The following is a 69,926-nucleotide window of genomic DNA, read 5'->3' as shown; positions in this document are numbered from 1 at the left end:
GTGTTAACAGACACTCACTCTAGGGAAGACGTCTCATGTAGAAAAGAAAAACAACTCAATCTGCCACCCACTGGCTGGCCTGGTCTCCTCAAGAAGTGACCTCATCTTAAATGTTCAACATTTACTGTCCATATCCACAGAGTGAAACACCTACAGGTCTCGCTGTTGACACTTCCTCTGTGTGGATGTTTTCCAGTGGATAACATAAGACTCAGAGATACCCACAGCTCCTCCTCAGCTCTTGCCTTCATAGACTCCCTGCGCATAGGCCTTCCAGGTCTTGGAACTGACCAAATAGTTACGCCATCCACCCTTGGTCCAGAGTCTGTGCCACCAGGACTTCAGGCTGTTCTCCCTGCCTATAAAGCGAGCTGCTTACATTTCTGCTCCTTAGCAGAATTATCCTCACTACTTTCCCTTAAGGCAACTCTGACAGTGTCATATTGGCAGTTCATTTCTAACCACTGAAACTCTATGATTTTTCTCTTTCATGCTAATAAATGGTAGGTGACAGCTTGGTTTTCTTGCCACAGCAGATATCTGGTATATGTTAGGCCCTTTGGTACTTCAGTCTGGGCTTTCCTGAGCTACCCATCTTGAGAGTAACTTTGAACTGGGATTGCCTCACCACCTGCTATAAATTGCTTAAGCCCAGTAAGTGGCCAGAACATGACACCCTCTACAGAACAGAGAAAGGTTTACAGTGACAGATCTTCTTCTGCTCTGAATTTGGGAGACACTCTTTGGGCTGGAGTTATTTCCACCTACTTCTATAGCCACTGCTATGAACTTTTTTTAAATCACAATTTAGTTTAGAGCAATCCTGGCTCATACATTACATTCCACCCCACTGAGAGATCGGTGTTCTTAGGAGAATAGAAAAAGTCAAGAAATTAGCAAGAAGTCTGCTCCATGTTAATTTTTCTAAGAATTTATAAGTTTCAAATGCTTCAAAGTACTGAGTGACTAATTTCTCTAAAATTAGTTTTCTAAAGTTCATGGTAAACATTTGTTTCCTGAAAACCCGCCAGAGGTAAAGTTTTCATAGATAAATATTATTTTTAAACATAAAGCCTTATTATCAAATATTATCAATGTAAGCACCTAAACCTGAACATGACGACTTAGGAAGTAGCCAGGGTTTGGGAGTTTACAGACAAAAAGAAGGTGTGGAGAAGTGTAAGTTTTCAAATGCTTATTTTTCTGAAGATTTGGGCTTACTTGTTAGATGAGAAGGGTCAATACAGGAGAGATGGCAACTGCAGGTAAAAATGGTTTTAGCTGTGTTATTGAGTCTCTCAAGCCAAGGCTGCAGGCCAGCAGTGCCTAGAAAAGGAACGAACACCACCCACGCCTCCCTCTAGGGAGGCTCCAGGGAGCAGGTCCACAGTGAACAGACGCATGCCAGGCTGCCACCCAAGCACTTTTCTAAAAAGCCCCATCCTGTCTGGGAGCTCACGCTGAGCAAGCCCCTCAGCTCACATGCTGACACGCTGCACCGGGCGCTGTGCATGTCCTCAGATGTGTCCCGGTGAGAGTTGTAATAGCGCCCGGAGAAGGGTGTAAGACTCTGTAGGAGCCCCTCTCGCTCCCAACGGTGGAGCCGCACGCCTGACAGTCCAGAAGAATGTTAATTCAAAGTAAGATTTTATTTCAGAAAACAGATGTTGCAATTATCCTGGAATTTTTAAACATTCGCCAAGATCAGCAATAAAGCCCACTTTTAAAGAAAGAGCTTACGTGCCTGGTATCTTATGAAATCCCTTTGGTTGATAAGTCACCTTATTTGCGGATTGTTGGAGGGGTCACACTTTGCAGTACAAATTGCCAAATGGTCATTTGGGAAGGCAAGAGAACGTCCATGAAGGGCGCAGAATTGCACCAATGTAGAAAGACATACAAGGCCCCCAGGTACTAAAGAGGGTCGGCACTGTTCTGGATGCTTGCCACGCTCAAGCTGAGGAGGCTGCGGCCTGGGAGCCAGGGCAGTGGAGGCGTCATAAAGGATCGGTGGGAAAGCGCTGGTCGAGACGAGTCAACAGTGAGCCCCACAGGCGCTGAACAGTGTCTGGCTCTTGTGGGACAGAGCATTCGTGTTCTAGTTTGCTTCTATACTTACCATCCTCAATTTTTTAATTTAACTACAAAACGTGTTTTAAAAAAATCTTTTATGTGTATGAGCATTTTGCCTACATGTATATCAATGCACTGTGTGCATTTCTGGTGCCTATGAAGGTCAGAAGAGTGCTCTGGATCCCCTAGAACTGGAGTTACAGGCAGCTGTGAGTCACTGTGTGGGCACTGGGAACCAAACCCAGGAATTCTGCAAGAGGAGCAAGTGCTCTTAATAGCTGGGCTGTCTCCGCATTTCTCTAAAATGCATATTTGATTGCAAAGTATCCATCCTTTCCGTGTTTCCTGATGCAATGTGATAGTTACATTCTAATTAATATAAAAATAGCTGCTGTAACAACCAGGCCTCAAGGAACTACATAACATTTCAAAGACCGCCTGTCAGCCACAAGCTCACACTTGGTATAAAGAAATTGCTCTTGGTTACTTAGATCTACGTAGTGATTTGGGAGGACCTTGACCCTTTTACCTCAAGATACTCAATGGAGTTAAGGACAGAACCTTTCGTTCTCTACCTTGGCACCTCACTTACCACATTAGCCTAGAAATTAGCTAGGTGCTCTTCACTCTCCTGCCTTCCAATTCCAGTCCCCCAGTTTTATTCCCAGCCCTGTAGCACCCACCTCTGGGGGCTTCCATTACTCTCTGCCCTCATTCCCAGAGGACCCAGCAGATCTTCTTCCTCAGTCTTCCTCCCTTACCCCATCCCTTTTTCTCAGCTACCAACACCCAAAGGTACTTTCTGCCTGAAACCCCTCTGGCCACACTGGCCTAGGAATCAGGTAAGTGATCCTCACTCCCTTCCTGTCCTCTACATCCAATTCCCCAGTGTCATCCCAGCCCTAAAGCAGACCACTCTACTCCCTAGGGACTCAGCAAGTCCTCTTGTTGGACTCAGTTTCCCCTCCTCTGCCCTGAGACTCAGGTAGGAAATATTTATTCTCCTCCTGTCCTTCAATTCTAGTTCCCCCATTTCATCCCAGCCCAGTGCCAGACCACTTGTGAGGGTCTATGCTCCCTCTCTGACTCCACACCCTGGAGAGCCAGCTTTCCTCCTTCTTGTGGACCCTTTCAGCACACCTCTCCCCACCACTTCTAGTCCATCCTCACTCCTTTACATCAGCCTCCAATACCTAGAAATGCGTGCTACCAGGTATGTGGCCATACCTGGCAGGGATTCAGAAGACTCCCTGCCAGGCAGCTCTCGACCACCACACATCCCTACGATCCAGAGAGCATCACAAGCCAAGAAACAGAATACCCACCCAGCAAGGACAAGACCAGACATCAATACCTGGAATCTCAGTCATCCCAAACCCAGATGCCTGGACTCCAGCACAAAAACACAGTAACAACCAAGACAATATGCCTCCACAAGAATCCAGCAACCCTGCTCCAGAAATACAATGTAGCTGAAGTGCAGGACAAGGACTTCAAAATGGCTATTATGAATATGCTCAAGGACCTTAAAGAGGAAATAAACAAATCCATTAGTAAAATCCATGAAAACACAAACGGTAGGATGAAATGTAAACAGTTCAAAACAAGAAGTAGGAATAGAATCACTAAAGAAGACCCAAACTCAAAGAAAACTGGAAATGAAATTTTTAGGAAATCAAACAAAAACCTCATAGGTAAGCCTTACCAACAGAATACAAAAGATAAAAGAGAATCTCAGGCATTAAGGACAAAATGGATACCTCAGTCAAAAAATGGTAAATCTAAAAGTTCAGGCTTAAAACATCTATGAACTCTGAGCCACTATAAAAATACCAAATCTATAAATAATAGGAATAGAGAAAGGAGAAGAAACCCAGGCATAGAAAATATTTTCAACAAAATCACTTTCCTAATCTCAAGAAAAAGGTGCCTATTAAGGAACAAACAGCATACACAACACCAAGTAGACTGGACCAGAAGAGAAATCCACCATGACACATAATAATCAAAACACTAAGTGTAATAACAAAGAAAGAATATTAAAAGCTTAAAGGAAAAAGACCAAGTAACATATAAAGGCATACTCATCAGAATAACACCCGACTTTTTGATGGAGACTTAAAAGCCAGAGGAGCTAGCTAAATGTACTACAAACTCTAATAGACCACAGGTGCCAGGCCAGACTACTATCCCGAGCAAAACTTTCAATCACCATGGATGGAGAAAGAAAAAGATCCCACCACAAAACAAAATTTAAGCAGCATCTATCTATCTATCTATCTATCTATCTATCTATCTATCTATCTATCTATCTATCTATCTATCTACAAATACAGTTCTATAAAAAGCACTAGGAAAAAAAACCAAAAACCTCCAACATCAATAGGCTAACCACACCCAAGAAAAGACAAGAAATAATGTCAGACTAGCAAATTAAAAGAAGGTGGAAAAAAACCCACAACAGAACAGCAAAATAACAGGGATCAACAAACACTGCTCATTGATAACTCTCCACCTCAATGGTTTCAATTTCTCCAACAGAAAAACACAGACTAACAGAATGGATGTAAAAACAGGACCCATCTTTCTTCCGCATCTAAGAAACCTTAACAATCAAGGACAGATATTACTTCAGAGTAAAAAAATGGAAAAAGCAAGTAAATGGACCCAAGAGGCAAGCCAGTTGGCCATATTAATATAACAAAATAGACTACAAACCAAAACTAATCAGAAGAGAAGGGAAAAGACACTATATACTTATCAAAGGAAAAATCCACCAAGAGGAACATTGCAATTCTAAACATCTATGGACCAAACACAAGGCCTCCTGAGTTCATAAAAGAAACACTAAGTTAAACCGAGAATTCACAACAGAGAAATCTGGAATGGCTGAGAAGCTCTTAAAGAAATGCCCAATGTCCTTAGTCATCAGAGAAATGCAAATCAAAATTACTCTAAGACTCCATCTTACACCAATCAGAATGGCTAACATCAAAAACTCAAGTGACAGCACATGCTGATGGATGTGGAGAAAGGGGAACCCTCTTCCATTGCTGTTGGGAGTGCAAACTTGTACAACCTCTGTGGAAATCAATCTGGCACTTTCTGAGAAAATTAGGAACAGTTCTACCCAAGACCCAGTTATACCACTCCTGGGCATATACCCAAAAGATGCTCCACCATACAACAAGGACATTTGCTCAACTATGTTCATAGCAGCTTTATTTGTAATAGAAACTGGAAACAACCTAGATGTCCCTCTGCTGAAGAACAGATACAGATATTGTGGTACATTTACACAATGGAATACTACTCAGATATTAAAAATAAAGAAATCATGAAATTTGCAGGCAAATGGATGGAACTAGAAAAGATCATCCTGAGTGAGGTAACTCAGACCCAGAAAGATGCACATGGTATGTATTCACTTATAAGCAGATGTTAGACCTATAGTACAGTGTAACCATACTATAATCCATGGACCCAAAGAAGCTAAACAACAAGGAGGGCCCAAGGGAGGGGGGCAGAATGTCACTCAGAAGGGGAAATAGAATAGACAGCAGGAGTGGATGAAGAGAGGGAACTGGGCAGGAGATGGGATAGGGAGAGAAACAAGGGGGAATGATCAGATGTGGGGAGAAGTGGAGAAAGTGAGAGGGCTAGGAACAAGAAGGGAAACTGAGGGGGGACAGGGCAGGCACCTGGGAAAGCATGGGTGTGACTCTAGACTGCTAACAGGGGAACATGAGGACTGGAATGACCACTTCCTAGCCAGGCAGGACTAGTGGAAGGAGGGGATCAACAACCCACCAACAAAACCTGTGATCCAAAAATTATCCTCCATACAAGAAGTGCAGGAATAAAGAGGGAACAAAGATTGAGGGAATGCCCAACCAATAATTAGCCCAACCTGAGACCCAGCCCACACTAGAGAGCCAGCCCCTGACACTAGTAATGATGCTCTGCTATGCTTGCAGACAAGAGCCTGACTTGACTGTAGTCTGGGAATCTCCAGCCAGCAGTGGATGGAGACAGATGCTGGGACTTGCCGCCAAGCATAGGGTGGAGCTCTGGGTGTCCAGTGGAAGTGTTGGGAAAGATGGAAGGACCTGGAGGGGACAGAAACCTCACAAGAAGACCAACAGAGACAGCTAACCCAGTCCCATGTGGGCTTACAGAGACTGAGACATCAGCTAAGGAGCATGCATGATGTGGACCTAGGCCCCTGCACACATGTAGCTGATGGGCTGCTTGGTCTTCATATGTGTGCCTGGCGAGTGGAGGGGGGCTGTTTCTAACATGGACTCTGTTGCCTGCTTCTGGATCACTTCCTCCTGGCAGGGCTGCCTGGCCTGGCCTCAGGGGATGAGGATACGCTCAGTCCTGATGTGACTTGATGTGCTGGGAAGGGTTGATATGGGGTGAGGGGAGCTCCCCTTTTCTAGTGGGAAAGGGAGCGGGGAAGGAGGAAGGGGAAAGGGGGGATGGGAAGGAGAGGAGGGAGGGGGCATCCTTGGGATATAAAAGAACTTTAAAAATAAATAAATAAATAACCTCCCCTGATGGGGGAGCAGCCTTACCAGGCCACAGAGGAAGACACTGCAGCCAGTCCTGATGAGACCTGATAGGCTAGGGTCAGTTAGAAGGGGAGGAGGACCTCTGCTATCAGTGGACTAGGGGAAGGGCATGGGAGGAGAAGGAGGGAATTGGAGGGAATGAGGGAGGGGGCTACAGCTGGGATACAAAGTGAATAGATTGTAATTAATAAAATAAATAAATAAATTTAAATAAAATAAAATACAAAAAAAAAAAAATGCCAGCTATAACATTTGTTTTCCAGTCTGTGTGTGCTGTGAAAGTGCAGGCTTATTTGCAGTCTGGACGGGAGCAGTCTATGATGCTGGACAGTTTAGCTAGGTATTTTAAGTTGTTCAGGATGTAGACTTGAGAACACGGCTGCTGTGGTTGTATCACGCAGGATGCTGGGACAAACAGGTCAGCATCCTTTAAGATGAAGCCGGTTAGGGCCAATCCAACTTCATTGGTGTCTGGTCCTTTTGTCCTACAAACATAAACATTCACAGGTAATATACATTTTCTTTTATAAACACATGTGTAGAATGTGCAGTTTGCACAGTTTAGCTGAAAATGATTTTCTGCTCTTTGCTTGAGCAGGTGAAAGGCATCTGTTTTTCTTTCTAAGCCAGTCTGCACTAAGAATCAAACTGTAATGCAAATTATCATCTATGCTCTATGAAAGGAAGGACGCGTCCTAAAGACTCGGTAGCAAACAAGACCCACTGGCTACATAGAGACATTTTTTTCATGTCTCTCCACCAGTTTTAGAGATGTTCCCATGTGGTGGAGCCAGCAACACTTGCTACCTGTTTTGCTGGTCTTCTTGATTTGTTTTTTCTGTTTCTAGCCAAGAGATTTAGGGAGCCTCGTCTGATCATATCTGATTTTTATTAATCTGGATGAAATCCATAATTTCTTTTTTCCTGCTGAGACATATGTAACGCCTCCTCCCCAGCACATTTCCTTCCCTCCATTTGGAAGTTAAAATATCCCTAATAAACACAGATTGATTTAGTTCAGTAGCTTTTCCATGATCCAGTGTCTCTTGGCAGCAGTAGCTTTGTTGTTGTTGTTCTTTAGCATTTTTAAAATGTAAAGTCAATAAAGCATCCTGTGATACATCTCTGGGAGTCCTTGTTAGCCTTGGTTGTTAAGCATCTCCTTTAAAGCATGATGAGGCCTCTCTGTAACTGTCCTACAGGATTGTGTATAGGTGTACCTATAACACGTTTTATATAATAACATCTGAAAGAATTGTTGCATTTTACTAGAGACATATGCTGGAGTCAGTCTTGTTTGTTTGTTTTGATTTTTCTTTGTTTGGTTGATAGTTGGTTGATGGTTTTTTTCAAGACAGGGTTTCTTGGTGAGCCTTGGCTGTCCCACACTCACTTTGTAGACCGAGCTGGCCTCATACTCACAGTGATCTGCCTGCCTCTGCCTCCTAAGGTGTAGGGATTAAAGGTGCGTGCCACCATGCCCAGCTGCATTGTCAATCTTAATTTGTAAAAATATTCCAATAATTTCAATAACTTCTAATAATAGGTGATTACAGAAGCAGCCTTTTCAGAACTGAAAGCAGGTCCCCACTGAAAATCTGAATATGTGTCTATAGCTTGATTCACAAATTTTAGTTTACCAAACTCTGCAAAATGAATCACATCCATTTGCCAAATTTCCTTTCTTTGGGTACCTTTAGAGTCACTTCCTGAAGGTCATGAAGTGTGGTTATATAAAGAACAAGTAGGACATTTCCTTATAATTTCATTGACGTGTTGCAAATGATAAAAAAAAAAAAAAATCTTTCTTTAAACCTTTACTGTTAACATGTGTTTTCTTATGACACTCTGAAGCTTCCAGTACATTTTCTACTAGCAGCTGATCAACTTCACCGTTCCCTTGTGTTAGAGGGCCTGGTGGACCCATATGGAATCTGATATGGGTTATATACAATGGATGATAGTTATTTCTGATCACTTGCGGTTGAATAGACAGTGAAGTTAATTCTGAATCATCCTGAATACGTTCAGCAGTTTCCATATGCAAAACAACTCTTCCTGCATAATGAGAGTAAATTACTACATTAAAAGATACAGGTATGGTGACGCACGCCTTTAATCCCACCGCTCAGGTACACAGGTCGATCATGGTGAGTTCGAAGCCAACCTGGTCTACAAAGCAAGTCCAGGACAGCCAAGGCTACCCAGAGAAACCCTGTCTTGAAAAAGAAAAATCAAAAACTAAATTAAAAAAAAAGAGGCCACAGAGTAAGACACTGCAGCCAGCCCTGATGAGACCTGATAGGCTAGGGACAGAGAGAAAGGGAGGAGGACCTCCCCTATCAGTGGACTTGGAGAGGGGCATGGGAAAAGATGAGGGAGGGAGGGTGGGATTGGGAGGGAATGAAGGAGGGAGCTACAGCTGGGATACAAAGTGAATAAACTGTAAAAAATAAATATATAAATAAAGACCTCAGAGCTCAAATAAAATAAAATATAACATTGATTAAAGAGAGAGAGAGATTCAGAAAAAAAAAAAAAAAAAAAACAAATAATACCGCGAGGAGGATGGCATACAGCTTTGATTTTTAAATTGAATCATAAGGGCTCTGAACCACTTTACTTGTTTTTTCTGACTTATAACCTGCCTTTCCTGATTTATTTGCATCAGTATAAAATGTAAGGGCTCCAGAAATTGGCATCCTTTTTACTATATGAGGGAGGATCCAATTAGTTCTTTTTTATAAACTGAAGTCTCTTAGATTGGGGGTATTTGTTGTTAATTTCTCCCAAAAAATTACTGCAAGCCCTTTGCCAGTGTTCATTTTCTGCCCATGATGAGGCAGTCTCAGCATTAGCAAAAAGGCTTCTTCTTTTCTTTTTTTCCTGCTGGCTCTACTCCTGTTAATTGATGAAGTCTCATTCTTCATCTCATAATCAATTCAGAAACCTTTTATAAATAGGTTTTTAAATTTTTATTTTATGTACTAAAAAATATTCATTCTAGGATATAATCTCTCTGCATAAGAATTTTTGGGGAAGAATGAGTAGAAGATAAAATAACTAAAATGCAGTCTAGCTTTAGATCAAATGATCTTTTGTGTTTCCGGTATATTCTTTTCTACCAGAGCCAACTCCTTTAAGCTTCAGCTGAAAACTTTCTTTCAGCTTAAAACATTTAAGTCATTGTCACCTCGTAAAGTCTGAAATAAATTACTTAGCTCTTGAGTACTCAATCCAATTGTAGAACTTAGCCAATTAATATCTCCCAACAATTTTTGAAAATCATTAAGAATTCTTAATTGGCCTCCTCTGATTTGTGCTTTCTGTGGTCAAATTTCATGAAACTTATCTTATATCCTAGATCATTTAGAGTCTCCACTTTGTATTTTTTCTGAAGCAATTTTTAATCCCCAGCAAGGAAAAGTTTTCTTTACGCTCTGAAACATATTTTCTAATGTATCACTATTAGAATCAGCCAGCAAACTATCATTCATATAGTGGTAGATCATGAGTTGAAGAAATTGCTTACGCATTATTTCTAATGGATGTTGTACAAAATATTGACACAAGGTGGGACTATTCGACATTCCTTGTGGCAAGACTCTTCAGTGGTTCTTTTGGTTGGCACAGAGTGAATGTGGGCATGTGAAAGCAAATCTTCCTCTATCGTGTTCTTGTAAAGAGGTTGTGAAAAGACAATCTTAATCCCTAGGATAGGCCATTCCTTAGGTAACAAGGAGGGCAATGGGATTCCAGGCTGTAAGAGCCCGTGGCTGCGTGTGTAGTAATTGCTCTTAGATCTCTCAACATCCCCCACTTGCCATCATCCTCTTTGCAGTGACAAAGGCAGGAGCATCCCAAGGGCTGGCGGACTCTTCCGTGTGTTGAACCTCCAGTTGCTCTTGGACCAGCTGTTCTGGTGGCTGTAACTTTCTTTTGTCATAGGCCATTTCTCAACCCAACCACCTTCCGGCTAGGCAGTTGGTCTTTTATCAGCAGTGGTTCCAAAAGAAAGTTGAAGAGTCAGCCCCTGACGTACTGCTTATGGACAGCTTGCACAGCCTGCAACTGCCTTTGATAACATCCTTGAATTTTAAACCGGGAGCATCGCCTATTTGGCTTGTCCCGGAAGCTGGAGGGATCCTAATCTGCACTTCCCATTGTTCTAACACGTCTCTTCCCCATAAGTTTATGGCTATATCAGCTACATGTGGCCTTCACTTTCCTATTTGACCTTCTGGCCCTGTCCAGTGAAGCCATTTAATACTTTGTTTTACCTGGGATAAAGTTCAAACTCCTGGAAACTGGATATCTACTCCCTAAGAGGCCAATCTGGATGCCAAGACAGTGGAGAGACCATAGTTAGCTCTGATCCAGTGTCTGCCATTGCTTCTGATCTAGTGGATCTGATGTCTTCTATCTACGGCTGAAGTCACTCTTTCATTTCCAAAAGAAATGAATATTTCTTTTGGATCTTGGATAATCTAAGTGATTAATTCCTGTTTCTTCAACCTTGTCCCTGGCATGTAAGGCTGCCAGGTGACATACTGCCAAAGTTTCAAGTCACATATGGCTTGAATCTGTACCTCAGCTTGTTGGCCTTCACCCGGCAGCTGATCCTGAGAACTATTGATACCTCTGGCCCTAGTTCTCTGTGCTCTCTCCTTAGCCTCTTCTGTCCACCATGAAGGCCACTGTAACTGCAGACTAGGCTCTTACCATATCTTTCCAGGCTTGGGGGATCTTTTTGATATTTTTCATCACCCAAGGAGCTAAGATTTGTTTTGTGAATGGTGAACGCATTCCAAAGTTAGTGGCACTTGCCTTAAACAGGCTCAGATCCAGCACATGCACAGGGGGCCCCCACATTCCTCAAACCTGTGGTGTCCAGCGTCTGCCAGCATCTGTTGTGCACTGTCCAGATAAGCTAAGCTCTATTTTCTAACAAGCTGTGGTTGACTCTCCATTTCCATCTATCTTAATATTTTATCTTTATTTAGTAACAGTTTGCACCTTTTTTAAAGCCTGTGTCCATTTTTCATACCTCCCTTGTGTTTGCATCTCTGACACCCTAGCATTTTGTTCATTCTGATGTATAATTTTGTAATTTCTCCTCTAAGGCTTGTCTCCATGTTTTATTTTTCTCTCTCTACTGTTTATTCTGATCTATAAATTTTTGTACCTTCTGCTCTAAGCCTTGCCTTCATATTTCATTTTCCCTTTGCTTGTGACTGATATTTTAGCATTTTTTTCATTTTGATTTATTATTTTTTTGTCATTTCGCCTCTAAACCTTGTCTCCATATTTTATTTTTCTCCCTCTGCAGTTTCTGTAAAGCCCTCCTCTTTGAGAAGTCATAGCAAGTCAATATGGTTATTAAGGCAGAAATAATTATCAGTGTAATAATAATCTCAGTCAGTAATGTGTCGATTTCAGTTAGGTCATTTATCCCCTTTTCTTTGACCCACTTAAAAGAGCATTACAGGAAGTATAAAAGCTTTGTTATTTTGTTCCTTCGATTTATATGCCTTATTTTTTTAATTATCAATTTCAAAGTATTTGTATCTATCTATGAATTTTTTATACTCAGTTCCTTTCCCTCCATAAGATTAAAACATAATTTCAACCCCTTTTTCCCTGTTGAGAAATGGTGGTGTGCTTTAGACTTCTGTGTGTCTCTGTCTCCCTCTGGTGTTCATTTCAGGGCACTCCAGTGATGTGATTCTTGGTTCACAGGGAGGGGCGGGGATTGCAGAACCACTGGTTCAGCGCGTTGGCACTTGGGGCACGGACTGCCGTGACCTCTCCCTTCTCTGGGCAGGTGGCGCCAGTCCAGCCCTGACCCGCAGTTTGCCCGGGATCGAGGTCTCAAGGGATGCCGGACTCCAGCCCCACGGCGGACTCAGTTGTCGTTCCCACCCCGAAAGCTTTCCTTAGGGAGGCACTGCGGTTCTGGGCACAGGCTCGGTCTCAAAGGCCGCGCCCGGCTGCTGATGCTTGCGGGAACTCAGTCTGCACTGTTCCTGCCTCCGTCCGCGATCAGGGTTCGCTTGCCCAGCCTGGCTGCCCGGAGAATTGCGGGTCCTCTGCCTAGGAGAGCCCGGCTGGCTGGAGCTGCATTTCACCGGCAGAGCCTCCTGCAGCTGCGGGAAGCTGCGGCTCCGAACCCCAAAAGCAGCAGTTTCAAAGGCACCGCCTGTGTACTCAGTCTCCTTTCTTAAAGAGACAGTGCGCCTTTTACCCAGACTCAGTCTAGGCTTGGATTCTAACTTCTTGTCTAAGGGTGGTACGCTAACCATTGCAAAAGTTTAGTAATTCTATAGGGCTTTTCTAACCTGGCTAGCTCCCAAATGATCAACAGAGTGACCTATTGGTTTATTTAACAAGCTTAAGCACCCTAACTGGTCAAGTAAGGTTTATACTCATTTTCTAGGCTAGTCTGGCTACTCCCCAGCTACCTTCCCCATTTTATTTGCCAATATTTCCTGTCTGGGCTGAATCTGCTCCATCAGCCCACGTTCCTTCTCAACATCTTCTTCCTTTCTTCCTCTCTTCTCATGGTTCCTACCTGAGACCCCCAAGCCGCCAAACAGAAGCCCTACCCACTTCTCTCCTGCCCAGTTACAGGCTGTTCAGCCTTTCTTTTTAACCAATCAGTATGAAAGATATTTTTATAGAACTGTGTTTCTCAGTTTCTCTCTTAACCCAGCTATGGACCAAATAATTGAGACTCTTATGTTATTTTAACAAGCTTCACAGCACAATAACTGAGCAGTTATTACTCTACTCTTAACCCCCTAAGCTAATCTGGATTCCTCCCAGATATATCCTGAGATACTTGCACTTTAGGGCTTTCTCCACTCAGCTGAATCTCTCCTGCTATCTCCTGGACATGTGCCCTTGGCTGAATCCCCTACTTCTTTCTCTAACTCCTCCCTGGCTGTCCAGTCCTATTCTCTCTGCTGCTCAACAACTGGCTGTAAACTGTTTTACTGCCATATCAGGGGACAATTGGGGAGCAGTGCTTACACAACTCTGAGAGAGGAGATTGCAACCAAGTATTGGGGATACAGAAATCAGCATTTGAATTACACAATAACCTTATGCCTACAAATCAGAGATAACTGGGGAGCAAAGTTTATACATTTTTTGCTGTACATGAGAATGCACTCATCTGGACTGCAATTCTATCCTGGTGCCCAGAATTTAGCACCTGAATACATATAGCACCAGACCAAGCCCCAACAAAATCGAAGTTGGAAAACCCCATGAAATAATAACAACTGAGTAGTTTCCTTATTGTTGATGAGTACTGCTTATTTCTAAAAGGGACATAATCAGCCATTAATGAAACTTCATGGAAGAAAAATAGTATCAAAGACAAATGAGTTCCCATGACTGTCACTAAGCTGCTGAGTTCTCAAAACTAATCAATGATTCTAGCACAATACTGCAGAAACTGCTCTCTTTCTTCCTCTTTTAGGGTGTGACTTTCTCTTTACAAATGTTTTAAAATCGTATGTAGTGTGTGTGCATACGTTCGATGCATGTACAATGACACACAGGTGACGATCAGAGGGCAACTTGCAACAGTCAGCTCACTGCTAGCATACGGCTTCCTAGGATTGAACTCAGCTCGTCACATCTGCCAGCAAGGGCCTTTACCTGCTGAGCCACCTCACAGACCAAGATAATATTTTTCTGTACAACTTATTTAAAAGTTGTGTTCATGGTAGCTGAAGAGATAACTCAAAGGCTAAAAGATTTACTGCTCTTACAGTGGATACCCAAGATAGCTAACTCCAGTTCCAGGAGATCCCGGACCTCTTTTGACCTCCTTGAACTCTCTCAGGAATACACATTCACATTAAAATAAAACAAACATTTTCATTAAAATATCAAATTGTATTTACTGAGGTAGTTAGGATTAGCAAGCCAAATGGTGGTGGCACATGCCGTTAGTCCCAGCAAAGGGAGGCAAGGCTGGTAGATCTCAGGGTTTGAGGCCAGCCTAGTCTATAGACAATCTCCAGGACAGCCTGGAATACACAGGCTGTATTTCACTGAGTTTCCAGTGAAACCCTGGAAGAAGAGGAGGAGGAGGAAGAGAAGAAAAACAACAACAAGAAAAGCTATTAGAACAGCATCCCCACTAGGTAGGAAAAATATTGAAATAAGAACTTTTGTGTATGCATGTGTGTGTTTAGTGCTTGCTTATTTTTCTCAGCATTTTTGAGCATACTTCCGAGTATTTCCATGCCAATGCTGCCCTCTGTTGTAAGAACAAGTTAACAACAACAAAAACAAACAAACAAACAGAAACACCATTCCAGCAAAAAGGGGCAAGCTAAAATCAGTTTAATATGAAAAGAAAAAAACCTTATCCACAAAATGCTTTTTTTCAGCAACCCTCAGAACTTCCTATTTTTCATATGTGGCCTTCTCATTAAATCTGTTTCTCAATGGGCATGTTGCTGTAAGCCGTTAATCTGAGTACTTGGGAGGGAGAGGAAGGTCCACAGAGTGAGTTATAGGACAGCCAGAGCTATGCAAAGAAACCCCGTTTCGAACACAAAACAAAAGACTGCCAAAAAAAAAAAAAAAAGAGAGAGAGAGAGAGAAAGAAAGAAAAAAGAAAGACAGAAAGAAAGAAAGAAAGAAAGAAAGAAAGAAAGAAAGAAAGAAAGAAAGAAAGAAAGAAAGAAAAGAAAAGAAAAAAGACTTCTAAGACAGTATTGGCACACAGTTTTAATCTCAGTACTTGGGAGGCAGAAGTAGTGAGTTTAAAAGCTAGCCTGGGCTACAGAGTGAATTCCCAGATAGCCAGAGCTACACAGAGAAACCCTGTCTCAAAATATATATATATATGTGTTTCTCATTCAAACGTTGTCATGTGATTGCAGTACATCTGCCACATCCTAGGGTTTTTCTTTTCTTCTCTTTTTAATTAATTTTGTCTGCCGGCTTGTACGTATAACACATGCATGCAGTGCCTGCCGAGGCCAGAAGAGGGCATCAGATCCCGTGAAGGTGGAGTTGTAAGCAGTTGTGAGCCTCCGTGTGGGTGCTGAGACCTGAGCCTGCGCATGCGCAAGAGCACCCAGTGCGCTTAACCACCGACCCATCTCTCCAGTCACCAGAATCTGCTTTTTCTGTACAGAGTAGCTCGCTTTCATTTAAATTTTTTCATAAAGTATAATTGGGCCATGTTTTTCCCTCCTCCAGCTCCTCCAATATCCTTTCCACCTCCTTACCACCCAACTTCATATTCTCTCCAAAATAAAAACAAAAACAGGACAAACAACAACATCATCAGACAAACAAAAAGCCATAAAGGCATAAAATACCAAAATAAAACAAAGCAAAGTCCTCAAACAAACACGGGCCCTACCCAGTGTGGCCGATCCACTGGGGCTTTTCCACTTCCCAGCAATGCCAATCACAAATAGCTTCCCGGTTAGGGTGGGACTCCGTGCCCGCTTCCCCTTCTCAGCGCTGCTGCTCTGTCTGGTCGAACCTGACAGTCTCCTGCCCAATGTCACCGTCTCTGTGGGTTCGTCCGTGTGTGTAGCCTCCTGGAGTCACACGCCACTTCTGGCTCTTACAGTCTTTGCACCTCTCTTCCACATCGCTCCCTGAGCTCGAGCGGAGGTGTTTGGTGAATACAGCCCACTTAGTGCGCCAAAGCCTCTCACCTGCACACTGTCCAGTGTGGGTCTCTGTGTTGATTTCCATCACGGCAAGAAGCTTCCTTGATGACGGTTGAGCCATTTTGTTATGTTCCTTTGGCAGAATACCGTGAGCAGCTTTGCCCCAGGCCCAGGACCTTCTAGGACCTTGGCTACTTTAACAGTGTGCGGCGCAGATGTCACTCATGGAGCAGGCCTCAAGCAAAGAGATTGGTGACGCCCATGACACTCGCGCCACGCTTGCACTGGTTTATCTCCAGACACATCCTGTTAGAGGCTTCAGGGTTGGCGGCTGGGCACACGATTACTCTTCTCTGCAGGAAGCATGCAGACAACCTGCTCACTCATAAACACCTGTCAGTGAGGTGAGGCTATCTTAGTTGGGCACCGGCTCTATTATTGTGTTCAGTTACATACGAACGTCATTTCCTCCGTGAGTTACAAATGTTCTAAACGATATGTAGAAATGTAAATCCTCTCCATAATGTTTTCAATTTTCTTTCCCAAGATACAACAGAGGAATCAGCATGCACAGAAAATAGATCTTTCCAAAATGCACGTTTTCAATAATGTGACTTGAAAGTTGAAGTTGTTTCTTGATCCACAGGCTACAGAACGGCGCTGTTAGCAGGTATGAAAATATCAACTTCATTGCATAGCTCCACCAAAGGTCTTGACTCACAAGGTATACCACTTACGGGTAAGATGAGGAAGGAATTCGTTACTGTTATTCAGATTTTTTTCCCCATTTACAGAGCCCAAGCACAGTGTTAGGTCCTGAAGGACTCTGAGGTTTTGAGAATGGTAGATGAGCAATTAGAAGGCATCAGCTATGTTAACCCCTCACAGGAAAGTCTCTCTATCCTTAGCTGTCAAGAATTGTCTTATCTCTAGCTAGGAAAGCCCTGGAGAGGGTCGTCTGCCAGCACAAGAGTTTCCTCCCATAACAATTCATTGTGGGGTGGAGCCACTTCACCAATTATCTTAGCCAAAAGGCCTGGACAGCTTCTGCACTTCTACCTAGGCACTTGCCATTTTGCCTTTCACTCCGTGTTCAAAGCTTCTCTCCTGAACCGTCAGTAAGCATGGTCCGCTAACTTCACTCTCCTTCCTCTTCCACTCACCTCTCAGACCTCACAGAACTTAAGTTGGGACCATCTGTGATTAGGCTCTAACTTAAAGTATTGCGGCTGATACAAAATTCTTTATAGACCTTAAACTTTGTTTCTCTCAACAATAAATAACCCCATCTCACCTTCTACCATGTATGTTCCCTGGAACAATACTGTTCCCCTCAAAAATTTTTCATTTGCATCCATAACTTGTCTAGATGGACTTCGGGCCAATCTCAAATTTTGGCATGCTTTCCTCAGTAGGCTGAGTCATTCCTACCTTCTCATTTAAGCCTTAAAGTAAGAGATGTTATCCTCTACTGCTTTGAACATTGAATATGTCATTACTTACCTAATTTCAATATTGCTGTGTTAAAGAGTATATGGTGTGTGGAGCAATGACACAGATTTATGGACTAAAATTCAACATTAATAAAATTATTTTAAAAAATCGGTGATTTTGTATCACAATGGCAGAAAATAATTTAAAGGTTTATGAAAACCAAAATGTGACAGAGATGGGCTAGTGAGAGGCTCAGCAGGAAAATCTGGAGGCCACACAAGCCTGGCCATCTGACCTCAATCCCCAGGACCCTGTGAAAATCAAGGAGAGACACAGCTCCATCGCATTTACTTAGTATTTATTATTTTTACTAGTATGGGTATGTTCAGGTGCAGGCAGGCCCTCATGCACAAGGTCAAAGAAAACTTCCACCCTGCGTTCTGGGACTGAACTCGGGTTGTCAGGCTTGCACGGCAAACCATTTTGTTACGCAACCTCAAGAGCCACATACTCCATTTACTTATGTTCTCCTAATTTTATTATTCCATGGTTTGGTTTTAATGTAATTTCTGATTTAGAGGAGTTTAAGGCTGTGAGCAGACCCAGTTTCTCATGTCACCTTTGTTTCATTTCTGACATTTTTTGGTTTTAATGTTCCTGTTTCTGGAGATCTGACTACAGTACTACACGCACCTTCTTGGTCCATGAGGACCACCTTCTCCTGGCAGACGCTGTTAAGCATCTAGGACCCCATAGCTAACGACACCTAACTGTCACTCTGTTCCTAACTGGGGACTCAACACTCAAGCTTCGTGGCCACATCTCCCCACCAAGAACTGGCATGTTGGAAGATGGGGAACTTATGGCACGAAGGACATGTCTCTAGCGGGGCCAGCTCTGGCTATAGCTGTCAGATGCCAATGATACTAAGAGATTGCAAAGGGCTGTAGTTCGTGGACCAAGAAACACTACCAAAACCAGAAGCTGTAGATGAAGTCACAGGTGTATCACAAACCTTTCCAGCCTTATTCAAAGTGACATAACCATTCTCTCATGGAGTGATGAAGGAATACACAGCTAAAAATATGGAATGACTGCAGAGGGATAGCAAACAGCAGCCCAGATGACAAGCATGTGCAAGCATTCATGAGAATTTGGGATGGGAAGTAGCCCAGATGGCAATAAATTAAAACAAGTGACATGGGCTGCAGAGCAGGAGATATAAGGATAGCTTAGGAGGGTAGTTTCTCTCCGTCCCAATGTGTACGTATATTAAAAATCTAACAGGTGTCTGTGTCTTATTGATATGATAGCAGGCTGAATAATTAACTGCCATAGACATCTATGGATTAAGAGTATTAATATCCCAATTTTCTACAACACATTGAATTATAAGCACACATCATCACATCCTGCATAACCTTTGAACTGTTCTTAAACACTAAACTTCCCAAGCCATGTAAATATTAAGCTAGACCTATCCATATTCTGACACCTGACTTTGTTTCTATTGGCATAATTTATTTTTGCCTACTTTGTTTTCTGAGATAGGGTCTCTCATAGCCCACACTGGCCTAGAACTCACTTATAGCCAGTCAAACCCGAGCTTCGCCAGTGCTAAGTTCATACTCTATGGACATGAGCTGTAGCGCCAGGTGCATCTGTTATCCTAATTTGTCCTTCTAGGAGCGGCATCCTTCCACTGGACAGGTCACGTTATGCTTTATCACACACAGCATCTCAAAAGGGCTCCGTGCAATCCAATTCCAGTCCCCCATACATGTGACTCCTACGGTTTGAATGCAAATGTCCCCACAAGCTCAGGTGTTTGCACGCCAGTCTTCAAATGGCAGCACTGCTCTGGGGGACTGGGGAACCTTGGGACATGGGGCCTAGCTTTTGGCTTTAGGCCACTAGGGGCGGACCACTAAGGGCTATGGCCAGCTCCACTCCTGTTGTGCTCTATGCTTCCTGGGCTGCCAAGGTGCCAGCTGTGCTGCAGCTCCTGCTTCCACCATCAGCCCCCTGCAGCCACACAGCAGACTGCTACCTTCTGGACCATGACACAAAATAAATCTCTTCTCTAATGCTGTTCCTGTCAGGCATGTTTGTCACAGCTGTAAGAAAAACCTAATTCAATTGACCAACCCTAAAACACACCTTATGCATTGGCATTTCCTGTTTCATCTTCCCCAGTTCCACTGCCCTGCTTCCTTTAAAAACCTTCAACATTGGAGGTTGAATGAAGAATTCAGAGTTCAGTGCTAGCTCAGCCCAAGGTAACAGTCCTTTTCTCTGTGCAGCTGCTTTGCTGACATCATTTAGAGCCATTCCTAATGCAACACTGGGAAGGATTCTTGCTGTACCACTTCTTGGCCAGCGCAGGGATAAGCTCCATCTTCACATCCTCATGTGCTCCGTACAGGCTTCATGTGTTGATACCATTTTTCCATAGATGGGCATCCTCCAGGCAGTAGGGAAGATGAGTAAGTTCAATATTCATCATGACCCTTGAGGTAACAAGGTACAAATGACCAGTAAATTATCCTGCTGGCTGTTTGAAATCAAAATCCCCCTCTAAGGAGAGAAATACTGAAATAGAGCTATGTGATTCTACATAAGCTTAAAGGAAACAAGAAATGAGGATAAAGGCCCCAGAACACGAAGCCCAAGATCTGGAAGTGACTCCCCCCTAGAACTCTGAACCTACAGAAATGTAAAATATGGAGATCTGAAGATTATCCAAGATAGCTGATGTGGTGCCAAGAGGCTGCAAAATCAGGGCAGGGAAACCAGTAGAGATGGCATCAGCAGAGATCTAAGACTGAAGCTGTCTCGCTTCTAACAATATTCAGCCTATATTCAGAGGGCAGAATAAATGCTTATTGAATAAACAAATGGAACTCTAATGGACTTTTATGGACAAGTCACTAAACTCCATCTCTTCTGTTCAGACTTTTGTATTTACAGCTTAGGTCTAGTCTTCTAGATGGCTATTAATCACCTGTGGAAAATGATAGATCCTTTTGCTTCAATTATCATCGATCAATAAAATATATTTCCAAATTAATAATTTTCCCAATTTCGTCTTTGTGTAATCAAACGTCAATGATCTGTTGGCAAAAAAAAAAAAAAACAAAAAACAAAAAACAAAACTGCAACTATTCAAGTATCATTATTATTCACTATTTCCACTTCGGGGCAAGATCCTGCAGTCAACTTTTCTTTAACTCCTTGTATTCTTAAAGCCTTTGTGAAAACTCTCTTATCTTTAAGCCAGCACTGATTATTTTTCTGCAGTTCAACTAGTGTCACGCAGCTTCTCACTGGCCAAACCTCTCCAGGAAAAGAGGCGTAGGAAGGAGGTAATGACCACTGGTTTTACACGGTACAACAACCTGGAGGCAGTGCCTGGAACTCGTTTTCCGAGCAGCAGCTCCTGCATTCCTCTAGGTGTTCCTGTAGTGCCGTGAATTTGGTTCCAGGGAAAGGTATTAGTAAGCCAGACATCGTGGAGCGACCCTGTAAGCCCAGCAACTGGGAGGCTGACAGGCGGATCTCTGAGCTCAAGGCCAGCCTGGTTTGCCTAGAGAGGTCCAGGCCGCCAACCCCCGCCGGAAAGCCGCCTGCCCCAGGCCGTCTCTCCCCGCCAGGGAAGCCGCCCGCCCGTGTGCGCCCAGGGCGGAGCCGACAGAGCGAGACTACAGAGGCGGCGTCGCCCCAAGGCCGCCCACACCTGAGTCGTGCGGCTGAGCCGGGCCGCACCGGACCAGCCCCTCGGCTCACGGCCGCTCTGGCCGCTCCCGGCCGTCTCGTTGCTCCTGGTCTGACGTCATCCCCCGGCGCCGCGGCTCGCGGGTGGGCACGCGCAGCCAAGAAGATGTCTCCGACGCCGGCGCTTTTCAGTTTGCCCGAGGCGCGGACGCGGTTTACGGTGAGCCGGGGCTCCGGGGGCCGTGGTTCTCCCCGGGCGCTTCTTTCCCCTTCTCTCCCTGGAAGCTTCCCCGAGGCCGAAGGCTCACCGCTGCGTTCTCTCCTGCCCCTTCCGGGACGGACAGTCAGGGGAAGGCGCCCTAGCTACCCATCTGTGGGTGCTCCTCTGCCCCTGTGCTGGCGGGTCCCCACACCCCGGGGCCTGGTCGTGTTCCCGTGGGCGAGCGTGCCACGGACCGGCTCCGTCAGCTCCCGCTCCTCTGCCAGCCGGGCGGAGCAGGTGTCCCGGGAGGAGCCCCGAAGCCTGTGTCCGCCCCGCCTCCCGCGCTGCCAGGCGGCTAATCTGGCAGCCAGTTCATGCCCCCCTTTAGCCGCGCTCGCTTTATCGGAGATGGAGGAAGAGCTCCTAAGCGGGAAGAAGCAAATTGATCACCTTAGGAAGGGTAACCAACTGGGAAGAGTTATCAGCTACTGTTTCGTTCTTGCCTGTTTGGGAAACGGTAGTTGAGCATTTAGGAAACAGTTTGATGGTGTTAGAATACTAAAATAGTTAATTTTCTTGTCCCTGGTACATGACCTAGAAACCAAGACTCTCCTAACGCCACAAAAAACAGAATTAAATCGACTGACTTTCTCCTTTTTCTGACTTTAAGTCCACGGTCCTTTCTGTGTTGCCCACCGTCGCAATATGTGTGCAAAGAACACTTGGTACAAGTTACTAGGCCCATAATCTCTACCATTTCTACCAAGATTTCCTGCACGTTTTGACGTAGACGTTTAACCGTGTTGGGGTAGTTGTAAAGACGCCAAAAGGAGACTTCTGTGAGAGAAGAGAATCTTCACAACCAGTAGTTGTCTTAAGTCGTTTCCTGCTTTGCAAGGCGTTTGGTTTGGTTTTTGAGGGATCATGCCTAGTTTGTGTCATTAGAAACGTTTTCTTCTGTTCCAAAAGGAACATTTCTCCCTTTTTTTCTACATGACAAGCAAAGAACTCGACCCCCGAACCACAGCGTTCTGTAATTGGAGAACACTTGAATTAGTGTTTTTCAAGCTTTGCTGGGTGGTGGTGTCACCTGGAAATCTTGTGAAGTGAAGATGCTTACTCACTCTGCCTAAGGTGGAGGCCAGACATTCTGCTTTTTTATGTTGTTTTTGTTTCTTTTTCGAGACAGGGTTTCTCCGTATGGCCTTGGCTGTTGTAGAACTAGCTCTGTAGATCTGCCCTTGAACTCACAGACTCCACCACCTGAGTGCCGGGATTAAAGGAGAGCACCACCACTGCTCCATTGAGATTCTGCATTTTTTAAAGTTTCTATGCAGTGCCGCCGCCCCTGATCATAGTGAGGGTCAATGTACAGCACCACCCATCTTTAACTGGTGAGGGTGGAGACGCAAAGGAATGATCCCCAAGTTACTCAGCTTACCTAGTGATGGAGCCAGGAATGGATACTTACTGTACGGATTTGAAGCCTTTATGAAGTACTAGATGGCTTTCCAAATACGTGCAATAACTGCGGTCTTTTTGTCCTCTACATTATGACCAGTTTAAGACAGTCATCTATTTATTCATCACTTAGATTCCCCTGGTACTGTGCTGGCTGAGCAAAATGCCTGGAAGAGGTAGGGCTTGAGCTGAGTCTGAAAGAATGTATAGACTTTGAACGAACAGGTACACAGAACAGCATGTGTGTGAACGTGATGCAGTGAGGCTGATAGGAAATGACTTTACACACTGCCACACTTCAGTGCGTGGTTAGAGAATGAGAGTAAGGCTGTAACTGTCATGTCTCCAGGGGCTCTTAAGGGAGCTGCAAAATTTCAGAACCAAACAGTGATTAAAGACCCATATAAAGGTTTGGTGTTTGGTTTGGTATTTAGACAGGGTTTTCTTATGCAACCCAGGCGAGGCTGGCGCTCAGAGAATCCAGGTTGACCGTAAGCTGATGACTCACCTGCTCTGCTTCCCCAGTGCTAGTGTTTAGCAAGATTTCTTTCTTTGAAGGCAGGAGCCTTTCATGAATGTGATATATAAGAAAGAGAAAGGGAGACCTGTGATGCAAATGTTTAATTAGGAGCTCTTGCTAGGCTTCATGTGACAAGGATCGGGATCATTAAGTGGCATTAGAAATAAAGGTTACTGAAAATGACTGGCAGAAAATATTACCCAGTTAAAAACATTTTTCCTTTCCTTTTTTTAGTTAGACATAATTGAAGAATGGTAAATTTTTGTAAACAGCAAAAGCTTTCTACTTATTTGTCATTTTTATTTTTGTAGAAATCTACCAGAGAGGCCTTGAATAATAAAAATATCAAGCCATTATTGAATGCCTTCAGTCAGTTACCTGGCAGGTAAAGCACATTGTCCATGAAAAACGCTTCATAAATGTTTACATTAGTAGTAAACTATTTGTGAAATGAAGGTGTTTTGTTTTGTTTTTAATAGTGAAAATGAAAAAAAATGTACTCTTGACCAAGCTTTCAGAGGTGTTCTGGAAGAGGAAATTGTGAGTATTTTTCCTGTTATTTGTTGTTAAAATTTGCTGGCCAGTTAATAAGCCATGTTACTAGAAATTGCTTTATTATTAGACTATTTAAACGATGACCTCTGTTTTCTTAGCATGAGCACTCTGTCTTGTAGAATTGGCATTGACAGGATAGGAGAATGTCCTAATTAAGGCTCTTGATAGCTCAGCTACAGTTTAAGGCTTTGATCATGAGGAAAGTTTTGACGTTCCATCTTAAAGAGCAAGAAGTAAAGACTGACCCAGGAAGATGGCTCAGCAGGTCACGGTGCCTGCCACAGAGCTCCATGGCCTGACTTTGATCTCTAGATCAGAGTTGTCCTCTGACTTCCATACACACACACACACTTTGCTATGTAAATGGTGACACTGTAATGGCATAAGTGGTCTAGTCCAGGATGTTAAGCATAGAGCTAGGAGTCCATGCCCTCATTTTCTTGTGGATCTTCCTCATCCATAAGCATGCATAAATAATTAAGGCTTGTGAAAAAGTTTAATCCAACCATGAGGTATTTAAATACTGCCTTTAGCAGGGATCCTGAATGAAAGGAACTTTTCATAGTTTATTTTTGGTCAAGCAGATATTGGGTTCCATAATGGTAGGGTCTCTTCTAATGGCCATAATATAGTAACCCTCTTTTTTCTCAGCTAAGCCTGGGTCAGACCAATGATTTTTTTTTTTCAGACGTAATCACTTCTCTGAGGTGCTGAGAAAATCACTTTCCTTTCGAGCTCTGGCAGGGTGCGTTCTGTGATGCTCACTGTTACGGGTTGAAGCACCTAAGCACTGCCTCCCTGCATAAGAGCTCAGCCAAGGCTCCAGTGTCAACATTACGTTAAGTCCAGGCCCTGCTTTTAGCTTGTGCTCTTGACGTAGTCACAGCCGTAGACCTTCTGTACCCAGTGAGTGAGTCTTAGGCATGCAGATGGTACCATTTTCCCAGGCATGCTGGGTTTCGATTGACTCACTCTTTGCTGCTTGACATATTTTATAGTATGATGTTCGTGGGTTTTCATCTTAGAAAATAATTTTGTATAAGGTATTTTTATTCCTGTGTGACTGCTTACTTTCAGAGAACTTGTCTTTATTGTTAACAAATTAGTTTGAATTCTAATGAAATTGTTTCTCTGTTGGTAGATAAATCACTCAGCGTGTGAGAACGTTTTAGCTATTATTTCTCTTGCTATTGGGGGAGTAACTGAAAGTAAGTATTGTTCTCTGTTTTTAAAGTTGTTTGTATATTGCCTGTTTGGTTTAAAGCCTCTCACCATACCTCTGCCCCTTTCTGGTTCTGTTCACTCTTTATGTTGGTGCTGGAGACTACACAGGGCCGCATACATGCTGTTCTCCTCTGACCTGCATCCCAGCCCTCGTTCACTGTTTACTCCAACCGTGGCCAAGAATTTAACACTTATTTCAGACTAGCAGAAGACTTATTTCTCATCGCTATTATGTCATGCACATTTGCAGTTTCTTTGTTTTTCAAGTGTTTTAATTATATACAAATACTTAATGAACATCTATTATATGTCTAATACTGCATTAGGATTTGGAGATTCAGTGGTGAATATATCATAGAGCCCTCCTCTAAGAATCTAATGGGCAATGGAGGAATGAAATGTATAGATATTTTACTGTGCTATGCTTTTTTTTCTTTTTTATAGTTTATTCATTTTATATCCTGATTGTAGCTCCCTCCCTTATCTCCTCCCAGATCTACCCTCCTTCCCTCTTTCTCTCCTATCTCCTACCTAGTCCACTGAAAAGAGGCGTCTCCTTCCCTACCATCTGACCCTAGCTTATCAAGTCTCATCAGGACTGCCTGGATCCTCTTTGTCAGTGGCCTGGCAAGGCTGCATCGCCAGGGGGAAGTGATCAAAGAGCAGGCAGCTGAGTTCATAGTGCTAGGCTTAAAGTGTGTTGAATATAATAAAAGTGAAAATGACTTTCCAAATTAAAAGTCTAAAGGAATCAGGAAGAATTTTTAAAAGGAAGATGGGTTGGGATTTGTGACACATACCTGTAATCCAGTTCTTATAAGGATGAATCAGGACAGTCAGGTATTTAAGACAGGGCAAGACCCTGTCCTCCAAAATAAAACAAAATGAAAAAAGGAAGATTGAAATAAGGACATGAGGGATAAAGGTTGCCAGAAATAGAAAAGGAAATGCTCACACAAAGCCAGGTTCCGCATAGCTAGAAAATTGTGACATGAGAATAGCAAAGGAAGCATGACATGTGGCTTAGTCTAAAGGCCATTGTATTTCATGCTGACAGACGCCCGTAGAAGAGTGAGTGGACTGGGGCAGACCGCTGGCAACACTAGGCAGAGATCTACAGGTGCAGCAGTAGGGCCCGGAGAGATGGCTCGCTGGTGAAGAGCACGTGCTGCTCTGGCAGAGGACCTAGGTTCAGTTCTCAGCACCAACGTGGAAGCTCACAACTGTAACTCCAGTGTAGGGATCCAACACCCTCTTCTGACCTTAACAGTATACATCCATTCAGGCAAAACACTGATAAAATTAAAAAGGAAAGAAATCTTGCAGGACATGGTGGTATACACCATCAATCCCAGCTCTTGGGAGGCAGAGCCAGACAGATCTCTGAATCCCAAGCCAGCTAAGGCTTTATAATAAAATGATTTTTTAAAAACATCTGGGGGCTAGAGAGATGGCTCAGTAATTAAGAGGACCTGCTGTTCTTGCAGAGGGCTCAGGTTCAGTTTCCAGCACCCTGTAAGGCAGCTCATAACTACCGGTAACTCCAGCTCAGAGAATATGAAGATGAGTATTTTCTGGCCTCTGCAGGCACCTGGAGCAAGAGATGCACATACAGACACTTAGACGCACACACGTGCACACACACACACACACACACACACACTAAATCTTTTGTAAAAATATATCAGCACCAGCATGGACTTGGTGTAAGAGAATACAGCACACAGGCGCTTAGTGCCCACACATGGTAGGAGCTTGTTGAACATTTCCAGAAAGAAAGAAGAACCAGTTCCTCAGCGTTCCTTCACCCTGTTGTCCAATCTCATTTAACTAACTTAGATAACATGTGAAAATGGCTTGTAATCTGTCAAGTATTATTCATATATATTATTTAGATACTTTTCTCCACAGACCTGGATCCAGCACACACGAAAAAATGGTTTCCCAGGGTCAAAGTGAGCTGTTTTGTAAATCTGACTTCCTAATCTCCAATTTTACTTCTTAAACTTTTGTGTGAACTCTTTATTTATTAGTGCATTCGTTCATTCAGCATACTTCGATGAGTTCCCCAACAGTTTTCCTCACCCTCAGTTTACAGTATGTGTAGCTCATTAACTCGTTATGTTACTCAACTAAGGTTGGTGATGATTTTACCACAAACTGGGAAGGCTATACCTAGAACTTTAACAGAGAAAAAATGAGGACTTTTTAACTCAAGCTGCAAATAAAGTCATAAACACGTTTTCTGCACTGGAAAGTTGATTTTTGAAAGGAATTATTATTATTGGTACATTATGTTTTATGTTTTCAAAATATCCATAAATATATTTAATTCAACTTGACACATACTTACAGAACTTCTATTCAATGTCACATTTAATTGGCTGAAACACTAAAAGAAAGAAATGGTACTTTTTTAAAAGCTTAGCACTGGCAAGATAACTCAGCAGATAAAGTCAGTTACTCCCAAGCGTAACCTCTGAGTTCAGCCTACATGTTGGAAGGATAAAGAAAACTCCCTTAGTTGTCCAGTGAACCCCACACATGTGAACTCACGCACCTGTATGTGCACATAATAATAAGATAAATGTGATGTTATTATAAGTTTATAGTCTGTGCTACCATGGTGATTAATTTGGATATGCTAAATTATTCAGTAGATTGATGTACTGTGTTAGGAAGCGAGGATAAAGTAGTCTGCCCAAAAATATCAGGCTTTTTGTTGTTTGCTGTTTTTTTTTTTTATTTTGTTTTGTTTTGTTTTAGATGAGCTGTTGTTAACGCTGTTTTGAAAGATGAGGTTGAAACTTGCTGTGTGATAAAGAGAAGTCTTTAGGCAGAAAAAGGAATGCTGTTCTTGAGACCTTGAAAGTATGAGCCTAGACTGGTATTTAGGAACTGGAGAGGGATGTTTATAACCAAGGCTAAGGTAAACAGCCCGCTGCCAGAGGGACTGTGAGGCTTCCGGGACACAGTATAATGCGCTGATTCTCACCTCCAGCTCCTTAGAGTCACCAGCCAAGCTCTGTCTTTAAGAAGAGTCTCGGGCCCTCACTCACTTCTACAGACTCAGAATCTTTGGCTGTAGAACGTAAACATTTTTTCAGGTTTTATAAATACTAAATGAGTTAACATATCATATCCTGCTGCAGTTAGTGGCAGGAAATAGGCCTTTTAAGTTTCTTAGGAACACAGTGTTAAATTAACAGTGAGCAGTGGCCCTGGGTTTAGGTCTGGCCTGTCTTCCCTCTGTAGTGACCCTGATCAGTGGTTGTCTAGCTCTGCCAGAACAAGCCTGTTGATGGGGCCATTGGGTCCTGTTCGACAGTTAGGATAACATCAACCTTATGTTGGTTTGAAATTGTTCCCTCTTGCTACCCCTGGTTCTAGGCCGTATTCGTCACATCGTTATCCAGATGTGATCTTACTAGGGCTGAGCACAGCTGGAAGTAGCTTCCCTTTTCTGGACCTATTGTATTTACTAAGTGTTTTTATGCTTATATTGACCACAGAGTTTTCTCTCTCCACATACCGTATGCAGTTGGCTACGTCAAAGAAACTGTATTAGCAAACCATAACCTTAAACAGAAGGGAAATGAGGAGACGTCAAAGTACTTCTCACCAGTCTAAACGGCCTTTTCTTAAGGAAAATCTTCACTGCTGTTCTTGACTGACATTGACTTTAGAGACCTAGAGTAACTTTGACTTTATCATTACTCTGTACTGTAGCATGACCACAGAGCTCTTTTGCATGGGCTGCTTGACAGTTCAAAAGTTCTTCGTTGACTTGAACCCCACTTGCAGGTGTCTGTACCGCGTCCACACCGTTTGTGCTATTGGGAGATGTCTTAGACTGCCTTCCTTTGGATCAGTGTGACACAATATTCACTTTTGTCGAAAAAAATGTTGCTACCTGGAAGTCAGTAAGTGCCTTGGTTTCCTTCCCTGCTAATATTATCTCTATAGAGATAAAATTCAGAAGATAGTTTTGTTTGGGCTTATTTGCTAGTAATTCTAATATTGGTGTTCGCTAAAACATTTGTCCCTGTGAAAGAATTGCATACTGTGTTCAGAGAAAAACTTATTATAAAAAGTAATAAAAAAAATAACTTGGAAATGCATGCTTTCAATCAGGCGTGGTGTTGTGAACTCATGAGTGTAGGTAGGAAAGCTGTGCTCCAAGCCAGCCTGGTCTACACAGGGAGAACCTGTCTCCCACAAATAAAGGCCGAGGGATGGCTCAGCAGTTTAGAGGACTTGTCACTCTTTCAGAGAATCCAGGTTTGACTCCCAGCACCCACACATGGTGGCTTAAATCATCTATAACTCCGGTTCAAGGTGACCTGGTGCCCAGTTCTAGCCTTTGCTAGAACCAGGCACACATGTGGCACACATACATACATGCAGGCAAAACACTCAAAATGAGTAAATTAGAACAAGTTTTTAAAGATAAAGCAAACACACACACTTCTAGATGTTTACAAGTTACTCAGTGTCATGCTGTTTTACATACCCAAGTGAAAATGCTTTGAAATAAGTGAAATAGGCTCATACATTAGTTCTCTTTAATATTTTAATCTGCTGACTTATTGAAGTGAGTGGGCAACTTCCAAAGTGTAGTAATAATTTTGGTCTTCATTTCAGAATACATTCTATTCTGCTGGCAAAAATTATTTACTACGTATGTGCAATGGTAAGTAATTCAGCATTGAATTATTGCTTTTGAAACTGAATGTAAACTGGGCGTGGTGGCGTGCACCTTTAATCCTAATGCCTTGGAGGCAAAGTCTGGTGAATCTCTGCGAGTTAGAGGACAGCCTGGTCTACAAAGTGAGCTCAGGGCAGCCAGGGCTATACAGAGAAACCGTGTCTTGAAAAAAATAAGAAAATGGTGAATGTGATCAGAAAAATAGGTGATTTATTAAATAGCAATGAAGGTGTCTTAGAAGTAGTTTAAAGGGCTGGAGAGAGGGCTCAGAGGTTAAGAGCACTGGCTGCTTTTCCAAAGGTCCTGAGTTCAATTCCCAGCAACCACATAATGGCTCATAGCCATCTAGAATGAGATCTGATGCCCTCTTCTGGTGTTCAGGCATAACACTGTATACACAATAAATAAATACGTTTTTTTAAAAAACAAGTAGATTAGAATCTATTTTTAAGTTGTCTTAACTTATTAAAACTCATCATTCACTTCCATTGATCTTGTCCACAGAACTGTGTTTCTAACTTACAGTTCTTTCTGGGATGATGATCTCTGCTTCCGTTTAGACAGCCCTTGCTCTAGGATAATGCTGAACAAATGTTAACTCAGGTATAATTGTAATGAACATTGAATGATCTCTTCTGTTTTATTCATTTATGAACATTGTTAGATCTTCTCAGAAGATTATCTAAATCTCAGAATACAGTTTTCTGTGGACGAATTCAACTCTTTTTGGCCAGGCTTTTTCCTCTATCTGAAAAATCAGGTAAGCTCTTAAACATTTAATTCTTTGCAAAGAAATCTCTTACAGCTTTTATTGGAGTAAAATTTGTCATAATAAGAAAACTCAGCATAAAATCTTGAAAGCACAGAAAATTGCTTTATTTTCTTGTAAATTTCCCAGCTCTAGCTGTATGTAATCTTTTTTTAGACTTTAATTAGCTAATTTGGTTATTCACTTTACATCTCAATTGTAGCCCTCTCGCTGCTCTCCTCCCAGTCCTTCCACTTTGTCCCTCCCTCATCTGTCTATCCCCTCTCTCTTCTGCCCCTCAGAAAAGGGGAGATATCAGCAATCTTTAGGTCAAACTTTACAGTGTGCTGTGGAATCACAGTAATATATGTAAGTATAAACTATTCTGTCTGTATATCATTTCATAATATAAGCCTATTCTTTGTTTCAATTTTGTTTCATTAATTGCTGATTAGTCATATTTAATTTCTTTAATTTTACAATTTTTAAACAAAAAATTGCTTTTTATTTTCTGCAGATGAGTGTTTTGCCCGCATGTATGTATGATCCCATGTGTGCCCATGGGGCTGGAGTTACAGGCGGTTGTAAGCCGTGCTTGTAGTGGCTGTGTCCTCTGTGTCGGTGCTCTCACCCATTTGAGTTCTCTCTCCAGCCCGTTTCACAGTGGTTTACTGTGAATTGGAACTCAATGAAGAGTACATAACGCAAACATAATGATGAAGCAGATAGTTCTATAACCATTGCTCGGCTCCAGAACTGGAACACTGCTAATTCTCGAGAGCCTTCCCTGTCTTTGATCTGTTCAGATATGCCAGATTTTAGTATCTCATTGATTTGGTTTCCCTCCCTTTAGTGTATTACTGTGGTGATTGTATTAAAGGGTGACGTGCGTACAGTGGCGCATGCCCATAGTCAGCTTGTAGAATATGCTAATGGTGGGTTTGTGCTGTCTTTTTGTCGTGCTAGCCCTAGGTTTTCTATTTTTCCCAGTCATTTCTCGGTTAGTGTTACTGTGTGTATGCTACTTTGTGCATTTCTCTTGTTCTCTCTGTGCTCAATGTCCCTGAGTCTTTCCTTTGAAGAACTTGTCTTGGTTAGGATTTCTAGCCTTGTGATAAACTGCATGACCAACAGTAACTTGGGGAGGAAAGGATGTATTTCAGCTTTCGACTTCATCCCATTCCATCACTGAGAGAATTTAGGCCAAGAACTCAAGGCAGGAACCTGAAGGTAGGAAATGACCCAGAAACCACGGAGGATTGCCGCCTACTGGCTTGCTCCTTGTGGCTTGCTCAGTTTGCCTCACCTTCCCCCACCACGCCATAGCTCTGGCTGCCTTAGAACTCACTATGTAGACCAGGCTAGCCTCAAACTCACTGCCTCTGCCTCCTGAGTACTGGGACTAAAGGCATGCGGCATTACTGCTCTATTACAGCTCATCAGTTTCCTTTCTTACACACTCTGGGTCTGGAGTGACATAGCCCCCAGTGGGCTGGGCCCTCCCCCATTAGCCACTAATTAAAATACCATACAGGCTTGCCTATAGGCCAAGCTTCTAGAGGCATTTTCTCAATTGTTCCCTCGTCTCAGATGACGCTAGCTTATGTCAGTTTGACAAACACACAAACCACCAGACAGAACTGTTGTCACGCACGACATCTTTCTCATGAAATCTATATTTCTCTTTAATTCTTGTAAGAATTCAGCTTTAAAATGCTGGGTTAGTGCTAGAGAGATTTCATTCCATTTGTGATAGTCTTTATCTTTGTCTCTCATTCCTTGTTATTCTTTTTAAACTTTCTATTACTGTGTGTGTGTGTGTGTGTGTGTGTGTGTGTGTGTGTGTTTATGTATATGTATATGTGCACACATACATATGGAGATCAAAGGACGGTATGTGAGAGTCAGTTCTCTCTCACCATGTGGGTACTGGGGATTGATCTCACGTCATCAGGCTAAGCCTTTTCCTGGCCCTGGTCAAATTCTAATGTGTATATATATCTTCCAAACATATTTTTTTTTCTTTTGGGCTGGAGAGATGGCTCAGAGGTTAAGAGCACTGTCCACTGTTCCAGAGGTCCTGAGTCCTATTCTCAGCAACCACATGGTGGCTCCCAACCATCTCTAATGAGATCCGGTGCCCTCTTCTGGTATGCACGCAGAACACTGTATACATAATAAATAAATAACATCTTTTTTAAAAAATCTTTAATTTTATTATGATGTGTCTGTGTGTGGATTGCTTTTTACCTAACATTCTTGGGATTTGTTGACATTTTAAATTTAGATTCTTGTCTTTTACTACTTTCTGAAAATTTTAGTGATTACGTTTTTACATTTTATAAATACTTCTTCTGTTTTTGCATCTCTAATTGTATATTCAGAGACTGTTTTCCCTGTCTTTTACTCTACCTGTCTGCCTTTCTATCTCGATATCACACTACGAATAGTCTGATGTGGTTCTCATTTCTGGAAGGTGTTTTTACTTTTTAGCTTTTTACTCCCTGTTGATACTTTGAGTTTTGTTCTTTAGTTTTTAAACCATGGTGAACATTTTTTGTTGTTTATATCTGACCATTTCAGTGCCTTATATTTTTTAAGAAAAATAGTTTTGAGAGTCCTGGTATGGATTCCTTTTTTGGGTTTTGTTTTTGTTTTGTTTTTTTGAGACAGGGTTTCTCTGTGTAGCCCTGACTGTCCTAGACTTGCTTTGTAGACCAGGCTGTCCTGGAACTCAAGAACTCATGGCGATCTGCCTGCCTCTGCTCTCTGAGTGCTGGGATTAAAGGTATGTGAGGATACCTTTCTTAAGAGAAGGTTTTTATTGCTTGTGTATGTGCCTTAAAAAGGGACTCCTGCCTTAAAAAGGGACTCCTGCCAGTGAGGATAAGGTCTAATCCAGCCAAGCTCAGGGCCTGTTAATGTCTTCATCACCCAGAAAATTTAGTACTAGATAAACAGCTTTTTCACCTTTGTCTAAAGGTACAGATTTGAAGATGGCTTGATATGAGATTTCTCCATTTTTTAGGTTCTTCTCCTTCCTTTGGCCCAAAAAGCTACTAACAGAACAGCTGAATTTCACATCTGATTCTTTCTGACAGGGATTACAAGGGTAGTATAGGTATATGAATACCATTACATAATATTAATAGGGTATAACTCTTAATACAGTTATTAACACTAAGAAATCAACATTGCTACAGCACTCATTGTCAGCTATAGATGTTTGAATTCAATCAGTTTGATCACCACTCTCTCTTTTCTCTTTCAGTATCCACATTACATTTAATTTTCTTGTTACATAGTCTCTCCAATGACAATCCCTTCGTCTTTGCTTATCTTTCATGACTTGACACATAGACGTTGTTTAAATTAAAAAGTGTTGGACCATGTAATGTTTATTAGCAGCCCTGAGATTATCATGGCGGTATTAGTTGACCTGCTGTCACAAAGAATAAGGCACAGAGACACCTGTTAGATTTTATAGTTGTTTCATTTACCTTGGGCTGGGCTGATATTTCACCTACGCTGTCTCAATAACCTCACCGCCTATCTCCCAGCCCCCATCCAGTGCCCTCTGCCTTAATCGTCCCCATCTGATTTACCTTCCACCCATAATCCCAAGACGCTTGCTCGTATTCTTCATCTGGGTCTTTTCACACCATTATTGGAGTCCTTCCTTGCGGCCCACGTGGTTCCTTCTCCGCACTCACCTCTCATGGCATCCTCCTTCCTCCTCTCTTCCTGTCCATCCATCTCTCGTGATGCTCCTGACTTCTAAAGCTCATGAACCTTAGCCACACCTATCCCATTCTGCCCTGCCTGGGTATAGGCCTTTAATCAACCAATCAGGTATAATGTCTTAGGCAGATTTACCAAACAAGAATAGGTGTAACCAGATCTTGAGGGCCAACAAAACACACCAGACCAACCTCCAGCACATAGGAATTGAAGTTATTTTGAAGAACATAGACGGAACTGATGTTCCTTCTCAAAGCATCATTTTGAAATTCATGTTGACATGCCCTGTACTGGCAATGTTACCACTCATCGCTTGGTTAAGATGGCATCTCCTATTTGTCCCTCTATATTAGGGTTACAGTTTTTCCCTTTGTGATCTGTAATGCTTATGAGGAGGGATGATGATACATAGATACTTCTTTTCTCCTTAATTTCTGTCAGTGGGTCTTACCTGATGTGAATATTATTAGGGCGTCATGGTGATTTTCTCACCTTTCTATGTTTATTAGTGGTGATCCTTCCATAAGGGAAAGTTGTCTTCTTGGTGGCTTGTTAGTTCAGTTACCTCTTTCCAAATGAACTGTGGATATTTTATTCCTTGGATCATGGTGTCATATATTATTATTTATTTTTTTGTTCACATTGTTCTTGTTTCTGCCAGTGGGGCTCTTTCAGGTTTTCTTGGTGTAGATTATTATCCAGGCTCATCTTGCCCAGCCTCGGAGTCACCCATTTTTTCCAAAGAGCTTATTTTCTTTTATTTAAGACTGATAGTTAAAACCAAGATTTTGACCCTAAATAAAGCCAGGGTCTGGAGCTAAGATATGGTTGTTGTGTCTAGACCCTCTCAGCAGGCAGAACAAGGAAAGTTAAATATGCTGGCCTTCTTTATAATATTGTTATCATTATGTTCTCTCAAGCTGAAATAACTGCTTTGGTAAAATTCTAAATACTCTGTATCGTGTGGATTGTTTTGAGTGTTGTGACTGCAAAGGGCTGCAAGCCTGCAAGCACACACCTGTTTCTAGCACTCAGGAGGCTCAGAGGCAGGAGTCATCAATCTGATCTATATACTAAGACCCTATTTCAAAAAAAAATAGATAAACTATCTGTTACTATAATTTCTACAGAATTCTGAGTATTCTAGAGGCACCTTAAGAAGTAAATTTTAGCCAGGCATGGTGGCACATGCTTTAAATCCCAGCACTGAGAGGCAGAGGCAGGTAGGTCTCTGTAGTTCAAGGCCAGCTTGGTCTATAGACTGAGTTCCAGAACAGTCAGGGCTATGGAGAGAAACCCTGTCTCAAAACAACAATAACAACCAAGAAAAAAAATTACTATTATTATTTATTTTATTTTATTTTAGCTTTTAAAAGGAGGATTTATTTGACAAGGTTCACTTAGTGCAATACACTTAAAAGAAAATGACAATACAATGAAAGACTTAAATCATGGCCTAGAATTTCATACAAACACCAAGACCAAAAATCCTAAAGTAATGATATTGCATCTCAAAATTTCTCCATTAACTTAAAAAAAAAAAAAGCTTTAAACTTTTTAAACCTGTAAACGTGCCTTACAGGTTACCAAATGAAATTAGAATTAACAAACATGCCAAATGTCTTACTTTTAATTGTAGACACAGCTCCTGTATTGAGTTTTACAAAAAAGCATGTCTTTTCAACATGCATCAACAGTGTTCAATGTAATGTATGTATAAGAGGAACATTTAACATAATTCCCCTGCTTTAACCTAAATACACATACTGCTTACATGCCTCCTACAGTAACTAGAGAAACACTGGGAATTGTTAAGTTACAGCTAGCTCAACTTTGCCCTTTCATCCTAGGTGACTGCTGTGTTCAACATTGAACCTCAGTTTTTTGAGCGATGCCAATATTCACAAGGTTAAACTTCAAAAACTGTTAAACTGAAGGTTTTTTTTTTTTTAAATTGGTCAAGAGTCAGTGATCAAAATCAATTCCATTCCCCATCCACCACTCATACTGGACATGCTAGACATCCCTCCCATCCCACTCACGCCTATAGCTGCGCGGCTTCCGCTACTGTAGTAGCTGCTGTTCACTGCTCCTTGGCTCCCATATCCGCTCATGCTGCTCTGGCCACCAGAGCCACCTTCGTAACCACCACTCAGCTCCTGGCTGGCTAGGCCACCATACTTGGACTGGCCTGACAAGCCCAGGGCTCCCATTTGGCTACCATAGCACCACCGCTTGCTCCCGCTGTAGAATTCAAGAAGAGCTCTGCGTATCTGTGTTGCATATTTGCTTTGTCTTTTGACATAACTGCAACAGCATCTTCATGGGTTGCAAAGTCAACATCGGCTTCACCAGTTTCTCTGCCGTCAGGTCCAGTCTCAGTACGTACTCTCACAGGCTGAGTGGTGAAAAAAATTACAAATGTTCTCGGTAGCTCTGTCTGGTAATCCCTGCTTATGTACACAGTGTCCTGTTGTACTCTGGAAAGTAGATCCACCATCCCCATATCCGTGGTCAGACAAAAATTGTTTTAAGAGTTTGAAAATCAAGTATGGTTATTTCTGATTTCATCATTTGCTATTTGTGGATTTGGTATTTTATGTTTTGGTAATGTAAAACAAGTCATGTTCTTATGTAAGTTTTAAGTGACAGTGCATTTGCATGAAAATCTCTTTTCCACAGGTCTTAATTTGCAGAGTCAGTTTAACCTGGAAAACGTCACTGTTTTCAATACAAATGAGCAGGAAAGCACCTTGGGTCAGAAGGTAAGGCTGATAACAATTTTTCTCACAGACCACTCTTAGCTTTTGTTAAAATGGTTGATTTAAATGGATGGGGCCTTTAAATCATCAAAAAATGTGAAGACCTTTAACTTGATCTGTAAAGAATTTCTTAGTGTGTGCATGCACAGGCACATGTCCACACAGGGAGGGAGCAGTGTGGGATCAGAAGAGCACTGTGGAACTGCTTCTGTCCCTCCTCCTTTGTGTGAAGTCCAGGATTTGATTTGGGTGATGAGGTTTGCACAGCAGTTGATTTTACCTGCCAAGTGATCTCATTTGGTCCTTCATTTTTAAAAGATAGAAATAATATGCCTTCAAAACAGTATCATAATACAACATATAGTGACTGTAATCAGAGCTCGATTATGTTGTTACTGAGTAGCTTGTCGTCTGTGTAAGCGGATGTTAAAGAAGCAATGATTGGCTCTTCCTGGTTATCATGGTAATTACAGAGGGAAAGATTTTCTACTTTGAACATTATTTATGATGTTTCTTTGTTTTTGTATTATTTTATAGTATTTCTATAACTACTAGTATTCTCCATCTAATCTTACAACACTTTTTGAGTGCTTGTACAAGTTAATATTATTTTTTCCCCAATAAGACGACATATATAGCTTTTGAGTTCATTTTTTTCTTTAAACTGATATGTTTGAGTTTAATTACATTTAGATTCCAGTGTACCACTATTGTCAGTAGACATTTAAATCATCCTTCATCCTTTTTATTGTTTTGGTCTTTTGTTTGTTTGTTTTGTTTTTCTTCAAGACATGGTTTCTTTGTGTAGCCTTGGCTGTCTTGGACTCACACAGATCTGCCTGCCTCTGCCTCCCCAAGTGCTGGGATTACAGGCCTGTGCCACCTTGCCCAGCTCTTTGTTTTGTTTTGTTTTGTTTTTTCCATTTTAAGCTTGGGTCTCACACAGCCCAAACTGATCTTAAACTCGATGTATAGCTGAAAATGACCTTACCCTTTGATCCTACTGCCTTCATCTCCCAGATGCTGGCTTGTGTCACTCTGCCAGCTCAAATAATTTCTAGTAGTAAGAAATTGTTAACATAATAACACTAAATTGTATGTGTAAATACTAACCCATGACTATGTCTCCTTAGGATAAGTAAAATTGCTTAGTCAAAGTATGTGTGCATTTCAGATTTTGTTGTTGCTTCTCAGAAAGGTGTATCTATATATTGCTACCAGTGACAAGGGAAGACTGCCTGCCTGTTTTTCTACACCTTAAACCCACATTAGCTTCCATCTTTATCATCATCATCAGTCTTGATTTCTTGTCATTCAAACTTCCCATCGCCTTGAGGATTATAAGTCTGAACAATACTGTACCTAGACTTCCCTAATAATAACTGTGTGCAGGATATAAATTACTTAATTACATAGCATGTCATCTTTTGCTCAGTGACTACTTCATGACAGAGTGAGGTTTGTTTTTTGACTTGTTTTATTCAGCATACTGAGGACAGAGAAGAAGGGATGGATGTAGAAGAAGGTGAAATGGGAGATGATGAAGCCCCCACTACTTGGTGAGTATTTAGAGCTTAAGATTTCTGATTTACAAAGATAACCCTTTAGTGAGATAGCAAATACTGGAATGAAGATACAGACAAGGAGTGGGGGAAAATTGTGCTTATAGGTTTCTCTAATGTATACACCTTTCATATATGTTAAAATAATAAATTCTGAATCACCAGTAGGCTGTATCAGTTGGCTTCTAAATTATGGACAAATACTTAACTGTTTGAGCAATCCATCATACATATATCCTAACCAATGCCAAATTTAGCCCCTCCCTTCTCCCTTCCATTAAATGATGGGCCTTGAGCTCATGTTAAGTATACTGACTTAATGACATGCAGAGAATTAGAAACCTCCCTTTCTTTCTTTTTCTTATCACTCTTTTCTTTCCCTTTGTAGTCCTGAGCCTTTGTTGCAGGTAATGTCTTCATAGTGCTAATTGGAAGCAGTGAGGAGGAGGGGGACCAGAAGTCTAGAGTCTCCCAGTGTATCAGAATAGCATTCTTCCATATCTGAAAGCAATAGGACTTGCCGTTATTTGTAAATGAGAGAATTTCTCTAATTGCTGCCCACAAGATCAGTAGGGGATTCCTCTGTCTGCACAGAGAGAGATATTGCTGATATCGCAGATTTCAAATTCAATCAATAGTAATATAAGAAGCACTTAGAGTGATGTATCCCCAGGTTTACCTCTGGTTCTTGCTTGCTAGTTGTATGACCGTAAACAAGTGGTTTCCTAGAAGCGAGTTGTGGCACCTTTAAAATGTAGCAGTGCTGCCTACTCATTGTGGTTGTTGAAAGATTCAGAAAGAGGATATTCTTCATTGTAGTCGCTGATGACACATACAACAAAAATGTAAAGCACACAGAAAAGTATCTCTTCGCTTTTCAGTCATTTTCTATTTATTATTCTAATTGTGGTTACTCTTTTTAGAGACCAATTTGTTTATATATATTATAGATAAAATGGACTGGTAGGGTCCGCCTGTGTAATACTGGGCAAAAGTAGATGCTAAGATAATGAGTTACCGGAAGTGTAAATAGAACCCTAGAGATAGCCTGCTAGCTAGTTACTGCTTGGCCTAGTAGAGAACATTTAGGTCTATTGGTGTGATCATAAATTAGTCCAAGGGCTGGCAAAGGTGTATAAGGTGCCTGCTGCCAACTCTGACAACCTGAGTTTGATCCACAAGACACATGGTAAAGAGAAATGACTTCTACAAGTGTCCAATGACCTCTGCACTCATCCTATGAGACACACACACTAAACAAATAAATATGTAAATGTAAAATTAAATAAACTCATCACAGGAATGGTTATCGTCTATTATAAAGAGTTTTATGAATGGAGGAAGGAAGAAAGTGTGTGGAGAACTATATATACCAGTTAGCCTTAAGAACTGAATTTAGCTACTGGAGAGGTAGCTCTGGTGTTGAGAGCACTGCTTTTTAGAGAGGACCCGCTTTTGGTTTCCAGCACTCACATGGTAACTTATAACCTTCTAATACTTTAGTTCCAGGGGAAGCTGATGCTGTCTTCTGACCTCACAGTAAATATACATACGTACAGGCAAAACCCTCAAACTATTAAAATAAATAAACCCAAAATAAAAATAAAAAAACTGAATTTATGGCTGGACTTGATAGCACATACTTTTAATCCTAGCCTTAGGGAGCTAGGGCAGGTAGATTTCTATGAGTTCAAGGCCAGCTTGGTCTACAAGCAAGTTCCAGGCCAGCCAGGGCTACACAGTGAGACCCTATCTCAAAGAGTAAAAATAAAAATAACCACAACAAAAAAGCTGGATTACAAAGCATAACATATTACCCATGAATTTATACTATGAAATCTATTTTAGATTTGATTCACTAAAATACATGCATAGGCGTCTGTAAAATGAGGCTAAGGTACATGCCTTTAATCCCAGCCCTTGGAAGGCAGAGGCAGGCAGATCTCTGTGAGTTCTAGGCCAGCCTGGACTACAAAGCAAGTCCAGGATAGCCAAGACTACACAGGGAAACCCTGTCTCAACAAAACAAAACAAAAGATTCGGTAAAATGGTACAGTAGAGACAGGAATAATAGTAAACCTGTAATCCCAGAACTTGAGAGAATCAGGCTGGAGGACTGCCCTGAATTTAAGGGCAGCTTGGGTAGTGTAATACCCCATCTTAAAATAATGTTAACAGCCAAAAATAGTTTAACACTTTTTTAAACAATCACTTTGTTTTGTTTTGAGCATTTCAGTTTAAGATGCTTAGATAACATTCTGGTTTTTTGTTGTTGTTGATGTTGTGATGGAGTTGTCCTTTGTGGACCATACAAGTCTTGAACACCTAGCTCAAGAGGTCATCCTCACTCGCCTTACCAACATGTCTGGCCTTGACTACATCTTTCTTCTGTTTTAGGCAATACCTCTTACCTCTGACTGTTATTGCTTGCAATTGTAAGAAGTTGTGCCTACTGGTACAGGCCTATAATCCTAGATGCTGGGGAGGCCGAGGCAGACCCTGTGGGTGAATTTGTTTACTTTTACACTTGTGTATTTGTTTAGTGTATTTGTATGTGCCTGTGCCAGAGCATGGAAGCAAATGTCAGAGGACGCCTCGTGGAAGTTGTGGGGTGGAAAGATAGCAAAACCCTGTCTTGAGAGAGAGAGAGAAGCAGAGGCAGGCAGATCAGGCTACACAGAGAAACTGTCTCAAGAAGAAGAAAAAAAGGCAAAGAATGGAGCTCCATTGTAAAGTACTTACCTAGCATGCATGAAATCCTAGGCTCAGTTCCCTGTGTCACAACATATTTTGTGTGTATGTGTGTGTGTATGTTATATCTTTTGTAGGTAAATAGGAAATCTAAGTTTTAGTGTATGTGTTACACCTTGTATATAGGAGACCTGTAAGTTTTTTTAGAATAGTAAAAGTGGACAGTAAATTGGTGTTAAGTGTGTAGACTCAAGTTATCTGGAGAGCTAGAGGTATAGCTCAGTGGAACCTGCCAAACACAAATCCTAGATTCAATCCTCAACTCCAAAAAACCAATTCATTTAGCTATGAAAGAATAACATCCAACAGGGAACTGTAACCCTCAAGTGGAAGATGTCTTAGTGCCTCAGTTAGAAAGTTTCCTTAATATGTTGATGCTGCTTAAAAATTTATTCTGGAATGGGGGGTAGCTCAGTGGCAAAACATTTGCTCAGTGTGATCCCCAGCACCACAGAAAATAGATGAAATTGGTTCTGTAAGGCACTTCACCACCGACCTAGTTAAAGAAGGTTGGAACTGATAATCAACTTATAATAAAGTACTTCAGAGGGTAAGGAGATGCAGTTGTGAGGACCTGAGTTTGAATCTTCAGTGTGGAACCAGACATGATACTACAGCCCACATCTGTATTCCCAGAGCTCCTACAAGAGAATGCCCAGAAGCTCACACCAGCTAACCTGCTCTATGCTGCAGCAAACAACAGAGACCCTGCCTTGAGGAGAGTGGAAGGCAGAGACCTCCACCCACGGCGTTGTCTTCCAGCATCCACACGTGCACCTGCACTCACACATGGATGCACACATCATAAACACAGCTACATGCACACACAGATAAAGATAACTAAAAACAAAAGAGAATTTGTAAAGGATTTCTTTTTATTTATTTGTGTGTGTGTGTGTGTGTGTGTGTGTGTGTGTGTGTATCTGTGTGTAGGTAGTGCACATGAGTACGGGTGCCTCGAGGCTAGAGAGGTGTCCAGTCCCCTACAATGTGTGTGTGTGTGTGTGTGTGTGTGTGTATCTGTGTGTAGGTAGTGCACATGAGTACGGGTGCCTCGAGGCTAGAGAGGTGTCCAGTCCCCTACAACTGAAGTTACAGGCAGTTTTGAGCTGCTGATGTGGGTGCTGAGAGCTGAGCTCCATCCTCTGCACAACAGTAAGGGCTCTTAGCCGATAACCATCTCCCTGGCCCTTAAGTGAAGAAAAGATTCTTATTGGTATCAAGCATTAAATTATATTTGGATCTTATAGTGACTGCAAAAAAAATGAACATACAAATGGTTGCATGATTTTCTCTGCTAGAGATAACCTTCCATTTTTCTTAGGATAAATTGCTTGGTCCCACACAGTAGCATAGCCAAATTGGAAGTTAAATTAGTAATGCCATAATGAAGTCACTAGAGAAAAGGCCTATTTTTGTGATACTGATTTGATTTATTCTTTACATATTTGTCTCATATTTGCGTTTCCTAGACTAATGGATGGTTATGATAATTCCTGTGGCATTATCCATTTAAATTGGTTTAAGGCTAGGAAGAGGCATTCCAGGATTAGGCAGGAGTACTTACTTATGGGGTAGTCTGGAAGCTCAGATTTCTTCTGACTTCTTCTTACAGCATATGTCGGTCCTTCTTTCTACAGTGTAATAAGACAGACGGTAAAACGTGGTCCAAGCATTGCACAGGACTTCTTCCAGCTAATTGCACATGGCCGCTCCTAGCAGGAAGGAAGATCACGAGTCACTAGTCCTTCATTTTAAATAGCCGTATGTTTTGTCAAAAATCGGGCTTTACCAGTATATAGAAGGCCTATTGAGATTTTTCTAATCCCTTCAGATCATTTTTAAAAGTTTATGTAATTGTATTTGAATGTATACTTTTTAGGGCATAGAAGCATTTTATGAGCTTCTGAAAAGGTTTTGTGACCTAGGAAAAGAACATTTATATGTCTGTCAAACAATTTAAGTGATTTAATGCAATGTTTATTTTATAGCTCTATTCCAATTGATTACAACCTGTATAGAAAATTCTGGTCACTTCAGGATTACTTCAGGAATCCTGTACAGTGCTATGAGAAGATTTCTTGGAAAACTTTTCTCAAGGTGGGTTACTGGACACTGGCCTCTGAAGCTGATACCTCACAGATAATGACAAAATTAGACTTTACTTGAACAAGTAGTTTTCGCTATAGAACACTCCCTCTGATGTTTTTATACCTGTTATATATAAAATATAGTTACTAAATTGTGAATTGATTCTTAACCACTGATTTTGTAGTATAGTTTTTAAGTGGATAAGGTTAGTAATTAAAGCCTCGAAGATTTATTTATAATAATAATTGCTGTTTATATAAATTGACGATTTTTTTCAGGATATCTTCTCCATTTGAAATGTTTTTGAGGGGCATATACCAGAGTTTATTGAGAAGTAGGGAACAGATCCCACAGCAGGGAGAGGTTTGAAAGGAGTCATCCTGCCCAATTGTTCTTTTCTCCCAGTTATCTTGTTAAAACTATAGCCACAAACTAAGTCAGTCTGCTTTCTGAACAGGTGTTGCAGGGTATTTGATCCCCTCGTGAACCCCGAGATGGTGAACTTAAAAAAAAAAAACCTGTTTCTTTTTGTAGTGTGGCTCAGCCCTAACACACACCATTAACCCATGAGCTTTCTGCTTATTGTAAACAAGCAGTTGCGGTGTGGCTCAGCCCTAGAGCTAAATAAAGTCAACCATAGGTCAGGAGGCAGAGCAAGCAAGCAGTTGACAGGGAGTGAACATAGGTAAACACAGGAAGGAGGGGCACTGAGGTGAAGGGTATTTAAGCCGAGAAGGAGAAGGGCCTTTTCTCTCTGGGATGTCAGTGGAGTAGGAAGGTCAGCTGGGTGTCTCTGCCTCTCTGAGCTAGCAGGCTTTCACCCCAGCATCTGGCTCCTGAGTCTTCACTGGTAAAACTGAACATTTGAGATTTTTTTTTTTTAAACAACATTTTGGCACTCCAACTTGTGGCACAACTCCAGCCCTGGACAAATTGAGAAGCCATCAGATTTTGGAAGTCTGATTTTGCCTTTGTCTCCACGGGTAAGGAAAAGTTATGGCTTCCATCAAAATTGATAAAGATTAGATTGGAACATTGAGATCTCCTGAATAAGGAGAGTCGATGGTTCATCAGACAGCTTAACTATTCAGTCCAAACTAACTTAAAAAGACTAAAATCTTCTTAAATAAAAAGGATATTTTTGTTTTTTGGTATTAAAAACAGTTGAAAGATTTTAAATTTTTTAAGTAAATTCAAAGGGTTGCTACAGTTCAAATTTGTTTTCTAAATGTCTAGAGGTTGGATTAATTTGGAGCTAAAATAAAACATTTGAGCAAGGCAGTTGTAGCCAGGCCTTTAATCCCAGCAGAAACAGGCAATTGTTTTCTAAATTCTAGAGGTACAATGAACAGGGTGGTGCTTGTTCACACCTTTGATCCCAACACTTGGGAGGCAGAGGCAGGAACATAGGAATTGCAGTAATTTAAATTCAAAAGCCACTTGCAAGCCAAGCATGGTGGCCCATGCCTTTGATCCCAGCACTCAGGGAGGCAGAGGTAGCCGTAACACTGAGAGTTCAAGGCCAGCCAAAGCTACACAGAGAAACCCTGTCTTGAAAAGCAAAACAAAAAGCTGCTCGCAGAAGAAAGGCTGAAATTCAAAGTGAATGTCCTTTGTGATCTAAAAATAAATGTACTTGAAGGTATATTTAGTTTCAAATTTTCAAAAAAATTTTAATTTGAACGATATTTTTTCTGTTGCCAAAAAGCATTTTGTCTTAGGAAAGATGTAACAGGTCTCCCTCCCACCACCACCAAAAAAAAAAAGAAAAAGAAACACCCCAGAGTCCCAGAGTACGATTGGGATAGGGTTTTCTTTTGTCTTTCCAGTAGAATAAAAGTATCCAACTAAGGAATCCAGAGCCCACTGGACAAATGAAACATCTGAAAAAAAGGATCATCAAGGGAAAATGTCCCAAGAAAAAGTAAATTGGCCAAGTGGTCTTCAAGAAGAGCATGGGTCCCCACAACAACGAGTCCACCTGGATTGTATAACGCTGACCACTTGGCAAAACTGCCACATGCTTCGTCTGCTGCCAGGTTCTGCACAAACAGTGAACACCTTTTGGGTTGACTGCTTGTTCTACCTAGCCAGGATCACCACCAAGCTGAGAAATACCATCCAAAGATCAGCTTCAGACTACAGACTGGTCAGGACATTCAAATTAATGATTTCATAGGAGATTGACACAAACATTTTACAGAACTTTCAACTCAAAATTATGTAATCCTTAGACTGCCAAATACAACTGGACATTGTAAAGCTTGGCAGAAATAGCTTCATTATTGTAAATAGTTTTTCTGTGTTGGAGTTAAAGTCTTTCCTTTAAAAAAAAAAATAAGGGGGTTGGGGATTTAGCTTAATGGTAGCAAGCGCAAGGCCCTGGGTTCAGTCCTCAGCTCTGGGGAAAAAAAAAAAAAAGACAAAATAAAAAAAAATAAGAGGGGGACTATAGAAATAAAGTAGGAAAAAAGGGTAGATTATTGAATCTGCTCTTATAGATCAGTGTTATATTGATAAAAAAATTAAGGTTATGTTTGGTTACATTGGTATAGATCTTTGTATATTGATACAAAATTAAGGTTATATTGTGGCTACAACATACTATGTATCAACTGTTCTTAAGGTATTATACCTGTATAATTCTTGAAAATGCAGTGTGAAATTCTAGACCTTTTGAAAGCTACTATCACACACTGTTTAGGATAATTAAATGCAAATTAATAGTCAATCAAACTTGTGGTTTTGTTAGGTACTAGTTTAGGTTAATCACAGATTTTTTTTTTAAAGTTAATCAGATAGTAAATGGCCAGAGACAATCAACATTTGCCTACTCAAATATACTGAGATAGACATATGGTCTTCAAAAACCTCAGAGATTTATAGAATATGGCATTTAAAGATGTTTTATTAATTTAAGACTTTTTTGACAATAAGATGTGTCAGCCCTGGCAGCACCTGATACTACTTCAAAGAAGATGATGAACATCACAGAACTTCCTTATAGAGTTTGCTTCAAATGTGGCAAGCTGCCACTGGGTAAGAAACTGTCCTTGCCTCAACTGCTGGCAGTATGCTGTCCAAGCTGTGGACAAGCAGGACACAAAGAAAGCTGACTGATGAGCTCAGACAGGACAAGGTAGAGAAGTCGTTCATAATCCCTGCTTCACAGAAAAATGTGTCAGATATTCTGGGCCAGTAGTCCAAAGAGATGGGTGTTCCAGCATTACAGAGGAACTGTAAAGCTGTAACTGTAGCGGAGGTGACTGTCCAGGTGGCCAGCAGTCTCTGTCTCTCCTGTAGTTTTGGAAGCTGCTTGCTCTGCACTTCCTGTTTATTCAGATATATATCATTCTCAGTTTGCTGTTGGGGTTGAAGACTAAATAGTCTCACAGTTAAGTGCAAGTTTAGGATTTAAGAAAATTGTTTTTAGGTCTAAAAAGATGTTTTAAAATGCAAGTTATGATAGAAAGTGATTTAGATACAGAACTTCAGATTCACCAAGATAGAATAATAGTAGAGTACTTTCTACAAGGCTGCTAAACACTAATGGACTGGACATTGTGAATGTAATTCTTACCAGCTATTATATAGTTAATTGATGTTAGAGAAACAGTCTTTTATTTAGACAAAAGGAGGGGAAAGACCAAATGTTGTTTTAAAAAAAAATATCCCAAATGTTCAGTTTTACCAGTGAAGACTCAGGAGCCAGATGCTGGGGTGAAAGCCTGCTAGCTCAGAGGCAGAGACACCCAGCTGACCTTCCTACTCCACTGACATCCCAGAGAGAAAAGGCCCTTCTCCTTCTCGGCTTAAATACCCTTCACCTCAGTGTCCCTCCTTCCTGTGTTTACCTATGTTCACTCCCTGTCAACTGCTTGCTTGCTCTGCCTCCTGACCTATGGTTGACTTTATTTAGCTCTAGGGCTGAGCCACACCGCAACTGCTTGTTTACAATAAGCAGAAAGCTCATGGGTTAATGGTGTGTGTTAGGGCTGAGCCACACTACAAAAAGAAACAGGTTTTTTTTTGAGTTCACCATCTCGGGGTTCATAATGTGATCGAATATCTTGCAACAAAGAGGTTTCTTGGACCAAAGCCATGATGATTAGTTTATGTGTGTTTTTTCTGCAGTATGGTGCAGGGTTGAGTATTTGGAACTGACACCTGTGTGCCACAAAGCCCAAAATACTTGCTGTCTGCACCTTTTTAAAACATTAGCCAACCTATTATAGAAGAATCCCCATATTTGTCTTGTAGAAATGGAAGATTGTGATTCAAATTTTTAAAAAATAAAGTTTTTAAGGCAACATGATATTCTGTGTTAATTTATATGCAGTTTAGAGGAATGGCACCATCCAAATAGAGATTAAAATGGTGAGTGAGAAATTATAAAAAATTATATTCTCAGTTGAATTATCTCCTCATTGCTAGTCTGCACATAAATGTTTGCTGCTTAACAATTTTTTTTTTATAAAAGTCGTGTAGTTCTTTAGGAATAGTGATTATTCCTGCTTTTACAATATGAAATCTCATTCAAAAGCGTTTTTACCCCCATAATGCTGTTAGAATTTTTTATGCTTTTTAAAAAATATGCCTTACATTATATATAGGTTAACTGGGAGTAAATTCTAAGTATATGATACAGAAAATCACTAAATGAAATTTTTGTAACAGTGTTAAAAAAAACTTTTTTTTTTTTTTTTGCAGTATTCTGAAGAAGTTTTAGCTGTTTTTAAGAGTTATAAATTAGATGATACTCAAGCCTCTAGGAAGAAAATGGAAGAATTGAAAACAGGAGGAGAACATGTATACTTTGCAAAGTTTTTAACAAGTGAAAAGGTGTGTGTCTTCTTTTCTCCTAAGAATGTCTGAAAGGGCAGATTCTGTGTGTGTTCAGTAGACTTGCTTTTTACTGTTGACTGTAGCCAAACTTGGTGAACAAATAGGACTAATTTGATTACAAAGTTTTTCTCCATTAAGTCGCTTTAGTAGGGTTTCTTTAGAGTGAAGGTACCTAATTACTTGGAAGCGTTTCTATTTTAAAGTTTAAATTAGGATTTAATTTGCATTTATAAAAATGATTTGAAATTCATTTATCATATAGTTAAAAATAAGAGGCTTTGGACTCCCTGTTGATTACAGTGCATTTCAGTGGGTTCTGCTTAAAGTGGCACAGTGACTTTGTGTTTTGACTCATTCCTTTTGCTGCAAACATACAGCAGTGACACATAAAATACAAAAGACAAAGCTGGCTTTCCAGAAATAAATGTCTTCATAAATTAGAAATAGCAACTTATGACTGGTGGTGGTGGTACAGGCCTTTAATCCCAGCACTTTAGAGACAGGGGCAGGCGGTCTCTGAGTTCAAGGCCAGGCTGGGCTACATAGTTGAATTCCAGCACAGCCAGGGCTACACAGAAAAACACCGCCTCGGAAAATAAATAAATAAGTGAATAAATAAATGAATGAACAAACAGATAAATAAATGAAATAGCAAGTTTTGAGAGTGAAACTCAAGCCATGGCCCTTGGGACTCCATCCAAAGCAGATAATGGCCCCACAAGTTTTGCTGCAAGTATCACAGGCCAAGTGGGCTCTCTCCTGGACCAGGGTAGAGCCACATACTGGGACTGGGACTGCTGTAGAGTTTTATTTATATTAACAGTTTCTGCCAAGAGGCATGATTTTATAGGAAGTTCCCAGCCTAGGGATAACACAACTTACTCAGTGACTGTGTACATGATGCCACCTATGATCTTATCAGGCAGCTGCCCTAGAAGTCAGAACTAAACAAAGCTGGCATGGTAGTGCACACCGGTGATGCCAGCACTCTGTGGCAGAAGACAGCAGATCTCCGCGAGTTCAAGGCCAGTGTGGTCTACAAAGTGAGTCCAGGACAACCAAGGCTACACAGAGAAACCATGTCTAGAGCGCCCCCCCCATAAAAAAGAAAAACAATCAGAAGTATTGAAAATAGCGTTCACAAAATATGATGCAGCAAAGAATAACAATACCAAAGTCCCCTGTAGCCAGATCTCTGCCAATCAGAAATCATTTGAATGCTACACGGTGCATAAAAAGATCACCCCAACACTTCCCAACAATTGTTACCTGAAACCGTCAGAAAAATTATGAAAGTACTGAGGAAAAAAACAAAACAAAATAGGGCCATGATTGTAAAAGTCCAAACCCAGGTAAATATATTTAAGACTGAAGATTAAAAGACAGATGCTTACTTTTATTGAAAGACTAGGAAGCTTGCTACTTAAAAGATCCTCTCTTTGAAAACAATAAATAAAAGATATTCTTCAGGAAGAAGGAAGCTGATCTGTAAGAGAGGGCTAGGATACAGAAAGCACCAGTGAGCACAAAAATTGAAAATCTTGACAATTTGTTGACTATACATATATATGTAGACATGTGTTATATACACATGTATATATGTGTGTATGTATATATGTGTGTATGTTATGTGTACATATATAGTACATACATATTATATATACAGCAGTGAGCGATGTTAGCTCAGTGCAGACCTTGTAATATTTTAGAAAAGGTTGGGATAACGAATAACTTTAGAATATTTGTATATATTAAAATCAACATTTAGTTTCCAAATAGCAGAGAAATCAAGTTAGAGAGTAGAGAAAATCCAACAAGTAACAAGAAGGAAAAACTGGAAAAGGAACAGAAGGGATTATGGATGCACAGTATAACAAACAGAAACTGATTGAATTTACCCAATGGACAAATGATCAGGGTAGATGTGGGTTTTTAAAACATAGTTTATAAGTATTAACTTTAATGGGGTAAATATAAATTTTATTGACATGTTATCTTGTATTAAGGAGGAAAAGAAAATATCAAAAGTTCTTGCTTAACAAAGAAACTTCCCAAAACAAGCAAATATACAAAGCTGAGGTGTCAGCTTTAATCCCAGTTAAAGGAGGCAGAGGCAGGCAGTTCGCTGTGACGTCGAGGCCAACTTGGTCTACAATGTTAGGGGTTTAGGTACCTTCTTCTTTGCCAGAAATAGCTAGTCAATGAAATCAAACACTGGCTGTCATTTCATTAGTAAGCAGGTTTTAAAAAAATGGTTTTGGGCCATTGCAAGGTTAGATACTTATCATTGCAGTAGACCAGCAGCACTATGCCTTGCTTACACAGTGTCACTCCATTAGGAGAGTCAGGAGGTGACACCTGACAAGAATGCAGAACAGTCAGGCCAGTCACATAGCATCCACCTGTAAGCATGAGCTCTACAATTTTACACTGCTTCTGGTATGGGTCCAGACACGAAGTTTAATTCTCTTGTTAGGAAAACAGAATAATCCAAAGACATTAGTTGCTAAATGTAAGTACTGACATCTCTGTTTTCTGTTTCAGTGTTTTATTTTTACTATTGCTTCAAAGTCTTAAGGGAAATGAAATTAGGTTTCACTTTATTTTACTGAGGAATATGGATTCCCTCCCCCCTAGTAGAGCCAAAAAAAAACCCAGGGCCCTCCAACCAAGGACAATGCATAGAGAGGACCTAGAACCCCTGCTCAGATGTACCCCATAGACTCAGTGTCCAAGTGGGGTCCCTAGGAAGGGGAGCAGGGGCTGGCTCTGACATGAACTCAGGGGCAGGCTCTATGATCACTGCCCCCTAGGGGGTGCAGCCTTGCCAAGCCACAGAGGAAAACAATGCAGCCAGTCCTGATGAGACCTGATAAGCTAGGGTCAGGTGGAAGGGGAGGAAGAACTCCCCTATCAGTGGACTGGGGGAGGGGCAGGGGAGAAGAGGGAGGGAGGGTGGAATTGGGAGGAGAGGAGGGAGGGGACCACAGCTGGGATACAAAGTGAACAAATTTAATAAATAATAATAATAAATATTTAAAAAAGTTTTAGCAGTACTCAGATATGGTGTGTCCCTGAGTGTCCATAGTCCTATTTTCCATCTCTACTGAAACTGGAAGCTGTTGCCATCTGGAGTGTAGGGATAGCAGGACTCGGTTTCCTCACTTCTCAAGTGAAAGTTTAACTTAAAAATGAAGAAAGTAGGAATACTACTTGCTTTTTTCTCTGGAAGCAAATGCTTTAGAACACAAGTAAGATACATGAAAGTTATCTATTCTCAGCTAAAAACCATTTTATAGTTTATTTCTCTAAATCCTCCCCTAGCATTTTTATACTATTATTCTATACTATACTGTTAGTCTTGTATAAACATAACGGATGTGTTATCTGTGTCACCTCCAGTCTGTAGAGAAGGTGGCCCCATCGAAACACTGAAACTTTAAGCCTGGTGGCTCTTTATGTGGGGAAACTTGAACAGCTTGCCCAAATATAGAAGTTGTTAGTGGTGCTCGATAATTTCACAGTTTTTATGTGTTCTTCAACTCTGGGAGAGAAGGAGAGGGACAAGGAGGCCAGCTGTGGAAGCCACAAGTGTCAGATCCTTGGGATCCGGAGTTCCAGGTTGTGAGCCATGCAACCTGGGGGCTGGGATTGAAAGAACAGTTTGGACTCCTAACTGCTGGCTCCCCCAACTTTCTTGTCACTGTTGCAACTCAGCACATCTAAAGGAGTGGTTTATTCTAGGAGGGGAACATTCTGTAGGTGTTCACCGCATATAGAAGCGGCCCTTGTCTGCCCTACCTCACCAGGACAAATTTTCATGTCCTTTCCCTCCCTCCCTCTTTTCCTCCTTCCCTCCTCTCTGTCCCTGGCTGTCCTGGACTCACTTTGTAGACCAGGCTGACCTGGAACTCATAGCAATCTACCTGCCTCTCTTAGCAAATTTCAAAGATTGCATACTGTACCAACTACAGTGTCTGGCCACAGTGTGATTAAAGTAGAATTTCAAAGAAGATAATTTAGAGTTGTAGGTGATAGCATAACTCTGCTTTAAGAAATCATTGCAGAGCCAGTGCAGTTACACACCTCTAATCCCAGCACTCTGGGAGGCAGAGGCAGGCGGGTCTCTGTGAGTTCAAGGCCATCCTGGTCTACAGAGTGAGTCCAGGACAGCCAAGGCTACACAGAGAGACCCTGTCTCAGAAACAAACAGAAAGGATTTTATTAGTTCTCTCTCACTTTTTTTTTTGTTTTTGTTTTTGTTTTTGTTTTTTTAACAAGAGGAGATACAGATCGCCCTTTGTAGCACTAGATGGCCTGGTATACTCATGTGGCAGAGGCAGGCCAATCTCTTTGAGTTTGAGGTCAACCTGGTCTACATAAATAGAAGTTCCAGGACAGCCAGGGCTACATAACAAGATCTTGTCTTAAAAAAAAAAAAAAAAAATGTTTTGACAAAGGTATAAGAGAATGTGAAATTATAGTTTGTTATAAACTGAATGAACTACTTCAAATAACTTTAAGTGTAAAAGTTAAAAATTTTATTACTAGTTATAGCTCCTAGAGCAGCACTTCTCAATGTGTGGGTCGAAACCTCACTGGGAATTGAATGGCTCTTTGACAAGGTGTCTTAGTTAAGATTTCTATTGCTGTGATGAAACACCATGACCAAAAAACAGGTTGGGGAGGAAAGGGTTTATGTGGCTTACTTTCAGATCCTAGTTCATCATTGGAAGAAGACAGGACAGGAACTCAAGCTGGGCAGGAACCTGGAGGCAGAAGCTGGTGCAGAGGCCATGGAGGGAGTGCTTACCAGCTTGCTCTCATGGCTTGCTCAGCTGCTTTCTTCTAGAACTCCACCAGCCGGAATGGCACCACCCACAATGGGCTGGGCCCCTATTGATCACTAATGAGAAAATGTCTTACAGCTGGATCTCATGGAGTCATTTCCTCAACTGAGGCTCCTTCCTCTTTGATGACTCTAGCACGTGTCAAGTTGGCATACAAAACCAGCCAGTACACAAGCCTTGTGTAAGATCATCAAAAGACACAGATATTTAAAGTGCAATTCATAACGGTAGCAAAATTAGAGTTATGGAGTAGCAACAAAAATAATTTTGTGTCTGGGGTCAGCATGAGGAACTGTATTAAAGGGCCACAGCATTAGGAAGGTGAGAACCCCTGTCCTAGAGAACCATATACTGACACAAGGAAATCATGAGACTTGCTGTACTGACTTTAAAATGAGTGTGAGTGAAAATTTTTAAACGAGGGCCTAAGCCTTTTTTACACACAGGGCAGTAATTCAACAGAATCCAATGAAGAGCTCACAGTGGATAAGCTGGAACCTGCAAATCTGGCTGATTTGTAAATAAGCATTATTTTATGTGGCCATGCTCTTCATTTACATATTCTCTCACTGCTTTTGTATGAGTGTGAGTTGTGACAGAGACTGTATGGTCACATAGATTAAAATATAGCTTCTCTCTAACACAGAAAAAAAAAAATTGCTAGTCCCTGAACCTAAAGCTACATGTATTAATGTGCGTAGATTTCAAACTCAGTATTGTGTGAAAATAGTAAATTACAGAATAACAAGTATAATATGGTTTGAATATCTCTATATAGTATTTGCAGATGCTTGCATATGTGTTGATACTATAAAAATAAGTATGAAAATTCTAATTACCAACTACATGGGAATGGTTATCATAGCAGGGCAGGGAAAAGGAAGGAGCGTGTTGAGGACTTGGCAGTTTCAGAATGTAGTTTTTTAAACAAATGTGGAACAAGTAACCGAGTGATAACGTGAATATTGAACTGTTATGCCTTTTTAACATTTGAAATATTTAATTTTAGATGGGATATTTTTATTTCAGTGTTAATAATTAATGAAAATTTTAATAATGAAATGGACTGAATTTTTCCCTAGTACAGATTTGCAAAGCATTTTATGTTGAATTTATTGAAATGGAAGATTTCAGATTTAGCCTTTATTTTACCAAGAATATTGGCAAATATTTCATGGAAAATTGATGACAGAAATCATAAGTGACCAGAGATTAGCCATTTTAGGTTTAGGATAATACCATGCAGGTTGAGGCCTGACCTATGCAATTAGTAAAAGCCAAGGTTTATAAAAGGTCCTGTGTTTGCAAACAAAAATGTTACAAAGCAACAGTTGATCTGTGACATGATGAAAATGATGACATCTGATACAAAAAGAAAAGTGCAACAGAAAATGTGTAGATATTGTAAAGAAGAGTAGGGTTGAGGATGTTTAGTCTCAGCTGTCACTAGCTGGCTGCCTCACCAGCTGCCTCCTTAGGAGTTTCTTAAGCAAATGGCTATTGCTTAGGCAAGTAGATGGTGGACTCTCTCAGTGAGTTAGCCAGTCCTGGAGAACTGGCTTTATGAGGAAAACTGATGTTTTGTTTTATTCATGAACCAGATAGCAGTTGGTCATGAAATAGATCTAGGTTAAGAGTAAAGGTTTGGGATTTGATCAGTTTTTAAATGGCAACTATTGTTTACAGTGTGTGAGATCAGCTGGAGGAGAGAGTATATATTAGAAAGAGAAATGTGAAACCAAAGTCTGAAGAAAACCAAGGCTTAATGAAGAGGAAAGTGGGGAGGGAGGTGTAGAAGACAGAGAGGAGGGAAGACTAGCAAAGGAGCTGGGGATGTAGAAGGTAGAGAGCAGGACAGTTAATAGTTAAGCTTGAGTTCATGAGAGCCCAGCTGCCCAGGATGAAGCTAGGGCGCAGACTTGACAGCACGTATTTACTCTTTTTTCTTTCTGTCTTTATTACTATTAATATTTTATTTATATATTTATTTATTTAGCAATTTATTCACTTTGTATTCCAGTTGTAGCCCCCTTCCTCATCTCCCAGTTCCATCCTCCCTTCCTCTTCCTCCCCTTATCTCTCTCCACTAGTCCACTGTTAGGGGAAGTCCTCCTCCCCTCCTGTCTGACTCTAGCCTGTCAGGTCCCATCAGAACTTCCTGGATCCTCTTTCTCTGTGGGCTGGCCAGGTCACCCCACCAGGGAGAAGTGATCAAGGAGCAGGCAACCAAGTTCATGTCAGAGACTGTCTCTTCTCCCTCTACTAGGAGACCCACATGAAGACTTAGCTGTCGGAGCAGGTGGTCTAGGTCCTCTCTATGTATGGTCTTTGGTTGATTGGTCAGTCTCTGCAGTCCCCTCTGGGCCCAGCTTCTTTGTTGGTCTCCTTGGGTGCTCCTGTGGAGCTTTCAACACATACAAAATGATAAGAAAACTAAATTACAGCAGGTTGAGAAACAAACTGGAAGCCATGGATGTGGCTGGCTCCTTTGCATCTTTGCCATTTGGGGAGGGTGAGGCAAGTATGGTGAGGTGTCTTTCAGGAAGGCCACTTAACACTAACAAAATGGAGCTTGAAAAAGAAAGGGGGGGTGGGTAGAAGGGTCAGGAAGAGGTTAAAAGTGGGGTCAGTTCACAGATTAAAGAATTTTCTTTGACTGGGAAGGTGCAACAGAAGCAGATGAGAACACAGGAGCAGGTCTAGGTGCAGCTAAGTTTTACTTTGGAGAGGAAGCAAGAAATTAAATTGCTTCCAATTTAATGAACTTTCTTTCTCATGGAAGGCAAATAGACATTGAGGAAGGGTAGTGAGTAGTGTTTTTGGAAAGTGGAAAGGTTTTAAATAGTTGCTGTGGGGACTAAGAGATGTCCTTAGAGAATAAAGAAAGATTGATGAGTAAAACAAAGATATTTCCCTTAGGACGTCCGAGTAGTAATATACTTTGCCCAGCCTTGTGATTTGTCTGTTCAAACACCTTCACTTTCATTGTAGATGGAAGCATAATGTTGGTACACAGAAGATGACTACAGTTATGATCTAGTGTGGGCTCAGTAGATGTGAAGGACTGTGGTGTCAGAGCATGAGAAAGTAAACAAGAAAATGGCCGAAAAACAAACATTTGGGCCAAATTTAGCCCACTAGTTGCGTTTTTGTTTTGTTACTACATTTTAAATGCTTGTGTTAAGTATTTACACAATACTCATAATATTTATTGGCCCACAACACCTTAAGGAAACTTCCTGACAGCCAAACCAAAATCTAATTATAATAAGAACGGTATGATTTATAGAGAAGCAGAGAATGGAGAGAGAGCTCAAGAGGCCAGCTCAGTAAGAATGAAATATATTAGCTACACCGGGAACAGCTTGGAGCCCTGAAAGGATGAGGTTGTAATGGCTCCTCCTAGATGGGACTGTGAGAGGATGGTGCCAAGCTGAAATGACTGGGGGGTGGGATGTGCCAATCAGTTGGGTTGAAGTCCAGAAGCTGAGAGCCTTTGTGATACCAGTAGAGTCAGTTGGGATCTAGAGAAAAGGAAGACTACTGGTGTACCAGTCACGTGTGAGAGAGTGAACATGAAAAATAACAGGAATATTTGTGCCCCAGAGCTGAGGTGAGGCCAGTTATATTACAGCACGCCGCTTGCTGAAGCGCGAGTGAGAGATGTTAGTAAGTAGGGCAGCCTGATATGTGGCAGGCTGTATTAGAAACATAGCAAGTGAACCCGGGACGAAGAACCTTGGGACTCTGAACTCCAAGCCAGTCACTAGGGCTCTCTTAGAAGAAGGTAACCTCCCATTGTTCTACTACAAGTCTGCAGAAAGCCTTCAAGCTCAGTAGCGACATTTTCAGAATGGGTTTCCTTTCCATCACCTGTCACTGTCAGAGTAGAAGCAACTAGGTAGTAGGATTTCTGGAGAACATCCTCATTAATGATCTTCAGGTCCAGTCTGCTCCGTGTTCTATAATACAGTTATGATGCATTGCAAAAATCTAAAGAGAAAAGGCCCATCTTTAATTTCAGATAACTCTTCCCTTCTCATTTCTGCTGGCTTATTCAGCCCCCACCTCTGATACAGGCACTCTGCAGGGTGACAAAATGAATGGTGCCCTTGCTGTTGTCCTGTTTACATGGAAGTGCCCTGTAGCCACTGTGGAAAAATTTGGCACTCTATCTCTTCACTTTATTTTTCTGCTTCATGTTATCATGGTGTCAGGACCAAGAGAACGTTTTTATTCACCAACAGCATAAAATGACCAAGATGTCACAATGAAACCTTTGCTGTCTGTTCTTGGGCTTGGGCAGGGAGGGAGCACACAGCAATTTTTTTTTTAAACTGAAAGAGAATCTTCCATTTCTACAATTGGATAATTTTCACTTTTAGTCATACTTGGTTTTAATGTGTTGTGTGTGTGTGTGTGCTTGTATTTTGAATAGCTGATGGATTTACAACTGAGCGACAGTAACTTTCGTCGACACATCCTGTTGCAGTATCTCATTTTATTTCAGTATCTCAAGGGACAGGTCAAATTCAAAAGGTGAGTCAGTGTGTGTAGTAAGTGATTTCAAACAGCGACAATGGAAAGATCTTGTAAAGATTTTCATGTTTTAGGCCAATAAAATGCATATAATTTAGAGGTTTGGTTTGTTTGGATTTTTTGTTTTGGTTTGGTTTTGTTGAGGCATGGATTCTGTGTATGGGCCTGGGTGTCTGGAACTCGCTCTGTAGAACAGGCTGGCCTCAGAGATTCACCTGCCTCTGCTTCTTGAGTGCTGGATTAAAGGCATGTGTCAACACTGCCCCGCATAATTTCATTTTTTATTGAAAGTTATTTTTGCAGGGAGGGGTGCCATGGTCACCTGTGGAGGTCAGAGGACTTTTAGAAATCAGTTCTCTCTGCATTATGAGATCTGGGTATGGAAGCCAGATCATTACATTTGCACAGCATGAGTTTTTACCCACTGGGCTATCTCACTGGCCCTAAGCCCATTTTGTGTAGAAGGGCTACATGCCTGAAAATACTTTTACTAAAGCAGCCAGATGGCCAGTTGGGAACTTTTAGGTGTAGGGTGTTTGTTGTAGGAAAAGTATCGAGATACACATTTGCTAATGTGAGTCTCCTGCAATACCAGGCTTTCTTTCCCAGGAGTTTTACTCCTATTGGTGCATGATAGTCCATGTGTCTCATGCGAAATTGTAAACTAAGGAAATAATACTCTCACATATCATAAGCCACCTAGGAAATTAGAGCTGAAAGAACCAAAGAAAATCTTGAAACACAGGTGAGTTCTAGGCACTGAGAAAATAGCTCAGTTGCTGAAATGATTGTGGTGCAAACATGAGAATCCAGGTTCATTCTCCAGCACCTCCATAAATAGCAGGTACGGGACACACCTTGTCTCAGTGTGCAGATGTGGAGATAAGAGAATCCCTGAGGCTTGCTGGCCAGCTAGCCTAGCCTAATCGGCGGGTACCAGGTCTCAGTAAGATACCCTTTCTCCACCAACGAGGTGAGTGGCACCTGAGAAATAACACCTAGGATTGACCTTTTCCCCACCCTAACTCCCTACACCCCCACTGTTCTATTTTAGGTTTTCATATAACCTTATCTATTGTGTCTAAACCCCTCCAACAAAAAGTATACCATTTTTTCACATCCTGTCCATAACTAAGCCAGAACTCTTGCTTATACACAAGCGAGTGCAGTATAAATTGCATAAAGGGCATGGCATATTGCCTGCTGGGTCCATATTCCAGTGTCAGCACATGATAGCCACCCAAAAGTGCAGAAAGATCAAGGGCTTGGAACAGAGGTTTGATCTCAAGCTTTGAGCTTTAGGGAAGTCTCTTTAACATGTGCATGAAATTGTTCTGCGGACTCTGAGCCCAAGTTCAGATGATAATCTAGCTGCATTTGTTGATGGCTTTGGAGCAATTAGTGGATAATTAATGGGAGCTGATATTTTTAGTTTTGCCAACAGCCTTTTCCATTGTATTTTGAGTCTTAAAGAAAATATAGCATGCCTGTCTAAATGTGTAACATGTCGTACTCTACATGATTATGTTAATATCTTCTCAGATTTTTAACTCTAGATTTAGGAAATATTTATTACTCTGTAGTCAGACCAGTTAATTGAATGTCTTACTTGCCTTTATACTTTCATGGCTTCAATTCTAAAACTTGATAATGAAGTATAAGAATTTTCTCATAATTTTCACATGTGCCATGGTTTTTGTTAAATTTTGGCACAATATGGTTAGTTTATGGGTGCCAGAAATAAGCCTCACCATGTATACAGACTATATAACTCGGGCATGCATTTATTCTTTCTTTCCGTAGTTCAAACTATGTTTTAACTGATGAGCAATCACTCTGGATTGAAGATACTACAAAATCAGTCTACCAAGTAAGTCCAACCTGCAACAAACCCATGATTGAAAAAATGGAAATTTAGAATTTTCTTTGTTTCAGCCCCAAATAGGAAAATAAGGATAAAGTTAAGCTCAGGTACAAGAACACAAACACTTCTTGGTTCTCTGCCTACAAACAACTCCTATGATGCAGAAAGTTGTTGAAAGCTTAGTATATTCTTTCTAATCACAGCTGCTTTCTGAAAACCCCCCTGATGGAGAAAGATTTTCAAAGATGGTAGAGGTATGTATTTGATCGCTAGTCTCCTTAGTGTCAGCTATGATTCCAAAATATTGTTATGCAGATATGATGTCTTTTGTTTATTCCAGCATATATTAAATACTGAAGAAAATTGGAACTCATGGAAAAATGAAGGCTGCCCAAGTTTTGTGAAAGAAAGGTAAATAGAAATCATTACAAGAAATATGAAAAGAACATTTCAAAGTACAGTTTCATAAGTTCTCAGACTATGTTATTGAAAATGTTCTGGTTGCTCTATAATGTGGGTTTTTTGTTTGTTTGTTTGTTTTTTGTCTTCAGTTCTGACATACTATGAAGCTTTCGTATCTTAGGGTAAAACCAATCAGTAGCTCTCTTTTTCTGATTCTGTTTGTTTGTTTTGCTGTGAGTAGGATTAAATAAATCCAGAGCCTTGTGCACATTAGGCAAATGCTTGCCTACTCCCTCATTTCTGCTCTCCATACATAGCCCCAGAATGTATGTTTTGTTCACAGACCATCGGATACCAAGCCCACAAGAGTGGTACGGAAGAGAGCAGCCCCAGAAGACTTCTTAGGCAAAGGGCCCAACAAGAAGATCCTGATTGGAAAGTATGTCCACTCACCTTCCTATGTTCTTGCTATTTTTATATTTTCATATATATATATATATATATATATATATATATATATATATATATATATAAAATGTATATTATATATTTTATATATTCTTACTATAAGAACTCTCCAGCTGGGCTGAAGAGATGGCTCAGCTGTTTAGGCTATGCTCACAACCAAAAAGAAAAAACGCCAATTTTTCACATCTACATGAATTTATATTTGATACATACTGGATGACCCCATTGCTCAAAACTGTCATTATGTGAATTAATGCAACTACTTAAGCCTTCCTTTCATCTCTCACTTTAAAAGCCCTTGGCTGTAGGCTCTTTTCCATGTCATAGACAGTACAACTGTTTAGGCCAGTGCGGCTCACTTCTAGTTACAGAAAGGATGATCTTTCAGTTCTGTTACCTTTAAGTTAATTCTCTATTTTTTACTGTGATTGAATAATTTCTCTAAAATGGTGTCATAAAATATATACTTGCATAAAGGTTACTCTCGCCACCCCAAGCCCACTCACTACCCATGTTATAGATGCAGCTTATGATGTCCTAGGATGCTACGTATAAAGTCACACCTGCCTTATTTTGTAGTGAGGAGCTAACAAGGCTTTGGAATCTCTGTCCTGATAATATGGAAGCCTGTAAATCAGAGACAAGGTAAGTGTAAAACTTTTTTTTTCTCAATGTTCAGTAAAATAGAATGGAACCATTTTGTAGCCGTGGTTGACTTTGGGCATGACCGAATATGATTTGCCTTAAAATAAACACCTAGAAATGCAGGAAAATTTTTAGAGAACACAAGAAAGTAAAAGTTTCACAAAGAAATGGGAACTCAATACCAAAAGAGTGACTTTGGGTTGATTTGGTATTCTAAGCTAGTGAGCAGTGAGATGGTCCAGTCTGAGGTACTTTCAGAAATGCAGAAGATGACTGAGCCTGAGCATGACTTCTTGATGTAAGCAGGGACACTGCCTGCCAAGGAAGGAAAGCAGTGAGAGACAAGAACAGGATACACCTCCCTGGCACTGGAAACCAGGAAGCTTTTCTTAGCTTTCTTATTTCTCAGAAATCCTTAGCTTTTTCTGCTATGATTTCTGAGAAAAGAATAGGCTTTTCTCATGCAGCTGACATTTCTAGTACCAACAGCAATTGGGAACCCAAAGCTAAAAATCAGCTAGGAAATTCTAGGCTGGTGGTAAAATCTGTCTGAAGGTCAAACCTTTAAGATGGAGCCTAAAAATCTTAACCATTCAAATTAAAAAACAGTCTAGGAAACAGTCTACCGCTGTTCTTTTATAAGAAATCAGATAGGGGCTGGAGAGATGGCTCGGTGGTTAAGAATGCTGCTGTCTTTCCAGAAGCCCTGAGCTCCATTCTAGCACTCACTTTGTCCAGTCCTAGAGGAGCCAGCACCCTCTTTTGGTACCAAGAACACAAGTGGTGCACAGATATATGGAGGCAGAATAGTCATACATACAAATAAATAAATAAAACTAGAATCAGATAAAGGCTGATAGTATCTGAAATATATTTCTGATAATAAAGACAAAGAAGTAGCAGAAGAAAACAAGAAAAACTTGGCACTATCAAAAAAGACTAGAGAGTTGGTAGTTCATACCTGTAATCCCTTCAGCTGGGAAACTAAGGCAAAAGGGTTGCTGTGGTTTGAGGCCAGTCTGGAACACAGAATGTACCTCTTCCTCAAAAAAAAAAAAAAAGGATTACTTCTAAAACTGTAAAGATTACAACAGGAAGTCAGGCAAAACCCAGCACCAAGAACATAAAAGTGTGAAGGACTGAGGACTTTATAGGCATAAATTCTTTGGCTCAAGATGTATGGGTTTAAATAGATAAACCAAATCTGTTTATGTGGAAAATGAAGGATGAGAGAAAAGAAAGAAAAAAGAGCCTACAAAAGTAAAATTAAATAGCAGGTTTCAGAAACAAAAGAAAATTTTATATAAAATTTATATATATATATAATTTTTAAAGTAACTGAGAATGTAAACAGAAAACAGGAAGAAGAAAAAAAAAACTGGAGATACCCGGGGGGGAAAAACCCACAAAAGCATCAAGTACCAAAAATCACAGACAATACAATTTAAACTCAAATGAACAAAAATCAGGCTTCCGGATACAAAGACAGATTGATATAAGACATGCATTAAAAACAAAGATATGAAAATGCTGAAACTAAAAGAATAGAGGTATGATAGGCAGAGCTTAGACAGATATGGAGACAGAAGTCTTCAAAACAGAAAGCATTATTTAAGTGCAGTCATTACATGAAAATAAAACAAGCATGGTGGCTCACCCCTGTAATCCCAGCACTCTGGGAGGCAGAGGCAGGCTGATCTCTGAGTTCCAGGCCAGCCTGGTCTACAAAGCCAGTCCAGGACAGCCGAGGCTACACAGAGAAACCCTGTCTAGAAACACAGAAAGAAGATACTACTACTAACAGTAAGGAAGAAAGGCACCAGAAATACATACTCGCCTAAGCTTTAGTTCTTAAAAAATTTCAGGGTGAGAAATTGACCAGTCAATCATTGTAGATGAATTCTGACATTAAAGTCTCAGCGTGGCTTATTGGATTAGGCACAGTTAATTCTGGTACGAATAAAAACAACACTGGTATAAGGACATACAGTGAAATTTTCCTACTTGCTGGTGGAGTTCAAATGCTATTCAACCTTGCTCATTTTCCTGTAGCAACATGTTGGTTATAACGAAGGTGGCAGAATAGCTTTTAGACCTATACCTTCTTTCTTGTCCCATTTTAGAATTTAGCTTTGAGTCTGTTTCCTTAAGAGTCCCTGCATTTAGGTCCTAGCACATATAGGTACTGTTAAGATTCGTATTGCCACCATTTTAGTCTTACACATGAACCTCACTGTTTACTTTACTATGACCAGAGAATACATGCCAACTCTGGAGGAGTTCTTTGAAGAAGCCATTGAACAAGCAGATCCGGAAAATATGGTTGAAAGTGAATATAAGTAAGTAATGTTCTAATGAACGGATGCTAATGTTCAGCATGTGTTCTTGGGAATCCTCTGTATGCTGCAATTAAGTCAGCAAAGTAGTACTTTTAGGTGAGTTTATCCAGGTAGCTCACATTGCTGTAACACTGTTTCAGTGACTTCCTTTTGGCTCCCCCAGCATCTCAGCCCTCATCTCACAGCTCCCTCTGTTACCTCTTTTCTTTATTCTTCACAGCAGTTGCTCCTGCTAGACATTTTAGTTTTTGTCCTTCTTCCTCACCCCCCTCCCATTCTTGTCAGTTCATGAAAGCTGTGTTCCTGTCGCTCCACTCACAGGAATGGCTCCCACAGCACTCTTGTTTTCCGCTCAACAGCATGTCAGTGCACCTTTCTCAGCATCTGTGGAACCACTCACACCCTGCTGCCCCTCCACCTGCCTCCACATTGGCTGCCTTACTCATAATTTTTAGGCTAACATTTAAGACTTGCAATCTTTTCTCTAAAGTTTTCCATGTGACAGCACAGTTTTAGTTTTTAGTAAGATGGCTGGAGAGACGGCTCGAAGGTGAAGAGCACTGTGCTCTTCCAGAGGTCCTGAGTTCAATTCCCAGCAACCACATGATGGCTCACAACCATCTATAATGAGATCTGGTGCCCTGTTCTGGCCTGTTGGCTCACATGTAGTCAGAACGCTGTATACCTAATAGGAAAAGCAAGGGCCCTCTTGTCAGGTTACGTCGGTTTCCATCCCTGTGCCTCTTTGCTCATTTGCTAGGAGTAACCACTCACTTTAGTGTTATTTTGAAGATGAAATGATTCATTTTGATCCATGGATAGCATGTAGTTAGCATACCATATAAATTACTAGTTTTGAAACCATGGCAAGTTTCTACATATCCCAACCTCTTTAACTGAGGGCTCTATTCTCCATGTGCCAGAGAGTGGTCTCTAAAATAAATATGCAGGCTAGAGAAATAGCTGAGGTTAAGAGCACTGGCTGCTCTTCCAAAAGACCCAGGTTTGATTCCCAGCACCCACATGGTGGCTATAAGAACTATCTTTTTTTTTTTTTTTTTTATTACGTATACAGTGTTCTATCTGCATGTACACCAGAAGAGGGCACCAGATCGCATGATAGATGGTTGTGAGCCCTCATGTGGTTGCTGGGAATTGAACTCAGGACCTATGGAAGAGCAGCCAGTACTCTTAACCTCTGAGCCATCTCTCCAGCCCTCAAAACCCTTTTTTTATTATTAATTACACTTTATTAATTTTGTATCCCCCCATAAGCCTCTCCCTCCTCCCCTCCCGATCCCACCCACCCTCCTGTTTCTGCATGCATGCCCCTCCCCAAGTCCACTGATAGGGGAGGTTCTCCTCTCCTTTCTGATCTTAGTCTATCAGTTCTCGTCAAAAGTGGCTGCATTGTCCTCTTCTGTGGCCTGGTAGGGCTGCTCCCCCGTCAGGGGGAGGTGATCAAAGAGCAGGCCAATCAGATTATGTCAGAGGCAGTCCCTCTTCCCATTACTAGGTAACCCACTTGGACACTGACCTGCCATGGGCTACATCTGTGCAGGGGAAGAACTATCTTTTAACTCCAGTTCCAGAGGACCTAACAAGTTCTGACCTTCTTTGGCCCTGTATACATGACACATGGTTAACTATGCAGGCAAAACACTCACATACATTATAAAAGTCTAAAGTATGTAAGGCAAATGACTAGATAGATAACAGTTTTGGACATGGTTACACACACCTTTAATCCCAGCACTGAGAATGCAGAGGACAGGTGGATTTGAGTTTGAGGCCAGCCTGGTCTACATAGTGAGACCCTGCCTGAAATAAGTAAGTACATACATACACACATATAGAAAGGGAAGTCTTGGTAGCACAGACATATAATTCCCAGCACTCAGGAGGCTAAAGGATTAATTTTGAAGTTACTCTGACCTACAGAGTAAGAGCCTATCAAGAGCCTATTAATAGAGTTACAAAGTAAAATATGCACAAGCATATTTAAAGTCATGTTTAAAGTCCTTCTCATCTTTAAGATTAACTGTATATCCCACAATTAATGAGAGACCACTAAATAAACCAGCTTGCAAATCTTTGCATTTGGGGATTGTGCCGTGGGTAAAGAATTCTAAGCGGAATCCATTTGTAGTTCCTGCAGTTTCATCGCTGGGGGGTTAGGGTATTGTGATTAGGATTTCTCACAGGTCCTTGGTTATCAATTTCCCGTTCTTTTTTTTGGACATCAGTGTATCATTACTGTGGCTACTGGATATTTGCTCCTTGGGCATTTTGAGCTATTTTTTTATGCATTGAGGTTGACATTAAGTACTCAAAAGAGTAGCTGTTCCACAAACACAACTCTAAATATTGGAGCCTTACTCAAAGTACTTGAAGCCATTAAGTGTTTTCAGATCCCCCCCCCCCAAATTTGGAACATTTTAGACCTCAGGAGGTAAGCATTTTAAGATGTTAAGACTTTAAAACATTTCAGGTTTTAAAGATCTTTAATTTGTATTAGTTACATTACCATGTTAAACTCTTACAAAATTAATGAAATATTTAAAACTCACATCTGTAGGCAGCATTACAGATATGGATACTAAGTATTTTTTTCCTTTTTCTTCTGTGTAACTGGATGAATGGCTTATTTATTTATTTATTTTATTATTTCTTTTTTATTTTTTGTATTTTATATTATATATTTTCTATAATATAAATTTATAATAATATATAATAAATACTTTATATTAATTTATTTTTATTTATTATTTATTTTATGCATGTTAGTGCTCTAAGAAGGCAGTTAGAGGGTGTAGATGGTTGTGAGTCACCATGTGGTTGCTGGGAATTGAACTCAGGACCTCTGGAAGAGCAGACAGTGGTCTTAACTGCTGAGCCATCTCTCCAGCCCCGATGAATGGTTTCTATGCATAGTGTCTACTAGCCAAGACTAGGGACACAGACTATTGATTAACTTGCTAAAATAAAGCAAAATACACACTTTCAAATTACAAGATGGTATACTTTGAGCTGCTATTGCAATAGAGTATAAAATTTCATGTGGCACTTGTTACATGAAAAGAACTATGGCAATGGATAACTATAACTTACAAGGCTGACATCTCTTCTTCTAGAGCTGTGAACAATTCAAATTATGGGTGGAGAGCTCTCAGACTCTTAGCACGGAGAAGCCCTCACTTCTTCCAGCCAACCAACCAGCAGTTTAAGAGCCTGCCAGAGTATCTGGAGAACATGGTAATAAAGCTAGCCAAGGAGCTGCCAGTAAGTGACGCACTTCTCTCCCCACTCCCTGGGGTAGACACTGTCTATTTTTAAACTGCTATCACTGTTTGCGCAGGACTCACTTTAACTTACACCGCAAAAATAGTGACCTAGAGACTGCTAGAATGGGGGCAGGGGATTGCTGAATATACATTTACAGAGAAAATGTGAACTAAGAGTAGGAATTTTCTGTGCAGTCTTATGAACATGTTAAAACTATCTGCAGTAAATCAGATCAGTTTCTCCTCTTTGCCAATGTGTTTTATTGTCTTTTGTCAAAGGCAGAGTCTAAGAGTGGGAGTACCTGGCAGAACTTTCTACTCTGCTCTTTTCCACTGTTTTCTTACAGTATGGTAATGATGAACACAGTCAATCTCTATCGCCCCTTAGACAATACTGACTAAAGCTTGTATTTTTGCAAACTGGCTTGTTCATGATTCTGTCTTCCTTTTACCCAAAATGAGGGGCCCTGTTGGTTGTGGGGATTTGAGGTCCATTACTGGGAATCTTACGCCTTTTAATTACATACATAAACAAAAGAATTTCCAGTTGTCTAGAAACTGGTGTTCTTTTAAACATCATTGTTTCTCATTTACTGTAGCCTCCTTCTGAAGAAATAAAAACAGGTGAGGATGAAGATGAGGAAGATAATGATGCTTTATTGAAGGAAAATGAAAGTAAGAATGGATTTTTCTTGGCTATTTTACAAAATTGGAAAAGACTGGGGTTCTCTGTTATTTAATTTGATCTAATTCGGTCTACTTTTCACTTCTACCATTTTATCTCAGATCTGCTTTTGACTCCTCAGAAATTAGAAAACAATCACTAATTGAAAATATCTTTATAGGATGAAATTTGGAAATGATGGTTTTTAGAAGGAAAGGAAGTTAGGTTTTACAGCAGAGCCTTAAACTGCTGACTCGTGGGAATTGGAGAGGATGTCTCCTCTGTGGGAAAGTCTAATTAAAACAGCTTTGAGTGTTGGCTGAATTGTGGGGTTCTTCTGTTTGTTTGTTTGTTTTTAAAGGAGGTTTGAAACCTGTAGAGAATTTTAAGTTTTATAGTAAAGGCTTAAAAAGACCCAGGGGTCTCTTTAGCTTTGCAGTTCTTTCCAGTACTTAGAATTGCACGTCCCTGTACTTTTCACATAATTTATATTCTCTGTTTTCTAGGTCCTGATGTTCGGCGAGACAAACCTCTAACAGGAGAGCAGATAGAGTCATTTGCCAACAAACTTGGTGAACAATGGAAGATCCTGGCCCCTTACTTGGAAATTAAAGACTCTGAAATTAGGCAGATTGAGTGTGACAGTGAAGACATGAAGATGAGAGCCAAGCAGCTCCTCGTGGCCTGGCAAGATCAAGAAGGAGTTCATGCAACAGCTGACAACCTGATTAGTGCACTAAACAAGTCTGGATTAAGTGACCTTGCAGAAAGTCTAACTAACGACACTGAGACAAATAGTTAGCTTTCTTTGTTTCCTTTCTTTTTTATTAAACTGTGTTAAGATTTTGTTACCAAGCAGCATTTGATAAGAGGTCCACTGGTTTTGGTAAACAATAAACACTTTTATAACAGCTGTTGTACAGTTGGCTGGTGCTCCAAGAACCACACACAGAACAGGCATTGCCTCAGTTTTAAATATAGGAGGGTGGCATGGGAAAAAGGCCAAAGTAAAATGACCTCAGGATTACAAACTACTTTTTGTATTTTTATAATGAAGTTAAAAACATACGAGTATGTTCCATTCCTATCCCAAATTAGTTTCCTGTGTGCTATTAGTTATGAAATTTATTCTGAAATCCCAGGATGACATTCCTGAAGGCTTAGTACTGTTCTTTTCTCTCAAGCTGTAGAGGATCAGCAAACAGTGTCTGTTAAGTGTTTTACTGTCATTTTGCCATATTCACATTACTAGAGTTCAAACTGACATCCAGGGGCCTCCAAAGCCTAAACTAGGTACTGCTTGGCCAAAACAGTGTTTGCCAGTCTCTTAACTGTACACAAAGTGGAGCCAAAGACCCAACCACTCCTTTAGGAACTTTATAAAAGTCACTCAACCCCCTCAAGTCCTTAAGGACTCAGGGATTCCTGTCAGTTCAGATAAGCTGTATGTGATAGCAAGCAGACCATGTGCAGTACTGGCTAAAGTTCAGGCTGTCATCTGTTCTGTTCCCATACAGCACCTCCCTGTGGGTGTGTAGGTCACTGTTGAAGGGCTGCTGGGCAGACCACGCTAAGTGCTCTTGCTTGGACCTCACTCTAGCTAGGGAAGCAATGATCAAGCCCATCTCTAGGCTCCAGATGCCTCTGTGTACATTAAGAAAAATAAGGCACGTTCAGGAATTGGAAGGAAGGGGAGTGTTCTTTGCCTCGTCTTTCTTACATTCAAGGCTGCATTCTAAAACACCACCCCCTTATTTAAAACAATACTGGTGGAAATCCAATTTCTACTTTAAAGAATATCTTTGGAATGCTTTTTAAAATCAAACTATCACCAAGCTTTTTGTAATGATAAAGTTTTTACATTTTTAATACATTCTAAACATGATTCTTAGATATTTGTTCTAAGCCCACCTCATCTGGTTTAGTAGGAAAACTCAGGCGCTAAATTCCTTCCACAACTGTTCTAGCAAATGAGACAATAAGAGACTGCATCACAGGGGACGTGACATAAACCATTACAGTGCACAGAATGTTACTCCTCATTCCATGTTTCACTCCCCCACTGTGAGGGGGTCTCTATAGCTAACAGCATTTAAGTTAGCAGACTTATAGGAGTATCCCTGAAATGCTGATTATTCCAGTGTTACAGATTCATTATTCACGGGAATCTTAGGTACCAGCATACTTTTCAGAGCATTGCAACGTAAGGTCTAAGATGTCATGATATTCTCCTAACTTTACTAACCAATA

At 41.0% G+C, this 69,926-nt stretch overlaps 1 protein-coding gene and 1 long non-coding RNA gene across 3 annotated transcripts; one reads left to right on the top strand and one right to left on the bottom strand.

Annotated features, from left to right (window-relative positions):
* Positions 1 to 21,567: 21,567 nt before the first annotated feature.
* Thoc1 (THO complex subunit 1) lies at positions 21,568 to 68,587 on the top strand. Its single transcript, XM_060377683.1, has 21 exons — positions 21,568 to 21,671; positions 23,946 to 24,019; positions 24,114 to 24,174; positions 25,331 to 25,397; positions 29,218 to 29,336; positions 30,058 to 30,106; positions 30,786 to 30,881; positions 37,293 to 37,375; positions 38,858 to 38,931; positions 43,677 to 43,785; positions 48,487 to 48,618; positions 57,910 to 58,010; positions 59,814 to 59,880; positions 60,078 to 60,128; positions 60,215 to 60,285; positions 60,620 to 60,715; positions 61,324 to 61,389; positions 63,645 to 63,728; positions 66,863 to 67,010; positions 67,612 to 67,687; positions 68,183 to 68,587. Exons 1-21 carry the CDS (start codon positions 21,618 to 21,620, stop codon positions 68,476 to 68,478), a joined length of 1,974 nt encoding a protein of 657 aa, XP_060233666.1. The 5' UTR covers positions 21,568 to 21,617; the 3' UTR covers positions 68,479 to 68,587.
* On the bottom strand, positions 35,941 to 57,916 carry LOC132652386 (uncharacterized). 2 transcript variants are annotated; one of them, XR_009589897.1, is made up of 4 exons: positions 55,747 to 57,916; positions 50,016 to 50,120; positions 43,253 to 43,400; positions 35,941 to 37,008 (listed from the first exon to the last, which is right to left on the bottom strand). It is a non-coding gene; the product is annotated as an uncharacterized LOC132652386 (long non-coding RNA). The 2 variants fall into 2 exon arrangements; XR_009589898.1 differs by lacking the exon at positions 50,016 to 50,120.
* Positions 68,588 to 69,926: the final 1,339 nt, after the last annotated feature.

This window comes from Meriones unguiculatus, chromosome 2 (genome assembly GCF_030254825.1).
Source record: "Meriones unguiculatus strain TT.TT164.6M chromosome 2, Bangor_MerUng_6.1, whole genome shotgun sequence".
Lineage (NCBI taxonomy): Eukaryota > Metazoa > Chordata > Mammalia > Rodentia > Muridae > Meriones > Meriones unguiculatus.
Note: the sequence above shows the minus strand (reverse complement) of the source record. Positions and strands in the feature narration are given on the sequence as shown.

Bases quoted from the DNA above. Each gene is read 5' to 3' on its own strand.
- Thoc1 (XM_060377683.1), top strand. From the start codon at position 21,618: ATGTCTCCGACGCCGGCGCTTTTCAGTTTGCCCGAGGCGCGGACGCGG. The intron at 24,020-24,113 runs GTAAAGCACATT...TGTTTTTAATAG, and splicing joins TTCAGTCAGTTACCTGGCAG to TGAAAATGAAAAAAAATGTA. The intron at 37,376-38,857 runs GTAAGGCTGATA...TGTTTTATTCAG, and splicing joins AAAGCACCTTGGGTCAGAAG to CATACTGAGGACAGAGAAGA.